Source organism: Quercus suber, unplaced genomic scaffold, assembly GCF_002906115.3.
Source record: "Quercus suber isolate HL8 unplaced genomic scaffold, Cork oak 2.0 scaffold_563, whole genome shotgun sequence".
In the NCBI taxonomy this organism is placed as follows: domain Eukaryota; kingdom Viridiplantae; phylum Streptophyta; class Magnoliopsida; order Fagales; family Fagaceae; genus Quercus; species Quercus suber.
The window spans coordinates 69545-132876 of record NW_027070008.1 but is presented as its reverse complement, the minus strand read 5'-3'; the positions used below and the strand labels follow the sequence as shown (position 1 = coordinate 132876).

Here is a 63332-nt window from a genome sequence, read left to right as displayed (position 1 = left end):
GCTGCAGGTCCCTTTTTCTGCATGTTAAATGTTTGCAAACGTTCGGATTTGTCTCTATGATGTAATTTGTTCTTGAATAGCATACATTGGAATCACTGCATATCATATTAGCAGGTTGCGGTTGCATATGGTTCTAAACTATCCTTGCATCTGGAACTGGGTCCAAATATAGGGTTAATGGGAAAGTTCACATCATAAATGATGTAGATTTATGTGTTTTTAAAAGCATGTAAACTTGCACTGTAGGCTTGCAAGCAGTACGATCCCTTTAGCAGAGGACATGATGTGAAGAGGCTGTTGCCTCAAAAGACTTTCTTGATGATCTTGTAACTTGTCAAATGGTTTAAGTTTGCAAAGCTTCCTCGTTGCCTCACTGATTTCTTGCCCTAACTCCCCTCCCTTGCAAGGATCAATGTCTTTTCCCCTCCTGACCTGACATATATGAAGACCATGGATGTTTGCTAATTATAGGCTTAGGCTGGTTCTAGTGAAATTCATCCTTTAATATGGAGTTTGGTTCAGGATACTCTCTTGGTATGGGTTATTTTTCGAAGAGATGAGTATCCCCTAGTTCACATCACTTGCGAAAGTTCTATCCTTCCAAAGTGACAGTAACATGACCAATGCATACCTTTTGACTAACCAAAATAATACTATTTTCTCCTCTAACACAACCGTGTGTTTTTATCAGATTGCTCTTCCATTGGACCTAGATTTTTTTTTTTTAATCCACTGTATTTTCTTTGTTTTAATTTATTTTGATATCTAATATTTTATTAAGAACCTACAATTTAATCTATTTTGATCAATGTGACATAAGTAAACTTTGTTTATTCCGTTCACTATTTTGTTATTTGGGAGCTGTTGTTTGTTGTTGAGATTTTCAAGGTTTAATTTGGCATAAATTTTAGTTTTTAGATTATTATTATTTTATTTTTTAGGAAAATTAGTTTTTAGATTATGGTTAAATGTGTAAATATATGTTGATTAGGTTGGTCCAATGTGTTTTAATTATTAATGGGTATTGAGAGTATGGTTTTGAATAAAATAGAATGTTATAAAATGATATATATGGTCAACCTTGACTAGTATATTTCTCCTTGGCCACTTTTATAATATATTTATGCTCAAAAATAATATATTTCTCCTTTGCCACTTTTATTTTAAATAAACCATTTTTTAATTTGTATTGGATAACTTTTTATCATTTATTCTATTTTTCTATTTTTAAATGAATATGAAAGAAAAGTCTTTGAATATGCATAAAGATGCTAAACAACCATTTGACATTATGGTCTAACTTTTTATAAAAAAAATAAACCTCTAAAATAGCAGGAGCGGCACCAGCACATGCCTCAACAACTAGTTTTGTTTAAAAAACCCCGACCAACTGCAATTTAAGACAGATTGGTACCCGAGTTCACAACTCGGGTACCAACTGCCTTATTTTAAAAAATATTGGGAAAACTGCAAAACTAAGGCAGATTGGTACCCGAGTTTGTGAAACTCGGGTACCAATCTCCTTAAATTTTTTTTAAAACACTGAGCCAGCTGCGAAATTTGGGCAGTTTTAACAAGGTACTCGAGTCCTTGAAACTCGAGTACCTACTCCCACAGTTATTGCCCACCTATCACATACGAACTGGCTCCAAATGCGAGTAAATGCTAGTTAATGGTACTCGAGTTCTTTGAGCTCGAGTACCATTTAACCAAATACCAACCCATCAGCATTAAGACATTTTCAGTACAAAGCTCCTGAGAAACTCCATGTGCGAGTCAGCCATTTTCAGCATAAACTTGACTGTTTGGTCACCATCTACAAGTCCTTGAGCTGTGTCAGTGTCTCCATCAACCAACGTGCTATCCATTTCACCGGTGAGTCAATTCTTTAGTGACCAGTACATAGAGGTATTTGTTAAATGCTTAGTTTTTAAATTTTTTTGCATGAGTTAAATGACCTCAATGAGTTTTTAGATTGTGTTTGTATGAGATTTTTATGCATGACTTTCATGTAATGAGTTTTGCAATATTAACTGTGTACAACTGCTGATACATACATGGTTCTATATATATAGTGGAAATTTAACTGTGTAATGAGTTTGGCCATTTTCACCTCAAAACGAGTATTAAATTTAATTACATAATATAATAGTAGAAATGTCAACTGAAACATCTTTTTATTATTACCACATAGTCACACATCCAGATGGTTTTGAATCTTGGCCTTGTAATCTATATACGGCCAGAACTGCAAGCATAATGTAAGCTATTACTCATTGGCATTAATAGTTTAGAACCATCAATATAAATTAATATGAAAATTGACAAGAAGTATTTTCTAGCTATATGCTAAACATAAATAAAGAAATGAAAACATAAATCATATCGATAGCATTTACTCGTTCAAGGTTAGAAATTTCAGAATTGCACTTCACTAATGTGAACTTCTTATCTTTAAGGTAAATGAAAAAAATTTCTAATAAAATTCTAATAACATTAACTATTTTTTTAGATGAAGTAAAAAACAAATAATAATATGCAATTAATATAAACTTATAAATTACGTAAACTCCTTTTTCTTTCTATTTATATCAAGTTATCAATTTCTTCACAATTTAAAATTATCTGATATAAAAGTGGGGCTGTATATACAGTTTGGTATATTTTTTCCTTTTCTTACCGTACAGTTTCTTAATATAATCTTTCCTTCTCATACTTACCTTACCTATGAAACTTGCATATAATATGAATTCATTACTCATCAAAGAAATTGAGTTAATAAAATAAAGTCGAAATGGTTGACATTTTATTATTTTATTTGTGAATAGAATATATATATGGTTAAGTGCACATTATGATCTTCTTTGTTTTTTTACTGAGAGAGAGAGAGAGAGAGAGAGAGAGAGAGAGAGAGAGAGCATGAGCTTCTAGCCAATTTTACCTTCTAGTGAATTTAGTTAGATGGGCAGCCACAACCCCAGAACTAGACGGACATAAAGATTTGTGCATTATCTAGAAATTGGCATACAGGGAATTTTTTGGCTCAGGGTTTTTTTGCCTAGGGAAATTTTCCAAAAAAGTTGGTAAGGCAGCTTGGTACCCGAGTTACAGAAGCTCGAGTACCAATCTGCCTTATTGCATTTGGGCCATAGTTTTATTGACCCAGGAACTTTTGTTAAAAAAATTTTGTAAGGCAGATTGGTACCCGAGTTCCAGAAAGTCGAGTCCCAATCTGCCTTATTACAATTGGGCCATTGTTTTATTGGCGTAGGAATTTTTGTTAAAAAAGTTGGTAAGGCAGATTGGTACCCGAGTTTCAGAAACTCGGGTACCAATCTGCCTTATTGCCTTTGGCTCAAGGTTTTTTGTCCCAAGGAATTTTTGAAAAAAATTTGGTAAGGCAGATTGGTACCCGAGTTTCGGAAGCGCGGGTACCAATCTGCCTTATTGCATTTGGGTCATTGTTTTATTGGCCCAGGATTTTTGTGAAAAAATTTTTGTGAGGCAAACTAGTACCCGAGTTTGGGAAGGTCAAGTACCAATCTGTCAAGTAATGCATTTGGTTCATTGTTTTATTGGCCGAGGGATTTTTGTTAAAAAAATTGGTAAGGCAGATTGGTACCCGAGTTTCGGAAACTTGGGTACCAATCTGCCTTATTCCCTTTGGCTCAAGGTTTTTTGGCCCAAGGAATTTTTGAAAAAAATTTGGTAAGGCAGATTGGTACCCGAGTTTCGGAGGCTCGGGTACCAATCTGCATAGCATTGTCATTGTTTTATTGGCCCAGGATTTTTGTGAAAAAATAAGGCAGATTGGTACCCGAGTTTCGGAAGCTCGAGTACCAATCTGTCAAGTAATGCATTTGGGTCATTGGTTTATTGGCCCAGGATTTTTGTTAAAAAAATTTTGTAAGGCAGATTGGTGTCTGTTTAAAAAAATACCCAGTTCTTTTCAGCAAAGTTTTTTCTTGGCAGATTGGTACCCGTGTCCAGTAAGCTCGAGTACCGTTTGAAGTACCCGAGTCCACTGAACTCGGGTATGGCTTGGTGTTTAATACCCACTTTTTTAAAACAAAATTTTTTCTTGGCAGATTGGTACCCGAGTCCAGGAAGCTCGAGTACTGTTTGAAGCACCCGAGCCCACTGAACTCGGGTATGGCTCGGTGTTTGTTTTAAAAAATACCCACTTATCATTTTAAGGTATTAGTAAAGTTCTTTTTCAATTATTATGTGTCTATGTTTTGGGCAATTTTTACGGCAATGGAGATTAAAAGCGTTAGGTGAAGAGGAAATTTCAAACCTAATTAGGTTTGCAAAGCTTGCATCTTCAAGAATTGTTGGCCTTTTTTTGCCTGATATTGGTCATTGTCGTAGCTTTTTTTTCAAATAGGCGCCAAAAACAAAATGCCTTATTTCAAAAAACTTCTTGAATCCGAATCCAGACAATTTTTTTTTTTTTTTCTTTGCATTGACATACAAGCCCACATTAAAAAACGTATGATTGTAGATGTTTCAAACTAGATACAAAGAACCGTGGCAAGGAAATTCTATGAAAACTAGATCGATTTAGGTTGTGCCATTTCACAAATCTGAAGTCATTAGCTAGTCATTTTATAACCTTTTTTTTTGTAAGAGGGTCTCCCCTTCTAAAAATTATGAGCACGCATCAGCATGAATCCTAAATGTTTTTGCATTTTCGACAGATATGTAAAATCCCTGTGAACTCCAAGGCGGGGTTATTTATTATTTTCTTGAAAAGAGAAAGAAAAGAAATAAAGATTGTGGGCAAGTGTTTGGAAGAATAATTGCGTATGGAAATAGAGTTTCAGAAGAGAAATTGATTTGTTGTAACAAATTACATAAAGCAAAATTCCTAAAAATAACACCATTTAAAAATTTCCATACCACTTAATCACACTTTTAATTACTTTGAAAGCCAATAGATTATAAGGAACAACGTACAAGCGGCAATGACTACAGCCAAAATAAGATTATCTCTTGATTTCCGACGTTTGATTGAACCTGCAAAAGCCAGTGCAAGATTAATCTCATTATACTTACAAGATTTATGACAAAAATACACAAAGACTGCCTCACAACATACCAAGTAGGCCACAGATAATAGGAAACTTGTCGCTTAGATTCTTCACTTTCCCTTCAACATCTCCAAACATAGCCTTTTGAGAGCCCAAAACTTGTCTTGTAGTTTGAGCCTGACCAATCACATCATCTATCTGCACAGTGGTGAATCCAGCATTAAAATGTGGATGATGAAAATCAATGAAGCTTTCATTCACAAAGGGACTAATTTCCAAGAAGACCTAATAGTATTCGAAATATATTAAAGAATTCAAAGCATTACGGTAAATAAATTCTTCATAGTGCATTTATGCCCCAAAGAAATCAGAATGCAATAGATCAGCACATCCAAAAGTTAGATTTCTCAAGAATTCATGCTATGCAGTTTTGAGGCCAAGAAGAAAAGTAGATCGCAGACTGAAAGAGCTTGAAGCATTGTATTTTACAAACTTCTATGCCATCAGGAATTAGGGATAATTGCATGAACACATCAATGTATACACAACCAATACTTAAAGAGCCATACATAGCAACAAAACTACAAAGTTATACCTTCATATGACTGATTATGACCAATAACTCATACATGTGCCAATATATTAAAAATTAAGTAGCCTTCATAGAAGCTAATATCCTTATGTATATGCTTCTACCATAACCAAGAGCAGTCTCCAGGTTCCTCAACATCTCAAACATTTCTTCCCCTTGATAGGCGTTTGCAGCACCAATCCAGACAGAGAAGAATTCTCTGCAATGACCTGAGCCCAAACATTTCTCAACTCTAACGCCCTACACCAATCCTTTATTTTTTCTAAGATAACCTGCCTACCATTTTGCCATCCATTTTCGCCTAAATCTTGACCTTCCAAAAGAATTTTTGAGCACTTGATCAATTTCCCTCACAATCTTTTCAGGTAAAAGTACACAAATATATTTGCGTGCTAATTAGCACAACCTAAACCAACTGAAACTCCAGCATATAAAAAGATCACTGTGGTCCAGCTCCTAGTTATGGAAGTAACCCTGTCCCCAAGGGCTGACAACTTGAGATTCCAATCTAGAAGTGATAAAAGGCACATGTGAATACTTGACTGGGAGGGTGAGGTCACAGGTGTGCATGTAACTTACCAATAAATAAAAAAGCACATTTTCTGTCAAGACCACATCAAAAAGCCTACCATCATTGCAATTAGATGTTAAATATGATATAGAATTTGGCTCACTTGAACAACAGGATATACAGTCATAATAGCCCTACCATTGAATTGCTACTACAAGGTATTTCTTTTGCTTCTGTGATTTTTTTTTTCTTTTTCTCTAAATTATTGGTATTTGCACATGCACCCAATGGGTCATGAACCATGACCACACCCTCCACTGAGAACTTATAAGGGGAAGAGGTGCCAATTGCGTTAGAGTTCATTAGCTGTAATGCATTCAAATTCAACAGAGCAAGTAGACAAAAAGAATTACAAGTTTTGGATAAAAAAATATTTATAGTTTAAATTATCTATTGTATTTGGTATTATTGCTCCAGTTATGGGCTGCACACACAAGCTATCTTTTTCTCACTCTAGCATTGCCCTTTGTTACATTGAGAACAAAATGACAAGAAACACTAAACACAAAGAAAGGAAACATACCTTCTCAAGGTTTGCTGCATAATTTGCTACATGCCTTCATCAAGATCATCACTAACTTCACACCGTCTCAAGGTTCTACTAGCATCAACAACATCTTCTTCATAGGATTCTCTAAGACATGTCATCCTATAAACATCCCAATCAGATCGGAACAAGTCAACCCAAAAGCGCACACACACAAAAACATGCAAGAATTAGCTCAGTACCTCTGATGCCCGTAACTCATCCAGTCTTTTTCACTTTGTCGTAATTGGATTTTGCATTGTCTAATGCATCTTTATGTTCATCAATCAGCTATACAAGGGGAAGAAAGAAATTAGATCATATAGCAGTATGAAAAAATCTTTTTTCTTGTGGATATTTATTAAAAATAAATAATGAAAAAAAAATCTCCTGTGTCTTTTTAGAATATAAACAATAGAGACGTGTATGACGTTTGAAAAATTATTAGTAAGCAAGGCAGAACATGATCATGATTACAAGCTGATACAGCTGAAACCAAGAATATAAACAATATGTTATTTTCCACACTAGCATATAAACAGCATATCAAAATAATTTATCTCTATCCAGTCATTAAAGCATACACAAGAGGTTAGACCACATAATCCAGCAGCAATTCTGCAGGAAGTCTACTGCAGCTTGGCATCACCATTTTCTTGGACGCTAATCACTGGAGTTGTGGAGCCACTCCTCCTTGACCCTAGAAATAAAATGATAGTGTTAATGCCTTTTTTTTTTTTTTTTTTACATAAGTATAAAATATAGATCAGAAATAAAATGATAGTGTTGATAGTGTTAATGCCTCATGAATTAACTAAAACTAAAACCCTCTATGGCGGTTCTTATTTCCACATGAAAGAGGATATTTGTCAGGGAAGTGCCTGCAACTATTCAGTCGAAAGTTAAGTTCTAGATGGATAATTGAGCATCCTTCAAAATTATAGATCAGAGGCTTATGCTTTAAAACCAAAAAAGGAAATAAAAAGTAAGGACTCTTGATTTGCAACACAGATCAGAATTCTCACACTCCCCACAAAACTTAAAATCATCCTTTAGAGAAAGAAAATAGAATTGTACTTTCCTCTTAGTAGCACACATAACATAAACACAGAAAATGATTATGCTGAGCACTGACAGAGCATAACCATTAGTGTTACACAGTGAAAGCATGAAAAAACTTAAAGCATAGTATAGCCATATTTTATAACAGGGACAGTGGATACAGGGATCCTTATATATATATATATATTTTTTTTTTTTAATTATTGGTAAATTTACACATGAACCTAATCAATTATGAACTCATAACCATACCCTCAACTTTCTTATGGGCAGGAGGTCCCGTTTGAGTAGGAGTGCATTGGCAATACTGGAATCCAATTTAATGATGGGAATAACCAAATCCAGATAATGCAAACCTTCTCAAGATTGACAATAGCAGCTCAAATGCGAGAGGAATAAAAAATCAAATGCCTTCCCAAATGAGCTTGGTCACAATTCAAACATGCAATCATGTCTAGAAGACAGACTAGGTTGTTTCAGAATAAGGTAATTCATGGCACAATCATATTAGCAGTTTCATGATCTATGAAATCAGTATTAACTATTCCCACCCTCTTCAGGAGGGGGCACTTGACTGAGCAAAAGAAACAACCCACACTTAAAGGTGTTTTATTGTCGAAAATTATATCAAATTTATGTCCCCATCCCATGAAATTTGATCTTGGGTGGCCTAAACTGTGATGTTTCTCAGTTTGCATAATTTTCAAGTGATGTTTGCCTCTATTTCTAAAATATATAAATGCCAATTGTTAGGTTCTAAATGTTTAGAACAATTGGCAAATCGTGAACACAAACTTGTCTAGATATAGATCTTAGAGTCTATAGGTTTTATTAGACAATGCTCAAGGTGATTCAAGTCAAGATTCAAGAACATACAAGCTGCAAGAAGAAGACTTCATATTCTGCCTGGTTCGATCAATCGAAGAACAGGCTCGATCGATCGAAAATCGTATCTGCAGAATTTTAAGTCGGCCCAAACAGCAGCTTAAGCCCATTAAGGATTAGAGTTTCAGATCTACTTCTCCCACTATATAAAGGAAACCCTAAGCCACGTTTTTGAGAGCTTTTAGAGAGAGAGAAGAGAGTGTCTCTTTGGTATCTAGGGTTTTGTACCCAAACCTCTCTAAGGTCTTTGTTGCTCATATTGCTGTTTATGTGAATCTCTTGTGAGATCTTTGAGGAGTTTTCCTTCACATAAACTTAGGGTTATCAACATCTTGATAATCATTCAGTTGCAGATTCAAGAACTTAAAGAATATCAAGCGTGGGTGCTTGTAGCTGATTGAAGAATCCAAGAAAGAAGGAGTCCGTGGATTCGGAGCTTGCAAGTGGTCGTGTCAGTAAGTTCTACTGGTGGGTAGCATTAGGAAGTCAAGCGGGGAGCTTGTAGTCCTTCTGTATGAACTTCGATTCTTTCGCATAGTGGATTCAGGTTTACCTTGAGGATAGCTAGGTCAAATCCTCCCCAGGTTTTTACCGTGTGGTTTCCTGGGTGATCATATCATTGTGTTCTTTATGATTCCGCTGCTTTATTATTTTGATATGATTATTTGATTGCTTTAACCTAGAATTGCATAATTTGACTAAGTAACAACTTGGCTAATTAATCTAGGCTAACCAATCTGGTTGTGTTTTAAGGGGTCTTAAACCGTTCAAGTGGTATCACAGCAGGTAGCTCTTTTGTCTGTAGATCCTTTGATCTAAGAGTTGATCCTTGACCCCTGTTATCATGGATAATTTGAAGTGTCTTTCTGCTCATGCTTCTACTGATTTTATTGATGCCTGTGATGTTTTGAATAAAAATGACACTATTGTTTCTGTTGATTTTTTTGATGCTTTTGAAACTCTTTGTAAGGAATTATCTAAATCTTTGAAAATTTCTAAGAAATTTAAAGAAGAGTTAAAATTGGCTAATCTTGAAAAAGAGGAATTGATTGTTAGATTAGATGAATCTAATAAAAAGAATGAATTTTTGAGAAATCAAATTTCCTCTCAAGATGAGAAGATGAAAAGCTTGGAACAAGAGTTAGTTGAATCTAAAACTAAAATTGAAAATTTGACTAGTACCAAGCCTGCTGTTGATAACAGAAGTGTTTCTGTTTCTCTTAAGCCTAAGACTGAGAAAGTTTATATCCCTCCTTTTGGGGGGGGGGCAACATGTACTTCTGTCACTTACAATCACATTCCTCTTTTCATACTTACAAATGATTATGGTAAACCAGCATTATAAGACATGGAATTTTTACGACATCATGAAAAAGAACATGCATTTGACAGCATTATTTGCCTTGGAACAGATTTAAACTAGAACTAAGAGAAAATCTAATCGAACCAGATTTTAAGCAACAACCAGCTCAGAGAGAGCACCAGTCTCAACAAAGGTGTTCAGCTCATCTTCATAAATGTAATCCTGAACAAAAAAGAAATGTTGGTTATTGTGATTGACTTGCACGTATACCTATCACCCACCACCCACCCACTGAGCCATGGAACTTTGTAGAACTTATGATTAAAACATATGCAATTTTTGAGCTTCTTGCTGCTCATCATTGAAGAGGCAAAACACTTACATTAACTAATTCTTTTCGAGCTTCTTGCAGCTCATCATTGCTCTTGCGCTCCGTCAATATTAATGTTTGGTTCAAAGCTTCTAAATCTTCAAGTTCTCCTTCTTTATCTCGTAACTGTTTCAGTATTGTATCCACTTTTTCCAGAATTTCCACATCTGCATCGTCTCCCATGTGCTTCATGACATTTAATGACCCTCTCAATCTCTCAATTTCCAATTCCAGTGCTTGTTTTGCATCTAGTTGCTTTTGTAATTGAATTATTCTCTTATGGAGTTCCTCCTTTTGCCTTTGTGTAAGAAACCAATTATAAAGTATAACTAATCTATCTTTATCCAAAATGACAAGGAAATGTTTAGGTTATCCTTTAAGCACTTAGAAACAACTCACAAACCTTCTGATCTTCAGCCAGTTTCAATACATTCACATCAGCCTTTTCTTGCTCCAATGAGGCCAATTGCAGAGAACTATTTCTTATAGCATTCTGAAAGAAGAACAAAAATAGCTCTGTCGTCTTGCAAACATGAACGTATAATCATAAAAAGAACACTTCAACTGATGTTGCAACTAGTTGAATTATTTTTTTCATTTCATTATTTAGATAAGTAACAACTAGTTGAATAAAGTAGACAAAAGTTTTGCTGACAAAATAAAGGACAGTGTAATACAGTTGTGCAACTGAAAAATAACTTACATAAGTTATTCTTGTCCATCGAAAATCATTCCCGTTTTCTTCTCCTCACTGGTTGCTTGACTGGTCTCACCTTGCCTGAAAAGAACATAAGCAAATATTAATATGCAAATCATTTATCTATTATATGTAATCGGTATTGAATCGAAGTATCGTACCATGTCCAGTCCCACAATCAGGAGGATGTGTCTGTGGCCGATCCTGAATGTGTGAAGCCTCTAGTGGGGCGGCAGGTATCTGTGTCTGGATGAACTCGGTATGCACAAACTCAGGGGGGACAGCACCAGGGGTGGGTCACCCAAGGGTGGGCATGAATCTCATCTCATCTCTACCATGTACATCTGCGGAGGCAGTGCCGGTAGTCACTGGGGGAGACATACGGGCAGTGGGCAATGGAGATATAGTAGGGGATGTGGGTGGGCAGGTATCATCGCTCCTCATGGATGGGGACCGAGATGTGTCCCCATGGGCAAATGTATGGGATGGACCCCTATTATCATGCGCCATGGAGCCTATGTCATAACCAATGTCCAAACACATCTCATCTGCTGTCTGACTTGCTTCCTCCATGGTGTGGTCATGCACGGGTGTGTAACACCGACCAGATGTGGGCACGGGTGTCTGACGCCGACCAGATGTGGGTACGGGTGTTTGACGCCAACCAGGTGTCTAACGCTGACTAAATGTGGGACGCTGACTAGATTGACGGCCTTCTTGCCGTTGATGTCTACCTGCTTGCCGACCACGCCCTACAGCCAGTTCACTTGTGTTGCCCGCAGTGCGTGCATCGTCCAATGTCAACCGACCGAGCTCTTCAACAGCTCGCAAGGCATTAATACAATCATTGTAGATCTCAGACCCTGGTTCGCACTTCTCCATAATCCTCAACTGTGATTCAACCTGTCACAAGTATACAAGAATAGTGTTAGTAGGTTGAATTAAACTATGCGAAGCGAGGTACATTTATAACAGAACAGTGTTTGTAAACTTACCAAAGTGTCCCAATACGAGGTCTCTCTCGTAATATGGTGAACAGTGCGAGGACGAAACCACACCATATAATCGTCATTGTAGCTCATCTCCCCATGAAAGGGCGGTGCATCGGCAATTGTGGCATGCGCCGCCCATTTAGCAATATGTGTTCTATGTTCAACAGCCCAGTTTTTTTCATGCTTGCCCTGAAGTGTTATCTTGTGAAGTTCAGTTGAAGTATCGACATTGATCGGTATGTCTTGCTTCATCCCAAACTGTCGGAGAACACGTTCTAGGTGATGGCCTTCGACCACCCAAAAATGTATGAGCGGCACGATAGACCTCCATATGCGTTGGCCTGCCGTACAATATGTGGGCAGGGAACCCAAATAATTTCTGTATGGCTCCCAGACAATCTGCAATGATCCAACAGATGCAAACAACCATATTAACAATATAATTAGAAAAAATGTGTAACGGATGTGAACAATACATAGCAACAATGTTTAACTCTGAAATAAAAAATGTTTATTCATTGCCACTTGTAAGTACGACAACTACATGCCAAAGATTCCTACTTGTAACGCACGATACCTGATTTGGCCGTAGCGAAGTAAACGACAAACGATAGGCACGTAGGACGTGCATTGGATGTTCAGTTGTTATCTTAACCCCTTTCCATCTACCAAAAAACACAGACATAACCTTCATATTAGGTACTTACATAATTCCCATGCGAAAAAGATAATACAAAAATTTAAAATGGTAACTATCTAAGATCCTACATACCTGATAGCAAGTGAACCTGGGGGCAGTGCCTGGTGTGGATGCCTCATCACAGGACATATTTGTGGAAACCTCTCCCATGCCTACAACTACACCAATAGCACGGCACTGCTAATCTGCTTGGCTTTCTTCTCTGATGCCTTACAAAGGTGTCTATATAAACAACTTAATGCTGCACTACCCCAACTATATCTCTTTCCATTGCTAATTGGATTAAAAAATTGCAAATACATAATTAAGTGCCGTTCACCAGACTTGTCCATAAACAATATACCAGCCAACATCTCCAGTATGTAAAACCGAGCATACTGCTGCATAAACTCCTCACTGGCATCAGCCGGGAGAGGGTCTCTAAACCGATCCTCAAGCCATTTGGCTTTTATCCTTGGCCCTTCCATCACTCCAGTGTTCTTAAAGACTGTAACTCCACAAAGACCTCTCGGCGGCCTATGCCCTACCAAGTTGGCACATAGGTCACCCCAATCATGCACATGGGTATATCCCACCATCGGCAACCCATCTACAGGAACACCCATTATAACCTCTATGTCTTGCAGCGTGATGGTCATCTCACTGAGGGGCAAGTGGAATGAGTGTGTCTCCGGCCGCCATCTCTCCACCAAAGCCGTGATCAAGCTATGGTCAATGTCTATATTTGGGACCTGAAGTAGTCCATCTAATCCTGCATCCGTGATATGAGCGGTGATACGTGGGTCTAACCCACCTTCAAACAGACCTTCAAGCAAACCTTTGTCTCGGTGACGGCAAGTCAGTACACCTGGCACTTCCTGCAAACAGAGCAACTTAGTATTAATAATAGCATTCACTAAGCACAGAATAATTACGCTTCAAACTTAAATGCCAAAAATCTTTCTATTACATATATTGACAACGATTTTGGACAAGTGCATACCTCGCCTGCCAAAGAAGCATCCCAAAGCAAACTTGAACGATGCACATCCTGCCTCATCAAGACATCCTGTATAGAGGGTCCCGCTCTATGTGGGTCCATATCTGGCATAAATTAAAGGTGATTAATGGCCCATTAGGTCAAATACAAAGCATATTTTGTTTGAAAATACAAAGACTAGCTCCACTAATTTTGAAGTTGCATATTTTATGTCGTCGGTAGTAAGCAAAACTTTCTAGTCTTTGTTTGAAAATAATATTCTAATTGACCAAAGTTGTGACTGTGGATCAATATTATAAAATCAGTCTCTTAGATTCTTTTGCAACTTAACAACCCTATGAACCACTTATCTTAAAGAGTATAATTATAGAATAGTCATTAGGTGATATTAAAAATATGACTACAATCAATCAATCATGATTATTGATTAAATATAAATACTTCAAAAACTTATGGTTAAGAATGTGGATTGAGCCCTCACACCTAAAATCTCTAAACTGCAATTACAACTACCTATTTTCCCTCACCCACCAATACTTACCATAGCTCTCACATTTATCAATTTAGTATCAGCCTTAGTTATGACCTAGATAAAGGAAATTTTCATTCAACTTTGTCTATACAATAATTCAATCAAAACAAAGAAAGAAAGAAAAAAAACCTTGTTCATTGAGTATCATGTCCCAAGATTGATCATTATTTAAATTGCTAGCAAATGTACTATGGCAGTGGGACAAAACTTTACATGTGTGCCTCAGGCATGAATTTAAACTCTTAAGTGGCCCACAAAAGTTAATTAAATTGAATTTGGTAGGTGTGTGCATATCTATTAACCCCCAATCTAGGTATGAAAACTTTTTGTATTACCATTTTTTTATGGTCCTCTACTGTAAAACTTATAAGGATCTATATAAAGTAGCAATTACCAACCACATGGGTTGCCCAACAAAATTACTCTCAATTTTTTTTTTTAAAGGCTAAGAAAGAAATTGGCTTTGTCAACAACTGCTTATTCTTAGGATACAAGCTAAATACACATCCACTGAACTCAAATTATCTTCTTTATCATTTCAAGTATTAATGTGTACCAAAGAACCTTATGCTCATGATATCTTTCAAAAAGGTCCACATCCACCACAATTTCAAGATTTCTAGTACCTTTTTATGTGTCAATACTCACTAGCGGTTGTTATGTATCTAGATTCAAAAAGGAAGACTCTGTTGTTTCAACCTAGTCATTGTCACCAACCTTGAGGTATAATATAAACATGACAACCACAATTTTGAGTCATATCCATTACAATTTATAATCTTCAATATTTGTTTTTTTAATGGTTCTAAGTAGGACTAGAGAGATATGTTTAATGTGGTCCACTTAAGCTTTTTATTATCATAATTATTATTTTATTTATTTATTTAATATTATAGTTGTTGACAAATAAATATAAATACCCATAGAAACACTTATCTAGTGAAGACTCATTTGAAAATAACTAGCTATAACAATCATAACTATGAGGTATGTACCACCCTTTTTTTTCTTTTTCTTTTTTAAACTTCTCTCAAACTCTACATATGAGACCCCATTTCGAAAATCATGGATTTTTTTTACATGAGTAATAATAATTCATCATTAAGAAAATTTAGACTAAATAGCATTTCTTCACCATAAGCACAAAATGGAGGGTGAAATACTACAATACCAATAACTAAGTCCTAGTCTCAAATTTATTGGGGTCTCAACAAAGTACTCAGAGTAAATAGCATTTCTTCACCATTAGCTCATTAACTCATTCTATTCTATGTACTTTGTTGAGACCCCAATAAATTTGAGAGTAAATAACTCATTAGCTCATTAGCTCCCCATTAGCATTTCTTCACCATTAGCTCATTCTTCACCAAAGTACTCAAATTTAGACTAAATAGCATTTCTTCACCATTAGCTCATTCTATTCTATGCATTAGCTCAAATTTATTGGGGTCCTAATCTGTGTTTTTTTTCCTCAATATTTCTAATTTTCAATCCATTAAAATTTCAAATGAAATACGTAACCCTAAAACTAAAAAACTGACCTTAGTGCGAGACAGTGAGAGAGCTGAGTGAGAGGTCGCCGACGAGAGTCTTTCGCCGCCGATGGAGTGAGGGTTTGGGGTTTTAAGTTTGGGTGTGACGGAGAGTGAGAGTGTTCACAGTAAGTTAGCTGAGTTCGGTCGCCGACAAGAGTCTTCTGCCGCCGACAAGAGTCTTCTGCTGCCACGGGTTTTCTGCCGCCGTCAGTGTGAGGGTTTGGGCTTTGTGTGAATGTGTGAAGGAGAGGCAGAGGGTGAGGGTGTTCTGGTATTCTGAGAGTGAGAACTGAGTGAGAAATAAAAATGAGTTTAGATATTAGAAATAAAAATGAGTTTAAGAGGACCTGGGTAATTTTTTAAATAGTACTTGAGCTTCCCGAGCTCGAGTACTGTTTGGAATTTTTTAAATCCAATTGCTAGAAGCAATTGGTGCCAATACAGATTGATACCCGAGTTTAGTGAACTCGGGTATCCCATTGAACAGTACTCGAGTTTCCTGAGCTCGAGTACTGTTTGGAATTTTTAAATCCAATTGCCATGTCAGCCATGCCACGGTGGAGCTATAAATGTAGTATTCGAGTTCACCAAACTCAAGTACTTAAAAAAGTGATAGATCACCAATTATTTCCGAAACAGTATTTTTTGGCAAAATATTTCTAAAATTGATGGTAATGGGCCATTTTGGCCACCCATTTGCTCTTTTGTGAATGATATTTGCAGGCTATGAAAACTCTTGCAAAAGCACACTTTTGCTAGGGATTCATGCTTAAAGGGCCAACTATGGCCACTATAATATTGAAGCCAATGATGGGCCTTTTATTTGTTTTTTAAATAATCAACAGGGAAAACCTATTAGAATGGATCAACTTGCTAACAAAAATCAAAAGAGTATACCGTATAAATGGTAAGATTATCTATTCAGGAAAAAGAAGGTAAGATTATCTCTTATCCTTTTTATTTTTATGTTTTAGACTAAAATGTTATTTTTATTCATAAACTTTATCAAAAATTTATTTTTTATCCTTAAATTTTAAAAAATTCATTTGTCATCTCTAAATTATTTTTAAATATTTTAATTTTTGTCTTTAAATTTTAGAAAAGATTATTTTTCATCATTAAAATATTGAAAAAAAATTATTTTTACCCTTATTTTGTCTCAAAAACTATTAAATAAAACTCTTTACAATGTTTAGAGAAGAAAATAATATTTTGATAAAGTTTATGTATCAAAATAATATTTTATTCTCTTTTTTTTTTTTTTTTTTTAAGTATTTTTAAAATTATTACGGCGAATTAATTTCGACCTAACAAACCAAGGCACAGACCACAGACAAGTTTTTGGCCAGGTCGTTCAAATGTGAAACAAAGAAATAAATTGAGAGGTCAAAGATATAGTTGACGTTACAACTCTAAAGTCGACACAATAGACGTTTTCAGTAACACCAAGGCACAGGCACGCCACCATAAAGGGCGTAACGGAAAGCGCACACTCTTCGTTTCCTTTGCAGTCAATTTCACAGGGTTCAGCTCACTGAACCAAAAAGATTGCTTTTGGGACTAACTGATTCATTTCACAATGGCTTTTCTACTCAACAAATTCCAAGAGGTCTCTGTCTCTCTTTCTTTCTTTCTCTCTTTGTGGTTTTAGTTTTACACTTCTACTGAAAATACTGTTCTCCATTTCTCAATAGTGAAAATGGGTTTTCACATTTCCACTAAGTTCTACTCGGTTGAACTCAATCTATGACTGTTATTGAACTAATCTGAGATGGGTTTTTGTTCTTAGTGCAAACCCAGATCAGTATTAGTCATAAAGATTAAAACTTTGTTCATTTATGCCTTTGTTTTCTTCTTTTATGGTGTTTTTTGAATGACCATTTTGCTCTTTTGTAAATGGGTATTTACAGGCTGTGAAAACTCTTGCAAAAAGTCCCACTTTTGCTAGGGATCCAAGACAGTTACAATTTGAAGCAGACATAAATAGATTGTTTCTATATACCAGGTTAGTTGTGACTGTGAATTTGATATTTGAATTATCTCTCATATATTATCTTTAAACATGAACTGTATGTGTCTACTGGCTACTCTCAGTAATGCTGTTGTTTGTATTAATTTGCAAATATAGGTAGCATATTAGTAGTGTAGTGTGTAGACCATTTGATTGGTTTTAATAAACCTCTTGAGTGAATTATTTTCCTCAATTTTGTTGATAAACATGCTTATGTTTGAAGTAGTAACTGTTGTGGAGTAGATGCTATGGTCAAATTAATTAGAAAAAAATTTACCATAACAATGAGCTGTACCACAAATGACATTTCCTCCTCCCATAAAATGGGATTAAGGGTAAGTTTTTGGATTCAAAACTTGCTGGGTGTGTAACTTACCAATATTTAAAAAAAAAGGGAGTAGATACCTAGATTCCAACCCTATCAATTGGTATAATTGTGTCAGATCTAATTGTCCTTGCAGTGCCTTTAATCATTGGATGATGAACTCTTTCTCTGCATTTTATTTTTAGTTGTCCATGACATCTCATTTTGCTCTAGTTGTTACTATAGCTATATTAATTTTCTTTTCTTTTAACCAATAATCCATTTCATATTCAATGTATAGCGATGATCACGGTCTGAACAATAACAAACTTGTTTGCCCAACAAGTTGCTTAACAAAGAATGTTCAGTCTTGTAGATATCTTAAAGACATTCCCTTCATCCATAGGCATATGGCAATCACACAAAACCCTTGGAGCCCTCAATCATTTCATGTATGTCAATATAATTTTTTGAGAATCATACTCTTTAAGAGAAGGAAAGATAGGGACGTAGTGCTAGCTATTGATCATGTAGAGATTATCTTTTAGGATGCTTTCTCACTGAGACATTCTTTATGTTTTCCCTTTTCTGCATCCACAAAACATAACAAAAAGGAAAAATATGGGCCTTGTGCTGGCTATTGACCTTGTAGAGATTAAGAATTTCATTGTTTACATTTAGGTTGTTCTCTCACTGATTGTGACATATCCCTTGCGAATCAAAATATTTATTACTTCTTGACATAACTTGATCTTAATGTTTGCCTCTCTTCGATCCAAGTTTTAGCTTCTTAGATCTTATGCATCAATGTCGAGTACTTCAACAAAAGATAAATTTCTTTTAATTTTTAATTGATTAAGCCAAAAGTGAACATTTAAATAATGTCTATTGCATTTTGTGTAGATGCTATTTTGTTTGTTCCCTACTTTACCACTTTGCTTCATGTGAATTTATGCTTCCTTTGTCACTCAGTGTTCAACTTCATTGGGTGTCCTTTAATCTCAATTTTTTTCTCATGAAAGACTTAAACATCCAGCTACAACCATTTGGGAAGGGATGCTGAGGAGGCAGATGCAGAGGAGATCATTGAAATGGCTAGTAAAGCCTCTCTTGCTGATCAACAGAAGCTAGTCCAAGAAAACACCCATGCTCAGATTAAAAGTTTCTTCATGTCTATGGATGAAATTCTTCTTCCTGATTCTAAAAGGATAGGTGAGGCACACGAATTGCCTCCACAACCAACAGCTGCTCCTCGCCGGAGTGGCCTTGGTTTTGCTGTTGGCAGGCATGACCAACCTACTGAATGTCCTGGTAAGATTCTGTTTGCAATCCAAAAAGTTTTTCCAATGTTGCATGAAATTGCATGATTGTGGCTTGAGATGTTCAAATCGTTGAGTTTTCTTGTGACTTATCCTTTCTATTTTTGCGGTAATGGGATTATCTTGATTTTTCTTTTTTGGATAAGTAATGATAAATTTTATTAAAAAAACACAAACCAAGTACAGTGGGGTGTACTTAGTGTGATTATCTTGTTCGAAGGAGTGATATTTCGATTTGTTCCATCAATTACCTTAACTTCTTTACTAGTTTCTTTAAACAAGTTTAGTTATTTAAAAATTTAAAGTTATTCATGTAGAGTTCAAGTCAACACCCATTCATTTTAAAAAATTAAGTATCGGGCAGCAAAATGGAGGAAACAGGGTGGTGGCCTTGGGGGTAGGGGAGGTGAGGGGAAGATGCCTTGAAGATGCTTGAAGTTGATTGGATGGCATCTTCAAGGAGTATTGAATCACTATTTCCAGAGTACTGATTGGGAGTCTGTTGGTGTATCTAATGCTCTATCCATTATCTCTAGCTTCTATGAGGTCTTTTTCTTTTGGTAATTTACACATGCATCTAGTGGGTCTTGAACCCCCGACCTCACCCTTCATCTAGCACTTGCAAGGGGAGGAGGTGCCAGTTGAGCAAGAGTTGATTGGCAAAAGTCAATTGGTAGGATTCAAACTTTTGTACTTCTATAAGGTCTTTCAAGAAATCATGTTGTTTTTGTTTGTGATGTTAGTCATTGGTAGTTCTTGATATTATATTTTTGGAATGATGATATGCTCTAGTTGCTAGATTTCTTTTTCAATGTTGCTATGAGCATTCTCCTCCTCTTTTACCCACGTGTAACGTACCAATAAAAACAAAAAGATTTCTTGCATGCTGTTAAAACCTTCTAGAATATCTCTTGGCTCCATTTCATTGAAGTTAAAACTCTAAATAAGAGTATTTGTTCCTTGCTTTGTTTGCCTTATTACAGCAAAACAAGTAATCTCAACAAGTTTGTAACCTAAATTAGGAATTTGTATATAGGTGCTTTCAATGGGTTAAGTTTGGGAGGATTAATAGATCTTGGGTATAGAGTTGTAGAATAAAAGGTGAAGACTCAAACTTGGCAAGGGTTTGATGAGTTTTTTATGGTGATTTGATAGAGAAAATGTGTGGGGAGTTATGGTGTTGATAGGCAAGAGGAAGGGCTTTGCATAGGGTTTGGGATATAACGAAGAAGGAAAAGAGAGAAATTTATGGTATGGCCTGTATGAGTATGAACAGTACCATAAATTCTAGATAAAAAAAAAGAAATAAAATAAAATAAAAAACCTAAATTCACTTCTGCCCCTAATTACAAAATTGACCAGAACTTTTTGAATAAAAACCCAAATGAAAACTGTTTCAATCTTGGGACACATATAACTAGACCTTTAAAACCCCACATTTACTTCGATTGGACTTGGCACATGGCGTCATAAAATAAATCTTGAACAGTTGAACTTGTGAAGTGATAACAACTTAATCTTCCATGGCAGCATCAAGAACGTAACATTATTTGCGTTGATTAATAGAGTTTGTATTAAGTTCTCAGTTTTGTTAGATATTCTTCAGGGCCTTGATTGGAAATTGTTGGATGGGAGGTAAAACATTTAGCATTCAAGATTCATTTTTTTCAATAAATTGCTAGATCATGTTCAACTCTCATTTTAATATTTGGATGCTGTGTTGCTGGCTTACAAATGCCTGGATATGTGTTAGATGATAAAAGAAAAATTACTAGTAATATCCAGGTAGGGAAAAAAAAGGGTTGATATCTCTCAAGTACAAAAGCCACTTAAGTCCTCTTGCTCAATCTCCTTATGTGGCAAGAGCTAATTGATATTGTTTTTAATATATGAATAATGTCTCAAACTTTTGTCTGTTGCTGACTATATTTCCCGATACTGCCATATAAAAAACCCTTGCCATGTCAGAGTTTGGATGAGAGGGCTTCAACCTCAGTACCAGTTCCGCTATACACAGACGTCAAGTATGTTTGATTGTTACGGAACTCGTTACATCTGAGCATATAAGCAGTACCCCATATCATATTCTGTGTACTGGAATCAAATTCAAAGTGATTCTGTACCCAGATTTGACTGCTAGACAATCAGATTTGTTTAATGTACTTGTGTGTATACTCTCACACAAACATACACATTTTGAGTTTGGATAACTTTGGTGTTATAGGGAAACATCTGAAGCATGAAATCTGTATCATTATCATCTGCTGAGTTGCATGTCTTGCAATTGAGAAAGATCATAGGTTTCCTTTGGTGGTAACATTTCTGTGCCTTGTCTGCGGCACTTGGTGCATAAAACCAAAAAGTTCAGAAATAGTTTGATATGCATGATTATGCATCACTTCTATCTTCTTCATTTTTCTTGACATTTCAGTCGTCTAATTCTGACTGTTTCATTTGATTTTTTCATATTGACCTTGCTGGCTTCAATAATACTTGAACTGCTTGTATTTTATCAGTTATTGTTTCATGGTTAGCTTTTGTCAAATTGTCTAACAATCAACTGTTTTTACAGATGCCACTATTAACATGGTCAAGCAATGCCATGTTTGGCCAAGATGTTTAGAATTTTCATGACATGGTCAAGCAATGCCTTGTACCCTCAGGGTAATTGTTGACAAAAACCTTTCCTTTTGGTCCATGAAAGACTTTATTCATCCTATGCTTTAAATGCAGGTACCTCAACAAATGAAATTGAAACAGATAGCTTGGTCCAGTGAGTGTTTTATTTTATTTTATTTTTATGATTAAATTATGTTACCTTTAAGGAAAAAAAAAATTGTCTTTGCTGAATTCACAACAAACGAATTTAAAATTACAAATATGGTTCGCTTTCATAGATCTTGTGGATATGATAGGATCAATAGTAATGCGTGCTTAGTCGACAGTCTTCCCAAGTTTAGGTTTGGAATTCATGGAAAGTAGAAACACTCTTTTTTTTCTTTTTTCTTTTCTTTTTTTTTTTTTTTTTCGCTTTTTCTGGGAGCAACAACAACCTACTCTTTGTCCTCACTTGTTAAAGATTGTTGACAAATTGCATACCAATTGAGAAGAGTCTTGAGTCAATTAGAAAAAATTATGACCACCCAATAACGCAAAGCAGTATAAAAAAAATGAAAAATGAAATGATGATGAAAGAAAAACACAATCTGATCCCATATGCAATTTTATATTTCAATGGTTGTATAAACAGCTTACATACCCAAAAGAAAGGTGAGGTAAAAAATAATTAAACTTTTTCGTTGTTGGAGGTATTGGCAGTCTTTGATCCATTTAAACTTAGGGAGTAATAGTCTAGTAGGTAGAATTCCCTACTCCATGAGGGCTTTAGTTAATCTCCAATTATTGCGTTTACAAAACAATAACATCTCTGGAGATATTCCTTCATTATTAAAAAATTGCTCAAATTTTGGGTTCGTTGATATAGGTAATAATCATTTGACAAGGATCATACCACCCTGGATTGGAGAAATGACAAATCTGTTAGTTCTTCGTCTAAGATCAAATGAATTCAAAGGTTGTATATCTCCACAAATATGCCAACTTTCTTCTCTTAGAATTGGATCTTGCTGATAATAGTCTATCCGGTGTCATACCAAATTGCTTGAAAATATTAGTGCCATGGCACTACCAGAACCCAATATTCAAGTTTTTCCTTTTGAACCTTTAAAATATATGTATGGTTATGTATCCTACATTGAGAATCTTAAGTTGGTTCCCAAAGGGCCAAAGGGAAGGAATTGGAATATGCAAGGAATCTGGAATTTGTTAAGATCATGGACCTTTCAAATAACAATTTGTCTGGATCAATCCCTACTGAAATTTGTGTTCTTTCTGAATTACGTTTTTTGAATTTGTCTCGAAATTATTTGATGGGAAAGATACCAGAAAAAATTGGGAGCATTAAAGAGTTGGAGTCAATTGATCTCTCAAGAAATCATCTATCGAGGAAAATTCTGCCAAGCATGTCTAATTTAACATTTCTTAGTTACTAGGATTTGTCTTACAAAAACTTCTCTGGTAGAATTCCTTCAAGCACCCAACTTCAATCTTTTGATGCACTCAGTTACGTTGGCAATCCTCAACTCTGTGGTGATCCTCTTCCAAAAAATTGCACAATAGAGGAAGAATCTTTGAATAGATCACCAATTGGCATTGCTGAAGATGACTATAAATTCCAGCTTCCATCTAGGTAGGGGAGTTGGTTCGCAGCTGGCTTTTGGGCAATTTGTGGAGCTCTCTTCTTCAATAGGACCTGGAGGCATTCTTATTTCAGATTTTCTGATGACATAAGAGATTGGATTTATGTGACTACAGTGATAAAGTTGAATTGGTTATTGAAAAGCAAAGAGTCTGCCTTAGTAAGTGAAAGGTATCATTATCTAGCAAAAAGGTACTGATTCAAGTAATATGTTCTTTCGCTTATGTTTATATGGTAGTACCCTACTTTAAATATATGATTTAATTTATTGTTTAAATTTCAGGAGGTGGCACTGGTTCAGTGGTTCATGCTCTTCAAAAGGCCAAAAAGAATTGTTTGCAAAAGATATTTCTTGATCTTATTTCATCCTGGATGTATTGTAAACATACATGAACAAAATGCTACGGATTATGATTCTTGAATATGATGTGTAAGAACTATTTATCTATATAGTGCTACTAGTCATTTAATGAACAATTATTTCACCATTAGCATAAATTCAGAGTTCAGGTCACTGAAAATAAATGGTAAGATTATCTATTCAGGAAAAAAGAAGGTAAGATTATCTCTTATCCTTTTTATTTTTAGACTAAAATGTTACTTATTTTTATTCATAAACTATATCAAAAGTTTGTTTTCTATTTCTAAATTTTAAAAGTTTTGTTTGTCCTCTCTAAGTTATTTTTAAATGTTTTAATTTTTGTCTTTAAATTTTAGAAAAGATTATTTTTCACCATTAAACTTTTAAAAAAATTCATTTTTCGTCCTCATTTTGTCTCATGAACTATTAAAGAAAACTCTTTACAAAATTTAGGGATGAAAATAATATCTAATACTATATATAATAGCAGAGGCTTTTACCTGCTGTTGACATGTTAGGCAAAAAGACTCCTTTAAAATGCTGCCACGTATAAATTAAAAAAGCGATAAATTATGTTGGCAATCTAAACACCGTTTAAAACCTCTCATTATAAATAACAAAAAAATAGCCGGTTAAAATTTGATAGTTACTCGGTATATGTATAAAAAATACTAACCGGTTAAAATACGATGGATACGGAGACAGAAATAGAGAGGCGATGAGACCTGGAGAAAGAAATAGAGAAAGAGGCAGAGTTAGAGACATCTCAGGCCAGTATTGCCATCGGACTCTGACCACCAAAATTCTTGCTTCCCTAAACCAGCGATGCACTATTACAGACGTAGACCGCCGGAACTGCAAGCACACAAAAGGAAACCTTTATGCCATACATCTGCCACCCAGATCGTCGAAATAGGCTCTGGTATATTTTCTTTCCATTTTTTAGATTTGGGTATGAAATGTTACTTTAATTGAGGTTTTTTTTTTTTTTTTTTTGGTGTTGAATGGGTTTAGATTTGATTCGTTTTTTTGTTTTGGGTTTTTGGGTTTTCTATCAAAGGATAAAGAGTCCGATCAAGGATAAAGAGAAAAGGATAGAAACAGAGACCAACCACCCTCCATCTATACAATCAGACCATCGTAACCACTGGCACACAAAGATCCACCCAGATCTTCTGCCATCACCGTAAGCCTCCACTCACTACCCGACTGTCGGAATCGCTACTGGTAAAGTTCTGTTTTAAATTTAAAAATTTAAGGTTTTTGGTTTTTATTTGGGAATCAATTGGGTGTTAATTATAATTTAGATTGGTATTTTGGGTCAGATTTGGTTTTGATTAAGGGATACGAAGATAGAGGAACCAAGCAGAGTTCGTAGGCGCCAAGAGAGAAGAAATATCAAAGGCTGGCCATTGTCCATTCCCTTGCCAGACTTGGGTCACCGGAACCGCAAGCACACATGAAGGAAAAATTATGGACCACCAACACTGTTAGGCCATATATCTGCCACCTAGATCGTCGGAATCGGAACCGGTACAATTTTTTCCTCATTTTTTAGATTTTGGCATTCGGGTATGAAACGTTACTTTTGATTGAGTTTTTTTGTTAATATGTTTACATTTTATTCGTTTTTGTTTCGGGTTTTTGGGTTCTCTATCAAAGTGTTTGTTATCTCAATTTTAGATACTTGCTGTTGTTCTGTTTTTTAGAGTACAAAAATCACTTAAAAATATTGATTTCAGTTTGGGCGGTGCTGTTTCTAATCTTTACGAAACCATTGAGATTAAATAAGTAAAGGACTGAAATCATTGGGTATTTTCGTTTCTAATATTTATTTTCCTTTTTCAATCTTATTTTAGGTCTTTCTGCCAGAACATCATACACCTAGATAAAGTCCGTAAGGCACAGAGAGACAGACCATATACCTGTAAAGTTATTGTTCCTAATTTATTAGGCAAGCAATACAAAATGTTTTAATGCTGTTGTGGTTTTGCTCTGTTATTATTCTGTTTCATCATTGATACCTATAATTTTTTTGTGTGAGTGTGGCATATTGAGCTCCTGTTGGGTTTTCATTGTTGGTGGGAAAGTAACTTTTTCCTTTTTATTTTATGGGAAGAGTTTTGACAAATTCGCAGTTTATTGTTCACTGAATTTTTGATATCTATGTCTCTTAATGTTCCCTTTTATTTGATATTTGTGGCTCAATTGATCATTTTTAATGTTTGGCTTATAAAAAACTTCTTTAAAGATAATGTTTTTAATCTCTCTCAAAGATTCAAACAAATATGTAGCCAAATATTTTCAAAACTCCAGTGTGAATATTCAGTTATTTATTTGTAGTTTTGGTTGTATTTTGATTAGAGCAATGGTTATTAGTTCATCTCACACACACAATCTTGCAGTAGTATTTTCCATTTTTATTACATAGTGTTTTTTTTACATTTTAATTTTAAAACCAACCTTTCACGATTTGCATTTATTCATATGCTGCGCATAACCTATCCCCTCTCTCATCTGTCTTTCTTCCCACTGTCACTCTCTCATATGCAGACCCAACACAGTAATACCCTGCAAGGGCATGACTATGTCTGCCATCTCCGACCCGACCTCAGTATCAGACCATTCTCTATTGGTAATTTTTAATTAATCTATGACTAATTTCTTTTCCTATTGTCCATAATTATGTTTGCTGTCAATTTTGGAATTTTGATTCCTAACCCTTTTTCCTCTATTCTATTTTTTGGTTGAAGTGAAGCAAGCACCCTCGAAGTTCAAATACTACCACCTAAGTTGTTATTAGGGTATGGCTATTGTAAAGCATGGAGAGACAGAATAGAGGGCTGTCTCCACCAGCCTATAGCCACTGTTAGACAGTGGAATATTCTTTTTTGTGATAAAAGTTCATAACAAAGTAAGTATGCTATTCATAAATTACCATTGTTTCTTTCCTTTCTTTTATATATATATATATATATATATTAAAGTTTAGGTAGTTTCTCTTTACCTACGTGCCTGACATTTTCTTTCTTAATCTTCTTCTTCTATTCTGTTTAGAATTGGTTTTTGTGGAATTGCATAATCTGGTGTATTCAGTATTCTTTTCCATTGCCAACATTAATGTTGAAGCAGTTTAAGAAACCAAAAGGCAAAGAAAAATCTATAGAGGTATTCCCTAGAATTTTGATATTTTTCTTCTGGGTTTTAATTTCCTATTCTTTGAGGATTTTTCAGTTTAGTTGGATATAAAGTTTTGTATTTTTATATTCTTCTTATGGTCTTAGTTTCGTGTATTCTTGGAGAGATGAATGGCCCTTGACATAAACTATACTAAATTTGCTTAAAAATTTAGATGATATTTAATTTAAAGTAGAATTATAAGTTCAGTTGTTTGATGCAAGGTGTTTTACTTTGCCATCTGTCTTCTATTGTTGTGTGAAATTATTATAGTGAGCAAAAAATAATATCTTTTTCTCGATTTTCCTATGCACATACATTATATTAAATGAATTAGTGGAAAAAAAAAAAAAATCTTTTTTTGCCCCCTTCTCAATACTTTTTCCCTTAGAACTTGGTTAACAATGATAAACCATGCATTTTATTCTTTATATTTATGCAACTTCATTCATTATTTTTTTTTATGTTTGTAGTATTAGGTGAAGATATGTGAGTTTCATATTACCATTAAAGTAGGGTGAGGATTCTACAAATAGAACAATATTTGAATTTCAAATCCATTTCCTCTACTTTAGGTTTATGGGAAATTGGGATTACTTTATTTATGAAAATTTTGGCTTCAGTTCTACAGAGTTTGTCTCATAATGAATTGTTAGACCAAAATATCCCACTCATCTTGCTAGACTTAATAGTCAAACACAACAAGGAATTGTCATAAACTTAATTATGATTGCATATTATCAAAGAAATGTGACTGGAAACACTTTTTTTTAATAAGACGACTGGAAACACTTATAATATAACAAGATGTTAGTTTTATGAATGTCTTTAGCTACTTGAATCCTGTCAAATGCAAACTTACATTTAAAACATACTAGGCATACTGTTGAAATAATTAAGGTGGAAGTTTTATTTTGGGTTTGAAACAGTCTGATCTATGCAGATATTCTTTGACTCTAATTTTCCCCCCCTAATAATAAAGCAACATTTTTGCATGTGTAAATTTTAGGTTATTTATAAGTTTGATATGACTAGGAGGTTTAAAATTTTAGAACTTTTACCCTAGTCTATTCATAATTTTTCTTGGAGTCAAAGTGGTATGTAGTTAGTTTTGAGGATAAATTATGAGGGATAAGAATTAAATTAGTGTTTGTAGCACCCTTCATCAGCTCAGTGAGTAAACTTAGGGATGATTAACACATTTTCTAAATTAGTGTTTGGATGGTTAACACATTTTCCAGGTTTCATTATTTCAAAGGATTTTATATTGATGTGTCCATTTTGACCTTTAGAGGGATCATAAAATAATTAGTCAAAGAATCAAAAGAATTGAGTGTAGACAGTATAGGAAGAGAGTGCCTTCCAGTTTTCTTTTCTTCTATTTATTTTCATGTCTCTTTCTTGGGGGAAAAAAGTGTGAGGAAATTCTGGGAATTGCTCATTCAATTCAGTGACACTACATTAGTTATTTAGACATTCAAAGATAGAAAAATGCTAAAGCTACTACCAATTTTCCACAAAAGCTTACAATTGAAATGGCAATGAATATGTTTGGTGTTACATTAATAACATAATAAATTCCTAAATTGCTTAGTTGTTTGTTTAAAAGTTGGCACATCAATTTGTAAGGACTCTATAATGAAATTTGTAACAATTGTAAGATCACTCTGAGGGATACATTATTAGTGGGGAGCTTGTACAAGATCACTCTGAGGGATACATCACTCCACAGCCTATTAGCTTGGTGGGGAGCTTGTACAAGATTTTGTCTAAGGTTTTGGCAAATCGCTTGAAGACGGTTTTAGACCAACTGATCTCTGAGTCCCAGAATAGTTTTGTGGGAGGTAGACAAATTCTTGACTCAGTTCTCATTGCTAATGAGTGTGTTGATAGCCGTGTTAAGAGTAAGACTCCAGGGGTCATTTGTAAGCTTGATATCGAGAAAGCTTATGACCACGTAAACTGGGAGGCTTTATTAGATCTCTTGAAGAGAATGGGCTTTGGGGAGAAGTGGTGTAGATGGATCCGGACTTGTATCTCAACCGTTCATTTCTCTATTTTGGTTAATGGAACTCCAGCTGACTTCTTTAAGAGCACGAGGGGTTTGAGACAAGGGGACCCGCTTTCTCCTATGTTGTTTTTGGTTATTATGGAGGTTTTAAGCAGAATGCTGAAAAGAGTTGAAGGTGCTGGTTTGATTAGGGGTTTTAAGGCAGATGGTAGACGGGGTGAAGGGGAATGTGTCTCTCATCTTCTGTTTGCGGATGACACTATCCTTTTTTGCGATGCGGAAGAGGAGAGATCCTTCACATTCGGATGCTTCTCCTCTGTTTTCAGGCTGTGACAGGTTTGAAGGTTAATGTCCTAAAAAGCGAGATGGTTCCTATAGGAGAGGTCAATAATGTGCATGTCTTGGCAGAGATTCTGGGTTGTAGGATTGGGACTTTGCCTATGACCTATCTGGGTATGCCGCTAGGGGCTCCTCATAAGTCTCCCTCTATTTGGAATCCTATTTTGGAGAAAATTAAGCGAAAGCTGGCTGGGTGGAAGAAGCTGTATCTGTCGAAAGGTGGAAGATTGACGTTACTTAAGAGTACGCTATCTAGCCTTCCTACTTATTATTTGTCTCTTTTTACCATTCCATCGCATGTGGCGAAGAAGATTGAGAAGATGCAAAGGGACTTCTTGTGGGGGGATTCGAAGGCTCACTTGGTGGGGTGGGATAAGGTTTGTGCTCCTAAGGCGAACGGTGGTCTGGGTGTTAGGAAAATAACCACTTTCAACAAAGCCTTACTAGGAAAATGGTTATGGCGGTTTGGGTTGAGGAGACTCGTCTTTGGAGGAGGGTTGTAGTTTCGAAGTTTGGGGAAGAGTGGGGGGTTGGTCTTCTAAGCTGGGCAGGGGTGCCTATGGGTGCGGTTTATGGAGAAGTATTCGAAAAGGTTGGGAGGCGTTTAGTAAATGCATTCAATTTGAAGTAGGGGTGGGGGATAGAGTGAAGTTTTGGACGATAGGTGGTGTGGGGACTTACCACTCCATCGATCCTTCCCTTTAGTGTATGGGATTGCTTCTAATAGAGAGGCATCGGTGGCCTTGTCTCTCGAAAGGTTGGGGATGGAGGCTCAGAGAAGCTGGAATGTTCGCTTATTAAGGGATCCTAATGATTGGGAGATGGGTGAGGTGGATGAATTCCTCCGTACCTTAGGTTCTAATTTGCCTCGTTCTGAGCTTGGAGACCGTATGAGGTGGATGTTGACAAAGAAGGGGGTTTTTGATATTCGCTCTTTCTACAACAAGCTTCGTTGTCCTTTGCCTATTATCTTTCCTTGGAAAGGTATTTGGAAGGTTAAGGCTCCTCCGCGCGTCTCTTTCTTTGTTTGGACTGCGACTTGGGAGAAGATTCGTACAGGAGACATTCTGAGGCGTAGAGGAGTGGCTTTTGTTGACCGGTGCATTATGTGTCGTAGTAATGGGGAGACAGTGAATCATCTACTTCTTCATTGTGAAAAAGCTTATTTGCTGTGGAGCTTGGTTTTTAGAACCTTTGGGATCTCATGGGTTTTGCCAAGATCGGTTGCAGATACGCTTTTTGGTTGGTGGAATTGGTTTGGAAAGCATTCTTCTAGCATTTGGAATTTAGCTCCTTTGTGCCTTATGTGGTGTATCTGGAGGGAGCGGAATTGGAGAACTTTTGAGGATACGGATAAATCCAATAATCAGTTGCTCGCTTTCTTTAGTGGTTCTCTTTTTGATTGGTCTAGGGCTTGGGGAATCACCTCTAGTGACTCTCTCCCTTTGTTCCTTAATTCTCTGCTTAGTACTTAGTTCTTATGTTGGCTTTTGTTTGTTTTGTTGTATTTTCTTGTTGTTTGTTTCCTTCTCTGTAATCCTTGCTCTACCTTTTGTTTTTCATGAGGTAGCTCTTTGAATATACATCTTCTTACTTATCAAAAAAAAAAATACATTATTAGTGGGTAGCAGGAGTTAACCCACATTATTTAGTTCAAATCTCCCCTTCACCCTCAGCCTGGTACCAAACATATCAAAAAAAAAAATATATATATATATATATCTAATCCAATATTAATAGCTTTTTCTTCTGTAAATCTTCAAACGTTAATGAGCCATGGTCTTTCATCTCTTAGGGCATTCATTTATAAGTAAGCATTTATAATCACAAGTAGATTGTTTGCTTCCCACCAAGAGAGTTTTCTAAAATAAGGGAAAATGTTATCACATGCTGGTATAAATTAATTTTTTTGTAGTCTGAATCTTTTATATCCTTTTGTAGGGAACTTCATATGAAGTTGTTGATTGCTCCCACGGTAAACAACTCTGGGAACTATGTAAAGAGAAGTATGAACCGCTATGGCTTAAAGGGGGAAACCGCTGTGATTTGGAGCTCAGATTGAGCACAAGATTCTTTCTTCAATATCTGTGCTTAATTTTGGTAGAACCTTACTTTAGCCACTTATAGTAAAGAATTAAGAAATCATTTTTGTAACTGAACATGCATTTGAATAGAAACTAAAAATGTTCATGTATAATTTCTCAGCAAAATCTCAAAATTAGCATTCTTTTTGTCCACTAACATACAGCTAATAATTTGGTTTATAAACAATATGTTGTGTGTAGTTTTTTGGTTGGTATGTATGTCATGTGTTAAAACAATGCATATATGTTTAGACTTCAATAAGATTTTTTTTTTTTTTTCCTTTTTTAGTTAGTATGGTTTAGTAGGAGTTGTGAAATTGAATTAACCATCTATTGAATGGATAGGGTATGGAGAATATGTCTTAAATTAATGAGGCTGAGAAAATTTGTGTCCTAAAGTAGCTTAAACAAAACATAGTTTCTTATCAAACTTTGTGGTCTACATGCATTTATAATTTTTTTTTTTTTTTGGTTTTAGTTTCTTATAAAGCTTCTAAGATACATTTACTTTGTGCAGTATATAAATGTTGGGGTTGAACGAATCTACAAAGGTCAATATTCATTCCCCACGAAAGTGACATGACAGGCAAAAAAAAGTAGGGAAAAAAAATTTGGCTAATTGGAAGGTAGCAGGAACAAATGAAACGAGTGCAAACAGTGTTTTATTTATTTATTTATTTATTTTTGGCTAAATGCTAGCAGAGTGTAGTTGTGATCAAAAGTTGAAGAGCTCTCATAGCTCAATAACCAAACTCCTTCAAAACTTGATTTAGGCACTAGAGAAACAGTTAATCTCACTCAAAAAAAGCCTATATATATCACCACAGGTTAGAAAATATTGGAATGTTCAGTGTTCACAAGAAACCATGTTGTTTTATATGTTCCTATTTCGAACTCAAGAAACCAAAGAACTAATAGAATTCTAGGAAGTAATAAGCTATTTATCTTGCAAGTTTGAATCCTTAGCGCTCGAATCTCACGAACAGTGTTGCATGTTTGAATTTCTTTGTGTGATGATGCATCATCATCATCATCATTATTATGCAATTATAGAAGGAAGAGATGGGAAGATGTGATCTTAATCTCCAGCCCAACCCAAAATGAGAAGGAATGTTAGTTCCATCTTATTGCCTTTTAGGTTACAATTGAAATCCGAGATGAATTTGTATGTTATACTATCCTTTTTAATCCAAGTTGAGGAAGAGATCAGCCGATCATGACACTTTAAAAGAACATTTGTCCCTTTAGTATGTGGTAGAAGTGTATTTAAATATTATTTAAAAAAAATTATTTCTAATAAATTTTAATAAAAAAGGTTCCCGCACATAGTGCGGGTTAAAAGCTAGTTTTAATAAAGTTTGAGTATCAAAATAATATTTTACTCTTTTTTTTTAAAGTATTTTTAAAATTATTACAGCGAATTAATTTCGACCTAACAAACCCAGGCAGACCACAAACAAGTTTTCGGCCGGGTCATTGAAATGTGAAACAAGAAATAAATTGAGAGGTCAAAGATATAGTCGACATTACCAACCTAAAGTCAACACAATAGACATATTCTATAACACCAGGACATAGGCACGCCACCATAAAGTCGTAACGGAAAGCGCACACTCTTTGTTTCCCTTGCAATCCATTTCAGAGTTCAGCTCACTGAACCAAAAAGATTGCTTTTTGGATTCACTGATTCATTTCACAATGGCTTTTCTATTCAACAAATTCCAAGAGATCTCTCTCTTTCTTTCTCTCTTTGTGGCTTTAATTTTACACTTCTACTGAAAATACTATTCTTCATTTCTCAATAGTGAAAATGGGTTTTAGTTTGACACTTCTACTGAAAATACTGTTCTCCATTTCTCAATAGTCGTTGTATTGGAGGTAACACATATAGAGGTTCAGATTATTTTACGACAAGAAAGTGCTAGATAGTGATCAATTCTCATTTTAGTATTTGGATGGCATTTTGCTGGCTAACAAATACATGGATATGTGGGAAAAAAAGGGGATCAATATCTCTAGAAGTACAAGGATGTCCTCCAAGCTGGACTTATGCCCTCCAGTTTAATCTCCTTATGTGGTAAGAACTAATCGGTGTTCTTTTAATTATATGGTTAATGTTCCAAACTTTTTCCTGAATATATTCCCCCATAACATCAAATCAACCCTTGTCGCATCAGAGGTTGGATGAGAGGGCTTCAACTGGGTGCCTATTCCGTAATACACAACTGTCAAATATGTTTGATTGTGACAAAAGTCATTACAATTGCGCATATAAGCAGGACCCCATATCACAGTCTCTATAGTGGAATCAAATTAGAATGTTTCTACACCTAGATTTGATTGCAAGACTATCAGTTTTTGCTTAATGTACTGGAGTATATGTACTTGTTGAGCTTGGATAAATTTCGTATTACATGAAAACATTAAAATCCAGAAATCTGTATCGTTATCTTCTGCTGAGTTGCTTGTCCAACAATTGTTAAATTCCTTAGGTTTCCTTTCATGGCAACACTGCTTTGCGTTGTCTGCTGCACTTAGTTTGATATACATGATCATGTATTGCCACTCTCTTCTGCATTTTGTGGTGCAGGGGCTCTTGACATTTCCATTATCTGACACTTTCATTTTATTTTTCTTGTTGGCCTTGCTGTCTTCAATAATTATTGAACTGCTCCTCCTTGCAATATTTAATAAGTTGCTTTTTTTCATGGTTAGTTTTTTTTTTTTTTTATCAAATTGTCAACAGTGAACCGTTTTTACTTATGCCACTATTAACATAGCTAAGCAATGCCCTTTTCGGCCTACATGTAGAAAAAAACATGAAGTTAGAATGAAATTTATGGTTTTTTAATTTTAATAATAAAACTTATGAATTTGTGAAGAGAATAAAAGAGAAAGGTTTATATGTGCAACACATTTTTTCTTTACCATAACTGCATTATTTGGGTTTTTAGTACCTATCTTCTGTTTAGGTACAGAAAGAGTCTTATTTAATTATTACAAAATTTCCACATTTCGTTCTGATTACTTAAGAGCTTGTGGGTGTGTTCTAGTTTTTCCATTAAAGTAACAATTACTAATGATTTTTCTGCAGATCTTTGAATTGTGCTGAACTCTTTGAAAGACTAATGGACCTCATTGTTTATAAGCTTGATGGTGAAATACTTCACCAAGGTATATGTTTAGATGGTGAAGCTGATGTTGGTACTGACATACCCTTCTAGCCTGGTGTAACTTTGAGTGTGTTTGGATGAGCTTATTTTGAATAAATTTGAGTATGTTCACAAAGTAAAATTGAATAAATTTTCATGAGTGTGTTTGGATGAGCTTATTTTGACTACCTTACTTTGTTAAAAAATAAGCTATAGAACAGTACAACTATTCTTAGAAAAAGTGAGGCATTAAAAAGATTTACATAAGGTGATGGTGAAAAGAAGCTGATATTTCTAAGCCAAAACAAACAGAACCTTAGTGTATAACATTCATAGAGGCATCTACTAATTTTTAGTTCTTTAGGTTTATATGACCACTAATTAATTTATATTTTGAGCCTATTTTGGGTTTTCAAGTTTCTAAAAATCAACCCAAAAGTTGATCCTAATTATTGCCTGACTTCCATCCAAGTTTTAGCTTCTTTGATCTTGTGTATCTACATCAAGTACTTTAACAAAGCTAAAATTTCTTTTAACTTGTTGATAGATCAAGCCAAGAGTGAACTTTTAAATCATGTCTTGCATTTTGTGTAGATGCACAAGATCAAAGAAGCTAAAACTTGGATGGAAGTCAGGAAAACATTAAAATCAAGTTATATCAAGTTTTGAAATTCTACTATTATTTGAATTTTATCACCAAGCAAATAATACAACTTTTGTTTGTTCCCTACTTTGCCACTTAGCTTCATGTGAATTTATGCTACCTTTGTTGCTCAGGGTACAACTTCATTGGGTGAGCTTTAATCAAAATTTTGACTCATGACAGACTTGAACATCCAGCTACAATGGTTTGGGATGGAATGCTGATGAGGCAGATGCAGAGGAGATCATAGAATGGCTAGTAAAGCCTCTCTTGCTAATCAACAAAGCCAAGTCCAAGAAAACGTCCATGCTCAGATTAAAAGTTTCTCCATGTCTATGGATGACATTCTTATTCCTGATACTAAAAGGATGGGTGATGCACATGAATTGCCTCCACAACCAACAGCTGCTCCTCGTTGGAGTGGCCTTAGTTTTGCTGTTGAATGGCCAACCTGCTGACCGTCCTGGTAAGGTTCTATTTGTAATTTGGAAACTTTTTCCAATGTTTTTTTTTTTTTTTTTTTTAAGTAATGGAACTTTTATTAAAAAACAAAAAACAGCCAACCCGAGTACATTGGGAATGTACTATGGGGGCCTAAATCAAAAACCTAGATTACAACGATCAAGTAAAACAGGAAGGGAAGAAAAAGAAGAATGACAAAAGATCACACTCCAATCAAGGAGAGTGTGTAAAAAAAAAGACTTAATCTCTAACATAGAGCGCTCACATCCCTCAAAACTTCTAGCATTTCTTTCACGCCAAATACACCATAACAAGCAATGAGGCACAATTCTCCACAACTCTATATTTCTATGTCGTCCAAACATACCCTGTCAAGACTCAAACAACTCAATAACCTTCTGAGGCATAACCCAATGAATTCCAAACAAACAAAACACCAATGACCACAACTCACAAGCAATGGGGCAATGAAGAAGAAGATAATCCACTGACTCCCCACAATTCTTACACATATAGCACCAATCAAGAACTAGCACACGTCGTTTGTGAAGGTTATCTGTTGTTAAAATCTTACCTAAGGAAGCAGACCATGAAAAGAAAGCTACCCTTGGAGGAACCTTCGATTGCCATATCATTCTCCAAGGGAAGGAGAAGAGGGTAGGAGGGTAGAAAGAAAGATAGAATCCTCTAACCTCAAAACCTCTACTCCTTGCTGGCTTCCAACAAACCTAATCCGAACCCAATCCTTGGACTGTTGAAGAGTAGACCAAATCCATAAACAAATCAAAGGATTCTTGTTCCCAATCTTGTGGAGGACGACGAAATTTAGCATCCCAATGAATCCTCCCACCAGACCAACACATAACCTCCGCTACTGAAGAATCTTTTCTCCTACTAATACAATAAAGTTCCGGGAAAGCCTCTTGGAGAGTACAATCTCCACACCACACATGTTTCCAAAACTTCACTCTAGTACCATCCCCCACATCATACAAAAGGAGTTTAGAAAAACTCATCTAGCCACTCCTAATATGTCTCCACAGGCTAACACCGTAAGCACTGGTCACCTTTTTCGTGCACCAACCACCCCAATCATTCCCATATTTCACCTCAACAACCCTCCTCCATAGAGCATCGGTCTCCATGCCATACCTCCATAACCATTTTCCTAACAAGGTAGAATTGAAACTCCTCAATCTTCTAATACCTAACCCTCTAACCTGCAGCGGCTTACAAACCTGAGCCCATTTGACTAAATGTAATTTAGATTCAACACTTATACCACTCCACAAAAAATCTCGTTGTAACTTCTCCATACGGTTTTCCACCTTCCCTGGTAAAGGCAGAAGGGAAAGATAGTATGTAGGTAAGGAGGAAAGAGTACTTTTAATAAGAGTTACCTTACCCCCCTTAGATAGATACAACCTCTTCCATCTTGCTAATCTTCTTTCCATCTTCTCCAAAATAGGATTTCAAATTGACACCTCCTTAAATTTAGCTCCTAATGGTAGCCCCAAATATCTCAATGGAAGAGAGGATTGCCTACAACCCAACATCTCCACCAGAACATCCATATTGTGCACCACACCAATAGGAACCAACTCAGATTTCCCCAAGTTAATCCTTAAACCTGAGACCTCCTCAAATCTAGCCAGAATTGCTCTCAAACTAGCTATTTGCGTAGGATCAGCATCACAAAAAATAAGAGTATCATCAGCAAATAAAAGATGAGACACCATCACTGAGTTACCAGCCGAATTACCTACAGAGAAGCCTGAGAACTGACTAGTAGTAGCAGCGACATCCAACATACGACTCAAACCCTCCATAACAATATCAAATAGCAACGGAGACAGGGGATCCCCATGCCGAATCCCCCTAGAACTACCAAAGAAATCAGAAGGACTACCATTGATCAAAATGGAGAATTTAACAGTTGAGATGCAACACATTATTCATTTTCTCCATTTCTCTGAAAACCCACAACGCTGAAGCATATACATTAAAAAAACCCCAACTCACATGGTCATATGCCTTCTCCACATCTAACTTACACAACACTCCTGGAACACCGGACTTCAGTCTACTATCAATACATTCTGAAGCAATTAAAAAAGAGTCTAATATCTGTCTACCTTTCACAAATGCATTCTGAGAATCTGAAATAAGCCCGTGAGCCACCCTTTGAAGACGATTGGCTAACACCTTAGAATTAATTTTATAAATCCCACCAACTAAGCTAATAGGCCGAAAATCCTTAATCTCCACAGCATCCACCTTTTTGGGAATAAGAGCAAGGAAGGAAGCATTAAGGTTCTTCTCAAATATAGCCTGAGTATGAAAGTTTTGAAATACAGCCATAATTTCAGCCTTCAAAATACACCAGCAAGATTGAAAGAATGCCATAGAAAAGCCATCCGGGCCAGGAGCCTTATCACCCTTAAAATCACTAATCACCCCAAACACCTCTTCCTCATCAAATGGCCTATCTAGCCAAAGTGCATCTTCCTCCGAGATACAACAGAACTCTATATTATCTAATAAAGGTCTATGAGCCATAGTTTCAGCATAAAGTTGCCTATAAAAATGAGAAATACAACTTGCTATAGCCTCCGGATCTGAAGACAATACTCCATCCACCATAAGCCTATCAATGGAATTAAATCTTCTATGAGAGTTAGCTATATGATGAAAGAATCTGGTATTCTTGTCTCCTTCTCTAATACAAAGGACTCTAGACTTCTGCCTCCAACAGATTTCCTCCATCAAAGTAACTTTTTCTAATTCACCTCAAACTCTCTCCAACTCTAGCCTTTCCTCCTCCAATAAAGATTGACTATCCTCAATCATTTCTAAATCACTAAGTTTTTTCCACAATTTTCTCACCTGATCTTCAATATTTCCAAAGCTCCACATTCCATTTTTTCAAATCATTTTTCAAGAGTTTCAATTTATTGGCCAAAACAAAAATCGGAGCTTCTAGGACATTATAAGATTCCCACCAAGATCGCACCCTCTCTACAAAACCCTCATCTTTAAGCCACATATTCTCAAATCTAAACGACCTCCTACCTCTCTGAAAGGAACCACCGTCAAGAACAATCGGGAAGTGATCAGATAACAGCCTAGGTAAGCGTTGTTGAGAGACAGATGGAAACTTATCCTCCCAATCTACAGAAAACAAAAATCTGTCCAGCCTAGCCTTCGAAGCAACTTCACGAGAATTATCCCAAGTGAAAGATCCCCCTTGAAGCGAAATATCTATGAGACCTTGCCCAGAAATAAAATTGGAGAACTCTCGCATAGCAGCAGTAAAAGAGGTAGAACCATAGCGCTCGGAAGGGAATCTTACCACATTAAAGTCACCACCCACACACCATGGAACATTCCACCAACTGATCAAACCAAATAATTCCTCCCATAAGAACCTTTTATCTCTCAAAGAATTAGGACCATATACGCCAGTAAACGCCCAGACAAACTGATCAGACACACGTGTAAATCTACAAGAAACTGAAAATCGCCCTACAGCTTCCTCCACTTTATTCGCAACCCGTGTATCCCACATCAGTAGCACCCCTCCAGAAGCTCCACAAGAGCCTAGATAAGACCAATCAACATGTTGACCCCTCCACAAACTGCGAATCACAGCTCTAGTTATCAACTCCATTTTAGTTTCTTGAAGACAAATAACATCTGGCCCCCAATTTCTAACCAAATTACGAACCCAAAGCCTTTTATCCCTATCATTTAGCCTTCTAACATTCCAAGAAATAATCTTCAAATTCATTGATGAACCACCACAGCCCGCTCCTTACTTACATTCCTTGATTTCGTTGAACCAACCTCAACATTCATAGAAGACAATAAATTTTTCAACGCCTGCTGACCTTTTTGCCCCGACTTGCCTTGCTTCCTTTGATCATCTACTGTCTGAAGCTTTTTATTCCTTTTCCTGGCCTCTATAGCTAGCAACAATTCTGTAATTTGCTCCTCAAAACCTTCCAAAGAAGTGCCCACTGATTTTCTAAAAGCCTTAATCCGGTTTGTTACCCATTGTGGTAAATGATTACTATCAACCGACTCCTTACACTCAATCCCCAACTCAGAACTACACTCCAACTCCAAGGGAACTTCTGTGGCCAAAGGTACTACAACTAAAGGCTTGCCATTACACTCCCAAGTCATCAACCTCTCATCAAAATCCCACATCTCCTCCTCTGCCTCAGTAACAATAGACAAAGAATCTACTAACCCATCACAGTCCTCTGCCCAGCTAACCATCTGACCTTCATTGATAAAAGAATCATTATCTATTACAGTCTCTACATCCGTGACTGAGCAATCTGACACACTCTCTGGAGATCGATATAAAGATAGAGGAATCACTATTTGCCGACCATCCCGCAATTGTAGCATCCACTCTTTGGAGTTACCCCATGATTTATCCAAATCACTGACCAATTCCCTAATAGTGGGACAAGAATTAACTACCACCTTAAAATCAGAAGTCTCAGGCACCGTCGCCCTTACCTCCGGTCCCAAAGATTCATCATTCTCATCCTTCATCGCCACCGAACAGGACGACTTCTTCTCTAGATTTTCTATCGGGTCCCCAGATGACAGCACCGTCACCTCCGCCTGCTCCAAAGAAGCATATATCGGTGCTGAAAGTGGCGAACTCAGCTCGCATGTCTCCTGGACCACTTCCGCTATCAATATCGGCAAGGTGGGAAAGTGGGTAAGCCAGCTCGGACTCACCTGATCAATAAACCCACTCCCACCTAGGACTTCCGGTGCCAACAAAGAAGAATTCGAGCCCCCATTAACCATCGGAGCCATCTCCGGCCTCCTAGGTGGTAAAGAAACACACACAGAGCTCACAGGGTATACCTGAGAACTCGCACCATTCAAGTTTGAGCTAAGGTCAGAGGAACGTGACTCTAAATTACCTTCCTCAACATTTGGGTCCTTAATGACTGGGCTGGGTTTATTTTAGGAATGCTTGGAATAATCACCTGCCTCAAAAATAAATGGGCTTGTCGAAAATGGGCCTAAATAACTCTTAAATTTACCCAACCAAGGTGCATGGGCTTCTGAAGGCACATGGTCCATTCCCTTAAACTCATCTTGGGAAGAATTGGCCCCACGTGCTACCCACTTGACAGCTTGCTTATTCCCCCTATAACATTGCGAAGATACCCGCCTTTTTCCAAATTCATTAACTTCCACAGTCAAACCTTTCCCTAACCAAATAGACCTCCTAAATTGTCGCTCCCAACCAAAATCAACGTCTTTCAAATTCAAATTATTCAAAGGAAATCTGAATTTATTTTGTTCCGGATTTTTCTCCTTAATCTTAGTCTCTCCATTAACAGCATGGTCACTCCCCTTCACGCCGCCCACAACAATCGGTTTAGCGTTATCTGCCGGAACTTCAAAAGCCACCACCTGATTCCAAGATTCGTCTCTCGGAGGCGGCAATGTGCTCTCCACTGCTTGAATCTTCTCCTCCTCTCTAATGGAGGGTTGCTGCGAATGCTTCCTTACTTGTATAGGCGCTTTTACCGTTTCAACAAAGGACCGAGAAGGGTGAATCTTTGAACCCAACTTATGCTTGTACGGTAAAGCTTTTGTACCACCCAACGCATAATGAGAAGGTTCTAACATTCTCCTTAATTCAATCCCAAAGGCCCTCCAACCTTGTTGTGCTTTGCCTACCGGGATAATGATAGATCTTCTCAAACCACCTACTTTGAGCTCTGTTACTAACAAATATAGACCAAACGAGTTAGAACCCCGTTGCACTATGTAGGCAGTGTATCCTTCCCTAAACGTGAAGAAGTGTTTGGGGTTAACCCCAATCACTGTGTGTTCCAAACTATGCATTAACCATCATGCTGCATTCTTACCTATAAAAACTGATTGCATGAAATACTTCCCTCGTTCAAAAATCTTAAGGGAGAAAAAGTTCCCCCCTTCCTCAACCACCAACTGAAACAACTTCGATTCAATGAAAAAATTGCGAAATCCACCCATATCGATCCAAAACAGAAGTAAAAGTAACCACAAAACAATATTTCTCCACTCAAGAATTAAAATACATTGCCTTCCATGACATCTGTTTTAAAAATAAAAATAAAAAACTACCTCTATGTATGTAGCAATATACTATTATATAACTTATGGTATTACCAGATGTGACACAAGTAGGTAAGGTGCGATCTCAAAGTTAAATTCTTTAGAAGATGGCAACAAAAGAATGGTTGAAAACATAGGTAAACATAATGAAACTCAAATGAGCTTGAAGTTGTGTGACTGTGGCATGAGATGTTTAGGATCTTAGAATTCTCTTGTGACTCATCCTTTCTATGTTTGAAGTAGTGGGATTATCTTGATTCGAGGGAAAGATCTTTTGATTTGTTCTGTTGATTACCTTAACTTCTTTACTAGTTTCCTTGAACAAACTTAGTTATTTAAAAAGTTTAAATTTATTCAAGTAGAGTTAATGTTAACATCCAATCACTTTTGAACTAAAGTATTGCCAAAAGAAATCTACAATTGGGCAGCAAAGTGTGGGAAATGGGATGGTTGCCTTCGAGGGTGGGGGAGGGGAGGGGAAGATTTCTTGGGGATACTCAAGTTGATTTTATGGAAGGCATATTCAAGGAAAACTATTTCTTGGTGTTAGGACATATATGTTTTAACTTGTTTAAGAACATATGTCACTTAGTTATGCAAATTGGCTAATCCTTTGACAAAACGCACTTTGCTTGTAATTGGGTAGTTCTAGGTGTTTTTAATACTTCAAGAAACAATGTTTCAAGGTCAAGTGTTGAAGTTATCAAGTCTGTCCAAGAGAAAGCAAGTTGAAGTGCAGAATTTTTAAAGCTCGACACCTCTCGATAGCTACCTCGACACCTGCTATCTGTCGAGATTTAAAAAGTCAGATTTCCAATATGATTTTCTTGGGATCCGTGAATATGTTTTTGGGCTTTCTTTTCTTCTAACCCTAAACATATAAAAGGATTATTTTAAGAGCCGTTTTGGGTGACACAAGTTGCATTATCATTGAGCAATCTCTGTTTAAGCAAATTGTGATCAACAGACGAAGTTCTTGACCTAGTTCATCTTCCATCAAAAAGTTGCTGTGTATTTGCACCATAGGGTTTTGTAACCAAGTATCTTCCTGCTATTCATCAGAAAGGATGATCTGAAGAACTTTACAGCCAACCATTCTTCATCAGTTGGTGTTCTGAAGTCGCGTACTTGGATCCGCGCATTGGTTAGTCACGTACTTGGGAGCCGTGCATCAAAGGTGGAGACTGTCACTACAGATCAAGTCCAATTGGGTATTGGGGTAAGGGTTCAACTGTAGGTTGGTAAGGTACTTGGGATTCCTTTACTTGTAACCGCTTGATTTGATAATAGTGGAGTTTCGGGAGTGGTGACCTGAAAATCACCCGGTGGGGTTTTTGCCATTAGGGTTTTCCCCATTCGTAAACAAATCACCGTGTTATTTATTTTCCGCTGCATATTTAGTTATTGGTGATTTGTTTGTGCTTCCATAAAATTGCATGATTAATTGATTAATTAATTACTTGGCTAAATTAATTAATTAGGGTTAATCACAAGGGGTCATTCAGATTGTGACCTATCAAGTGGTATCAGAGCAGGCACACTCTGATTAGGGTTTAATCTTTGCTGTGTTGATCCATTGACCCCTGTTTGTCATGGATAGAGGACAATCTTTAATTATACCTCCTTTATTTGATGGCACTAACTATGCATACTGGAAAGTACGCATGAGAGCTTTCTTGCAGTCTTTAGATGAAAAGGTGTGGCAAGCTGTAGAGATTGGCTGGACTAAGCCAACAGAAGATCCGGCCGATTGGGATGATACTAAGATCAAGGCGGCTAACTTCAACAGCAGAGCGTTAAATGCCCTATTTAGCGCAGTCACAAATGAGGAGTTCAAAAAGATATCCTCAACTGAAACTGCTAAGGAGGCTTGGACCATCCTCCAGACTACCTATGAAGGCACAAAGGCTGTCAAAGACTCAAAGCTTCAGAGGCTCACTACAAGCTTTGAAGAAATTAAGATGGAGGAGGATGAGTCATTTGATGAGTTCTATGCCAAGCTCAAGGACATAGTGAACTCAGCCTTCAATCTTGGGGAAACCATCCCTGAACCCAAGATTGTAAGGAAGGTGCTCAGATCTCTACCTGAGAGATTCCATGCCAAGATTACGGCGATAGAAGAATCAAAGGACATTGACAAGATTCCTTTGACTGAGCTGGTAGGAAACTTGCAAACCTATGAGATAGGATTATCTAGGATTGGCAAGTCAAGTAAAGGTAAAAGCATGGCCTTGAAGGCAAAGAACAGTGATACAGATGAGTCTTCCGATGATGAAGATTCTAAGATGAAGTCCTACATCACTCGGCAGTTCAAGAAGTTTATGAAGAATGCCAATGGAAGGAGCTTCGACAAGGACCGTAGGCAGTTCAGTTCTTCTCAGTCTAAAAGCCAAGACAAAGGGAAGAAGGATGCTAAGGATGGAAGTCAGTACACTGTTCCTGCAGGACCAAAGTGCTTTGGATGTCATGGGTTCGGACACATGAAACATGAGTGTCCTACATATCTCAAGAGCATTGGGAAAAGCAAGGCACTTGCTGCAACTCTAAGTGACACTGAGCCTGAAGATGATTCCGACAATGAGGATGACGGAATCTTAAATGCCTTCACTGCCACAGTCAATCCTACTGAAGGGATTGTTGAAGAAGTGGATGAAGAAGAAGAACTGGTGGAGTCAAAATTTGAGAAAATGGATGATCAAGATGATATCCATTCAGCCTATGAGAAGCTTTACAAGCTCTCTGAAAAGCATGAGAAATTATACAGGCTGGCCACCAAGAAGCTCAGTGATGTGGAACTTGATCGTGAAGAGTTGTCCACAAAGTTTGATGAGGCGAATCAAACTATTGGAGCACTGAGATTTGAAAACACCTTTTTGGCTGAGAAGACCAAGAAGCTTGAAGCAGAGCTGTTTCAAGTCAGAGCTCAACTAGAGAGGACTTCAAGTGCAAAGCTTGATGAGATGCTTAGCAATCAGAAATCTGCTTCGGATCGAACTGGTTTGGGGTATGGTATTTCTTTCTCAAATACTGCTTCTACTAGCAATACTGTTTTTGTTCCTCCTGCTAATAATACTGAAATTGAGAATACTGATGTCAAAATTGAATTAGCTAGTGAGAACTTAGACAAGGGTAAATCTATCTTAGGAGCACCCCCTAAGCAAGATAAGAAAGATGCTAAAAACCCTAGGGCTAAGAAGGCTAACTCTCAAAAGCCTAAACAAAAGAAGCAGCATCTCTGTCATCATTGTGGAGCTGCCGGTCATACTAGACCAAATTGCTATAAGTGGTTAGCCACTCAACAGAGCAATGGCATGATAGCATCTGGAAGCCACAATCAGCTTCAATCCTCTCTTGCTCCTCTTGGAGATCTTCTAAAAGCCCTCATGTTCCTTTCAAACTTGAACGGGTTAAATTCTTCCCCCTCATCGCCGGTTCAAGGATTTAATCAAAGGAAAGGCTCTTCCAAGGTGTGGAAGAAAAAGGACTTCAAGTGATTTCATCACCTTCTTCTTTCTTTTTGTTTTTCTGTGTCTTGCATTCCTTGTGTGTTTTGTTTTTCTGCTGAGTCAGTCTAGTTTTTGCATTATTTTGTTTAACATGTTTTGTGTATTTACTTTCAGTTTGTTTATGGTTTTTTAAAAAAAAAAAAAAAATTGAAAAATCAGAAAAATACAAAAACAGTGTGTGTTTTGTGTACTTTGGTACTTGTGTACCTTGGATGGCCAATGAAACAAAGTTTTCTAAACTTTGTATCTCTTGTAGCTTAGATGAGCATCTCTATGCACAACTAAGCAAGTGAGCTTTGTGGCTCTTGTTTGTGATGAGTAAGATTAGGTTATCTCTTAAAACTTAACACTCATATCACTCTTTTTGACGGGTAGGACTAGAAAATCCTAAGAGAAAGGCATAAATAACCATCTCACCACTGTTGCCCGCCAATCATAATATGACACCTGTATGCTTCGGCATAGCAAAAGTGCAGTGTCAAAGACATTCGTATGCTTCGGCATAGCAAAAGTGCGATGTCAAATGCTTAACATCTTGGGTATTTCTTTTCTCTCTTTTATATACCCATGTATGATATGCTAAAATAAAAGAAAACATGCAAAGAAAATAAAAAGCAAAAAGATTAAAAATGCTTTAAATATGGTTGCAAGCGTGTATTCTAGGAGATGTGGGAGTTATAGGATGTACCTCGAAGGTGATAGTCCCCATCAAACAGTTATGATTGTGTGTGAGTTAAAAGTTATTTTCTCATATCTCAGATCGTCATAACATCTATACACATATGCAATCTTGCGATGTTTTTCACACACAACACGCAATATTCTTTGCTACTTTTGATACATGTGCAGGTACAATGTGATTTGGCCATCACAAAGGTTTTACATGTGCTAATGTATGCTCACTAAACTGTCATAACTTGTTTTTGAAATATAAAATTGGTTAGACTTGTTTAGTGTGTGTGTGTGTTTTGCATGATCCTTGTGCTTATTTTCTTGTTGAGAGATGTTTTTGAGAGGTTTATATGTTGAGTGGATCTTTGGTTGAGATGTGTGTTGGATTGCATTCATGTCTGTGTTTTTCCTTTCTCGAAAAACTGGTTTTTACTGCTGGCTCGACACCTCCCTCGACACCTCCTCGATACCTGTCATCTGTCGAGCTTCTCAAGTTGTTTCTTATCGCAATCTCGACACCTCTTCGACACCTGATGGATCGATCGAGAAAGTCTCTGTCCCCTCGATAGATTCTCGACACCTGATGGATCGATCGAGATTCACTTATGCTGTTTGAGTCTTCTTTCTCGACACCTGTCTCGATACCTTGTGGATCGATCGAGATTTCTTCTGTCCTCTCGACAGCTTCTCGATACCTTGTCGATCGATCGAGCTTCTTGATTCTGCATTTGGCCTTGATCCTCGATACCTCTCGATACCTGCATCTGTCGAAGGCATTTTCCTCGATACCTTCCTCGACAGCTTCCTCGATACCTCTCGACACCTCAGCTGTCGAGAATTACTGAGGTGCCTATTTAAGAGCTGTTCGCGATTTTTCACTCATTTCTCTCGATCTCACTCGATCTGTCCGTGGTTTTTCATCTTCCAGACTTGATTTTCTCACTCAATCTTCAACCCCACTTGGATCTTGCTCATTCCTTGCTTCAATCTCTTGGTAAGATCACTTTTCCCCTTCTTTTTCATGCATTTCATGTTTGAAAACCTAGTTTTTGGGATTTTTCATAAAAATTTGGGGTTTTTCAAAATTGTTGAGTTTTTCTTCAAATTTTGGGTTGGGTTTGCACTTAGATGATTTCAAAATGTCATACATTGCATTTCATTTGCATTATAATGATATTTACATGCATTTAGATGTGTGCTTTATGTTTGTGTGCTGCTAGGATTGGATTGGGCTGAGCCCATTATTTTTTTTCCTTTGCATGTCACATGCTCATGCATTCCCATGCATACGTACTTGTTGTTCAACATATTTGATATATTTGAACTGTGTTGGGACTTTTCTGATTGTCTCCCTCTCTATCTTTTTCTCATTCTTTTACGTTAGTCGTGTCTATGGCACCCAAACGTAAATCTACTCCTGCTCGGAACCCTCTGCGTTCTGGAGCTTCTACTTCTTCAGATACTACTCCCTTTAACATTCGGTTCCGTGATGGAGATGCTCATAAGGCATTTTCGGAGAACTTTTCTAAACGAGGTGTTCATTCGGAACGCCAAGTTATTCTGGCGGACTTCGCCGATACTGACCTTCCCTCTGTCATTAACAGTAGGGGATGGGGGTCACTGTGTGACATCCCGGTCACTTGCCCTCTCGTGCTGATACAGGAGTTCTACTCCAACATGCACGGGATTGATCTTTCAGTACCTCATTTTGTTACTCGCGTTCGAGGTATGCGCATTCCTGTCACACCGCAACTTGTTGCGGATGTGCTTAGAGTACCTAGGATAGAGTTTCCAGATTACCCCTCTTGTGAGCGTCTGAGGACTGTGTCCAAAGATGAGCTCATCTCTGCTTTTTGTGAGCGCCCTGCTGATTGGGGTGAGCATCAGTTCACATCATGTAGGCCTTTTGCTAAAGGTCCTAGATTCATTAACATGGTGATGACTTTTGTTCTCCATCCTCTTTCTCACTATAACTCTATCACAGAGCCTCGTGCTCGATTTTTGCTTTCTTTGCTTGAGCATCTTACCATAGACTTCCCTTCTCACTTCATCCAATCTATCATAGAGGTCTATCTTGATTCGGCGTCCCGTGATAAGCTCATCTTTCCTTCTGCTATCACGCGGATTCTACGCCATTTTTCCGTTCCCTTTCCTGTGTCCGACCACTTCACACACATATCTGCCATAGATGCCGCTACCGTAAAATGTAGTGAGGCGCAGTTCAGGTCGAGACAGCCAGGTGCCACTCCTCCCTCCCGTTCAGCGCCATCCAGATTCGCTCCATCTACATCTGCTCCTTCTTCCTCTTCGAGCGATGTATCCCTTGGTGATATTATGGCGCAGCTGTAGCGCATGGACACTCGTCTTGATACACTCTCTGCTGAGTTGTATCAGGTGAATGTTCGTGTGGGTCGTATTGCACGACGGCAGGCGATCATGGGTGGATTTGCTCCAGAGGCTACTCCTTCACCATCTACTCCAGCAGCGTCAGATTCTGAGGATGATGATGATGATGATGATGGGGATGCTAGCTCTGCCGATGAGATGTCTACATGACACTCTACCCTTTGTCACTCGTGACAAAAAGGGGGAGTAGTTTTGGGCTATGAGAGTAGTCATCTTAGGGGGAGAGTTAGTATAGGACATTTTTGATAGGGGGAGTGTTGTCATATTTTTGAGGGATGTAGTGAGGCTATATGTATTTTTTTCTTATCTCTTAGATACATTGGTCTTGTATATGAGGTCCTTTGACCATTTTTACATACATTGTACTTATCTTATCTCTTATATATGTTGATGTATGTTTCTTTCACCTCTCTCTTCATGTGTTGTTTCTTTTCTATCTTTATACACATGTTCTTTATACTTGTATGCAATCTATTTATTTCTGTTTCACACAAGATGCCTTGATGAGTTTTGTTTAAAGTGTTTCAGAAATACAGGTTGTCAAAGTCTACTTATCATAAGCTCTCTTCTTGCAAAGTTTTTCAAGAGTTTGTGTTAGGATAGATTTTATTGTATTCAACAAGTGAATATGAGTTGAGTGATTTATGACTTCTCTCATATGCTCATTTGTTTGTTGTGGTTTTGTCACGGATTGCCAAAGGGGGAGATTGTTAGGACATATATGTTTTAACTTGTTTAAGAACATATGTCACTTAGTTATGTAAATTGGCTAATCCTTTGACAAAACGCACTCTGCTTGTAATTGGGTAGTTCTAGGTGTTTTTAATACTTCAAGAAACAATGTTTCAAGGTCAAGTGTTGAAGTCATCAAGTCTGTCCAAGAGAAAGCAAGTTGAAGTGCAAAATTTATAAAGCTCGACCCTTCTCGACAGCTACCTCGACACCTGCTATCTGTCGAGATTTAAAAAGTCAGATTTCCAATCTGATTTTCTTGGGATCCGTGAATATGTTTTTGGGCCTTCTTTTCTTCTAACCCTAAACATATAAAAGGATTATTTTAAGAGCCGTTTTGGGTGACACAAGTTGCATTATCATTGAGTAATCTCTGTTTAAGCAAATTGTGATCAACAGACGAAGTTCTTGACCTAGTTCATCTTCCATCAAGAAGTTGCTATGTATTTGCACCATAGGGTTTTGTAACCAAGCATCTTCCTACTATTCATCAGAAAGGATGATCTGAAGAACTTTGCAGCCAACCATTCTTCCTCAGTTGGTGTTCTGAAGTCGCGTACTTGGATCCGCGCATTGGTTAGTCACGTACTTGGGAGCCGTGCATCAAAGGTGGAGACTGTCACTACAGATCAAGTCCAATTGGGTATTGGGGTAAGGGTTCAACTGTAGGTTGGTAAGGTACTTGGGATTCCTTTACTTGTAACCGCTTGATTTGATAATAGTGGAGTTTCAGGAGTGGTGACCTGAAAATCACCCGGTGGGGCTTTTGCCATTAGGGTTTTCCCCATTCGTAAACAAATCACCGTGTTATTTATTTTCCGCTGCATACTTAGTTGATTGGTGATTTGTTTGTGCTTCCATAAAATTGCATGATTAATTGATTAATTAATTACTTGGCTAAATTAATTAATTAGGATTAATCACAAGGGGTCATTCATATTGTGACCTATCACTTGGGCATACTTAAATTGATTTTATGCTAGGCAATGCTGAAGATGACTCTAAAAATTCGAGCTTCTATATAGGTATGGGAGTTGGATCTACTTCGAATATATGATTTAATTCATAGCTAATATGATAGTCATTTGGATTTTATTTCACAAATATAGATTATCTTTAAATTCAGTCTATATTTGTAGTTAGCCCATTGCGCTTGAAATAAAGTTCATTTATAAATTCAGACTTTGTTTTAATGTTTGAAACCTTTTTTGATAGGTAGATAGTGGAGGGGAGGATGGGTTTCAACTACGGATGGATTACTATAAAGAATACCATTATTACTATGCTACTATTTGACTTTGTTTAGAGATATTTGAAGTGGACAAAGAGGGAACTCATGGGAATACCCTCAATAGAACCAAAGTTGTACTATGACAGTAGAAATTGTTTCTCATATGCGTAATGCATCAAATAGGTGGTGTAGAGTACCCTTTTTTTTTTTCAAGTACAATGCGTAGCATAATTTCTCACCTCATGTTGTAGGCTTTAATTCCATTGGAGGATTTACTTATTGAATATCAAAGAGGTGGGCTTGACATGAATTCTTATAATTTTGACATGGCGTTATTTGAATTGAAGTTAAGCTTGATGCCTAGATAGTCATGCTGCTAATACTCACATCACTATATTATTGAATATTGCAATTTGGTGACACTGGTTCGTGCACTGTTTACAAAAGAAAACTTCTTGATCTTATTTCATTATGATTTTATCATAAAATATTCATGACCAAAATGAAACAGATTATGATTCCTGTGTAGGAACTATTTATCTATATAGTGCTAGTCACTTAAAGAAAAAACAAAATTTTTGGTCAATACACTATAATCGCAAACATATGAGTAATAATGTTGTCAACTGAGTAAACTCAAAAGTTTATGACATGGTCACTTTTGCATATTTGAGTGATAAATAGTTTATTAGCTTGAAAGGTATATTAAATCCACCTTTTTTTATATTCCAGTCCCTTAAAAATTAAAAGTCAAATGATTTGGTTAAATGAACATTCAAAATGTGACATGGTTATTTTTTCTCCTATTCGGTTAAATAACCTAGCTATTAGGCTGAAAAATATACTGACTCCACCTTTTTTGTTTTTATTTACCAATCTCATAGATTCAATTTAAATTATCATTTCTTGTTTCCCAAAAAAAAAAAAAAAATTTAAATGATCATTTCTTTACCATTCAAGGATACAGATCATTTTTGTTTATGGAGAGTAAATTATACATGCCATCTTGTGGAGAAATTATTATGTCCATTAAGAGAACTACTGACATGGTCCTCCCAACTAATGAGATAATGTCATTTATGCAAATGTGTGAGTGAGCTTCCTAATCAGCATAATGAATAAAAAATAAAAATTACCAGGTGATTTTACATGTGCATAAATAATGACATTTTATTGGTTGGGAGGTTAGGGAAGACCACGTTAGCAATCCACCGGTGGATCTAACAATTTCTCCATCTTGTGGTATACCCATAAAACATGGAGCTATCTTGTGCTTTATTTGTGAATTTACCTTTCATGATTTGCTTTGCAAACCATTTTTGCTAACTTTAATGTAATTTTATGATGTTTGACAAGTGCAAATATCACATATTTATATGTTATTTTTACAATCTAGTCACTAGTTGAAACATGTACGATTGGGTTAGAAGTCCCATACATGCACGCCTAGATGATAGATGGATTTTAGGACTGGATCTTGGCGAAGGAAGGAGTTTTGATAGAAAAGTATCCCGACATGGTCATAGGTGATAGATTGAAGCTGTGCTGGGTATTTTTGAACACATCCAATACAAGGAGCAACTCCCCTAGTCCGTTTACATGACAAACACTTAGCCAATTTGAATGTTAATGCTTTCATTGTTTCATATGGGGTGTTAATTCGGGTTAGCACGTCGTGTCAAGGTAGGGGTATTCGATTAAATAACTCAATTAGAACTCAACTCATTTAATAATCGTGTCATGACCCTTCAATTCCAAAAGAAGTGCTTACTCTTCAGCCCAAATCAAAATAACATAGTTCATAAAAAATATAACATTTATCTAAGAATAAGTTTTTTGGTGAGGTTTAGTCAATAGAGCGAGCCAATAAGCCCAATCTAGAGCGCTCATTTTTTTAATTTGAATTTGAATTTGAATTTATATTAAAATACAATCTTGAACGTGTTAATTACAAATTGACATTCTTTTCACTTTGGTCTATTTGGTCCAATTCAGTCTACTTTGGTCCAATTAGGTCCATTCAGTCTACTTCAGTTCATTTGGTTCACTTTGGCCTATTTTGGTCCAATTCAGTCCATTCGGTTCTGTTTGGTCCAATTCTGTCTACTGCGGTCCATTTTAGTCTATTCAGTCCATTTCGATTTACTTTAGTCCAATACTTCCAATTTGGTATATCCGGTCCAATTCGGTTTACTTTGATCAGTTCAGTCCAATTGGATCCTTTCATTCCATTTTGGTCCCATTCGGTCCATTTCGTCTATTTGGTCCACATCGGTCCACTTTGATCTATTCATTTTAATTTGGTCCATTCTGTCTATTTCAGTCTATTTGGTCTATTTCAATTCACTTCAGTCCAATTTGGTGTACTTAAGAATGAAGAATGAGAAAATACAAGTTTGAGTAGAGAGTACTATCAATTATTTGAGTAGTATCAATTGTAATTATATGAAAAGTTTTGATTATCATAATAATCTCTTTAAGAGAATGAGAATTTGAATAATAAATTTGAAACTTAAAAATTTTAGTTGTACCAAAAGAAATTAAGAAAATATAATGCATAATAACAATAGTTAGAATAATATGAATCATTTCAAAAAATAACAATATCAGTTGAAAACATCAAAAGTAATAAAATTATATATTTGTAAAATAGAGTTATGAAAATTACTTTTTGAAATTGTTTAATTTTGAGAGAGAACAAATTATCTACAATAAAATTTAGAAAATAAATTATACATATTTAGTATAAGTTTGTTATGAGTTTTAATTATCATAATAATCCCCTTTATGAGAATGAAGAATTTGAATAATTTATTTGAAACTTCGAAAGCTTAGTTGTAAAAAAAAAAATGTAGCATACTATAATATAATTTCAAAGAATATGGACCACCTTATAAAAGAATAATATCAATCAAATACACCCAAAATAATAGAATAATATATTGGTAGAGATAGAAAGATGAAAAATAATTAAAGAAATTGTTTAATTTTTAGAGGGAACATATTATCTTTAAAAAATAGATATATGTTATTAATAAATAATACATTCCTTCACCATAGAAGCACTGCAGTAAACTTTTTTTTTTTGAGAAACACTGCAGTAAACTAGACGACACTTATTGATGCTTCATGGGAAAAGAAAAAAAATCCTCCAATAGAGAGGGAAGCATGGTGGTGGGTGAAGTGGATTCCACTGACAGTATGAAGATTCATTATTGAAAAATTGATAATTCTCTATGGTAGAACAAAATTCTTTTCCTTTATGTTCTTATCCATTATGATCTATTAAACTGATCCCACATTCATTATTGGAAGTGTGGAAAAAGGAACATGGAAATATTTGATAAAGTGCAGATATGCAGGGTATGTGAATTTAAGAAGCATGTTACATACCCTCCATCAATAATCTCATCAAGGCATAAAAGAATGAGATCCAAGTTTTCGAGTGCCTCCCTTTTATCAACAGTGTTACTACAGCTAGTGAAATAGAAGAACGCATAAAACAGAAGCACAAACTAATAAATCTCTTTATCAAAAATCAAGAAACAAAGGTTAATTATGACAAATAATACCTCAAGAGAAGGGCGACTGCATCAAAGAATCCCTGAAGAACTGTAGCTAAGATGAGTTCGTTTTCATCATCACCTCCAGTCACAAAGAAGTGCAGGTCCTGGACGAACTTGTAGATAACAATGTTCTTCTCAAACATAGCTATCTCAGCTGCAGACAGTAATACAGTAGTATATCAATAATTCAAGTCTCAGGCAGTGTACCATATTTACCAGGCTTCATCAACCTTTATAGAGGGTCCTATCACCTGTGGCAATACTAATATTTTGTGTTTTTGTTGAGTCCCAGCTAAAAATTTTCCTGGTCAAGTAGAATAAATGAAAGATGTGATAGAGTATGGCAATTTAAACTAAAGCACATGCTTGTCACTTTTAGCTTGACGTTCACAAGAATATGCATTTGTGGCTTCAAGCCATGGGGCTAAAATATGCAGATATGTAATCATTGCTTTACCAATCCTTTTGACCAGTAAGAAGACGAACTAAAATACCAAAACCTGTATTATTATACTTTTAAAGTGGTGGTTGATGGTTTTGGCTAACTGTTGTTAGCACACAAATAGCATAGAGAAAATAATGCAAGAAATACACTAACGCTAACTTTTACCATTAAAAAAAAAAACACTAATGCTAACTTTTGTTATTACACAACTATACAAATGTAGTGCAAGCAATACACTCCAATGCCCTTGGAAATTGGATATGTTCAAGGATAGAAAACTGCTGATCAGTAATTTAGCCAAGGTCATTTAACAAGAAAGTGATTGACTGACATCTTGCAAATGTTTCAAGAGAAAATCTATGTATATAGATTAATCATATTACCCATTTTCCCAGTTTCAGAAAAATAATACATGATTGACCATATGGCTATGTCCTCTGTAGTCTGTTGAGCACACAAACTTGACTAATTGCATGATGCTATGGTTTCAAATTCTACAGTCCGTATTGAAATTCAAGGCACTAATACGAAATCTTGTGCTTAAAAAGTGAAACAGGTTTTGTTTGAAAAAGTATAGATCACATCAATCAAGAACTGAACTTGTTAGAGGGATCAATATGAGAAAAATGCTCATACACCCCCTAAACTTTTTTGTTAGCCAATTTACTCCATAAACTTTACATACCTGCCAAATCAGTACCTCCGTTAGTCTACTGTTAAAAAGACTAACGGAATAGTCATGTGAGACACACATGAGCTTTAAAAAACAAACTCAAACCCCTTAATTTGAAACCTGGTGAATTGATGCAAAGACACAGAACATTTCAAGAACCCATTGACACTCTTACCAACTTGAAGGGGCTTCAATTCCCCACACGAATCCAACAACACACAGAAAACACCATAATCAGCACAAACACCTTGACCCATATACTCCACAATTTTTTTTTTTAAATTTTTTTTGCGTAACAGTGGAAATTTTATTGATGAAACAAAACATACAGGATAAATCAGAGTTCACGCTTACAACAGCACACTTAAATCAGAGTAACCAGACACTAACTACAACACACTGGACTACACATCGACTATTACAACAACAACAACAACCAAAAAAAAAAAAAAAAAAAACAGAGAAGTCCTTAACCACACCAAACCACCAGCAACTAAACAATACAACAACAACAAAAAATAGGAAAATAGGCCACAATTTCGCCCAGGCCAGTTGTCAGCCCAAGCGGGAAATCAACTGCTCCAGCCACACTGAACGCAACCACTCAACACACAGGCAAAACCACTCCACAACTTGTTCAACCTTGCCTCCTCACACAAACCCATCAAATCAACATTTGGTGGGTCACTGCATAATGGGTCACTCTCATTTTCATTGTTAAGCTAATTACTGTTCATCTTTTGCACATTGGAGTGGTTCTGCTTCCTGTTACTCTTGTGACTGTGAAGAAGGTGCAGGGTGGGAGACGCCACTACCGTGGCAGCAAATGGCCTTTCAGTCGTGGGTATTAGGTAGTGCGTAGGTGCATAGAGGTTTGGAAGATGTGGGGTTGAGAGAGCTGAGCTGAAAGTTGTGGTGCTATTTGAGGTCTCAAGTGGGAAGCGATTATGGAGTTTCTTGAGCCTTGAAGAGATATTAGAGAAGCCATCCTCTATCCAGTCTGACCTTGCTTCTTTTCTTTGTTCTTTCCATTAATCCATTGAGTTTTAAATTAAGGGGTTTGAGTTTGTATTTTTAAAGCTCATGTGTATCTCACGTGACTATTCCATTAGTTTTGACAGTATACTAACTGGAGATACTGATTTGGTGGGTATGTAAAGTTTATAGACTAAATTGGCCAATAAAAAAGTTCAAGGGCTGTCTTGGCCACTACCTTTTTTTTTTTTTTTTTGATAGGTAATCAGAGAATTAATATTAATGAGAAAAAACTGAAAAGTACAAGTTGTTCATGATGATGAACAACAAGGAATAGAAAACACAAACGACAAAACAAAAGATAAGGAAAATCAGAAAGATAATCTAAGGGAAAACATAAACTCTGAAGGAGACGAAAAATCAGTAAAGACGAGACCACTCAAAAAGATTGCACTGGCATAAAACCTTTAACTCATCCACTGTCTTCTCCAAGTTCTCAAAGGAGCGACGATTTCGTTCCAACCAAACAATCCACATTAAACACCCTGGAATCAAATTCCAAATATGCGAGTTATGATTCCCAAGCCACTGATGCCAACAAGATAACAAACCTACCACCGATTCTGGCATAACCCAATGAATACCAAAAGCCTGAAGCATGAAGGTCCATAAGGTATGTGCAATAGGACAATGAAGAAGAAGATGGTCTACCGACTACCCATCACGACAACACATACAACACCGATTTACCAAAGCTCTTGGTGACACTCTTGGCCACTACGTCAAAGTTCAGGGGGTGTATGGCATTTTTCCCGATCAATATAGCATGGAGGGCATGAATTTACATGCATAGAATTGCAAGCCATGCACACAGGTTCTAGTTATCCACTGATGTAACACACCATTATTTCTGAAATACATGAGAGGAAGCTTTCTGTTTTTTTTTTTTTTTTTGGATAAGTAAAATGTTTTAGTCAAAGAAAGAAAAGCTCAGAATGGCAGGCATTGAGGGGAAGCTTTCTGATTTGGTTTAAATATTAAAACTGCATTCTAATTTAGCAGAAGAAAATAGTTTTTAATGCAATAGAATAGCAAACAACTAGCTGAGAAGGCAAAAAAATAGATGGGAAAGTTTGCATACCCATATATATAATTAATTCGCTGATAATATTTGGACTAGACCAACTGTACTATTTAAAGTTGAGTTATCACAGCATACCTTCAACCCGAGCATTGGACTTCAGAGTCTTGGTAAAAACAGATTTTTCAAAAGCTAACTTTGCACTATTTGTTGGCCAATCATCTGAGTAATACTTGACTGCTACACGCTTCTCTTCAGAGTCTAGGAGAAGAATGTTCTTCACCGTAGGGCATGATTCCTATTTAAAACAAAAATAACTAGATTAATAGAGTAACAAATCCCTTTACACTAAAAAAGACACGTTTAAAACGTAACAATTAAAAAATGCAGAACATATCTTTTTTTTTTTCTTTTTTTTTTCTTTTTTGGCTAGGTCAATATATATATATTTTTTTCGCTATGTCAATAGGGGGGGGGGGGGGTGTGGACAGGTTCAAACCATAGAGATATCTAAATTTTTCAACAAAAAAAATCTATTGCATGTTACTAGCACAACCAAGACTCAAGTCTGCATGACCAATACTTTAAGATCACTCTGATGAACCTTTACAACTTTTTTCCATTGATAAGTTACACATCTAATGGCTTTTGAACCCACAGCCTCACCCTCCATCCATTCTTGTGTGAGGAGGGAGTTCTCTTTGAGCTAGAACTCACTAGCATTTCACTTTCATGAACAAATATGTGACTAAGACTACTGTATCATTGGCTCTGTTTCCAACATTATCATTCTATTGATTTATGTCAAGTTCCACACAACTGGCCATGTAGGCACCCCAATGCTATTGCTTACGCCATATAATCTCACTCAACCAAGTCACCCTCCATAATTCCCTCAAATTCTAGAGGTTCTATAACTGTACCAAGCTGGGGATTCACATATTGCTGCATGCAATTCTTTGTGCATTACTGCGCCTAAGGCAGCCAATGTGATTCTAGCCATTCCAATACTCTACAACTAATCAGCATAGATTGCACAGTTTGAACCTAAATCAACCACCCATCATTTCCAAAACCAATCCCAAATCCTCCTAACAAGTCTCACAAGATCCTACATTAATCAAATCCTAAAATGGCTAGCATTTCATGACCACATAAATTGATCTCTTGGTTGAGTTTTAGGTAACATAGTCAAATACACTTAACACTGCCAATGTGATCCTCCTCCATGTAGTAACTACTGCTATTGAACATAGATCACAAATTGGGACCACCATTTAATTAGTACTACTAATGAACATTGACCACACATTGGGACTTAAATCAACAGCCGATCATTTGCAAAACCAAACCTAAAATCTAATAACAACTCCAGGAAATCCTACATTAATCACAGCCCAAAATGGCTAACATTCCATAGCCCCGTAAGCTTAACTCTTTAGTTGAGTTTACATCACAAACATTGTCGAATATACCTAACACAACCAATATAATTCCCATCATTTAAATACTACAACTATTTGAAAGTTCAATATGGGTATGAAACCCCCTTGAATGTTTAGACCCCCAAATACAAAAATACCAATTCAAGCTATATAACAAACAACGTATGTGCGGAAAATGATAAATAGCTTATACCGGAATAGAGAAACAATCTAAACCATAAATAATCACACACACAGCAGTAATTAAATTGTAAAGATAAAGGGAAGAGAAATGCAAACACAAGGACAACACTCGATGTGTTATCGAAGAGGAAACCGAAGCCTTCGGCGTAAAATCTCTCCGCCGCCCTCCAAGCGGTCAATAATCCACTAGAAAATGTAGTTGGGATACATGAACAGTAATAGACCCTCCAAGCCTAATCTACCCAAGTACCTAAGCCCTCCAAACTACCTGCTCCAACGAGGTTGCGCCGAACCTTTTTCTTTTCTAGCTTACCAGATTCCGCTATAGCCCATAGTATCAACTAATCACCATTGGTTTCTTCCCAAACTACTTCCCTAAGCACTAAATGGACCTTCTCATAGACATGGGTGTGGTAAGATAATGGTTTGGTAAATAACCTCTCAAGGGTATGACAATAGAGAGGAGGAGAGTAGAGGAATTTGTAGAGTCTCTTTAGATGAAGATTGGGGATAAGGCAATCTTGTTTTTCTCTAGGGTTTTCTCTCACAAAATTCTATCTAGAAGCTCTCTCAATATGATGGGTATAAGGGTGTATATATAGTAGGGTGAGAAGGGAATGCGAAACGTCAATTTTTGCCAAACAGGGCAAGTTGGCGACTTGGTCTCGCGGCTTGTCCAAGTCGCGAATTCAAGTCGCGACATAACAGCCTGGCTAGTCTGGAACTTTTGTCCTGTAGCATGACAGCTGGCGCGACCCTTTGGCTTCCCAGTGTGCCTCTCACATGCCAGCTTTTGGCGGCTTGCCAGTCACGATCCACCCGCGAGCTCTAACCGCGAACCTCTATTTTTTTTGCACACTCTTGAGCTTTTCTTCACAACTTCTCACACACTACCCTTACAATTTTCCCACCTAAATACAGGGTTGCTAAGTGCTAAATTACAAGCAAATTGGTCACGGAATAAAGCCAATTAAATGGTTGATTAAATTCAACCTTACAATCTCCCCCTTTGGCTATTCCGTGACAAAACCCTACAACAGACTCCAGACTTAAACGTGAGTTGGGAACAGTTGGAAAACTCACTCGCACCTAACTCTAGATTCTGTAAAGCTCTTGAACATATGAATAAGTAACTCCTGAAACACAATAACATGGCAATATCATTGTATGCAGAAAACTTAATATGCAAATGGAGCAAAATAAGCATGATCAAGCAAAAATGAACATAAGCATAACAACAATAATTCATGGCAATATCAACACCAGTAGTCACTTAAGCAAAAGTGATTACTATGTTCATTAACACAAGGAATGAACATCCGGACATGCAAAAATGATAAGCTCAATTGAAGAGTATCATTTGCAAGTCCAACACTCAACCAATGCATACAAATATATACGCATCTAGGAACAATCCTACACAGGCACAAGAGTGTTGTACTTAAGATAATGCAAGGCATTAACAAGTACCAAAACACAAGGCACAAAGGCTGCATATGCAAAGTTTTGCAAATACATGGCACAAACCATAAGAGCCTACAAATTGTGCATAAGTACGAGAAACAACCCTCAAAGCTTACAAAAGCAACAATGGGTACAAACAACAACATAACAAACTATAAAATACTTCCCTATCATATTACTCCCCTTATCATGAATCATAGGAGCTGTGATGAACTTTGAACATATATACTTGTAACCTAAAACACTTGCACAAAACACATTAGACCCTTAAGGTAAAGCAAGTAATAAATAGACAAGTATAATGTAACAAGTAAATTGCGATCAAGTAATCATGATGTGAAACATGTGAGCAACTTGACCAAACAAAGTCTTCTCCCCCTTGGTATATGCATCTCCCCTATGGAATATCTCTCCCCCTACGAATGTGCATGGGAAATGGAATTTCTCCCCCTAAGAATGTGCACAAGATTCATATAGAAATGACAAAACCTTTCGGTATACTACTCTAGAGTATACTCTCCCCCTTTTTGACACGAATAGGCAAAGGGGTCAAGGAGAAAAGAGGGCAAGAGATGAAGGTATGAAGAATGGTAATTATGCATGAGAGGTGCAAAAATGCATGAGGGGTGCGAGATGAATGAGAAAATGAAGCTCAATCCTAAGACATGACATGCTAGGATGAAGAAATAATGTATGAACCAATGCATGACAAGGGTAGCAAAGGTGTGTGCAAGAGGAGGCAAAGTGCAAGGCATGACCAATGCATGGAAAATGCACATGTGGGGCAAGGTGTGTTAAATACACAACCAATGAACCAAACATGTTCTTAATGAGGAAACATGAGAAACCCCAAAGTTTGAAACTCATCAGAGTCCAAACAAGTGAGAAAATGCCTAAGAGACGTTTCATCAAACACCTAGCGTGCACACTATGAACAACAATGTGAAACAATAAATGAACACCATGAAAACCACCCTAAATACATGCTCTTTTTGCCACAAAGGGCCAACATCCAAAGCAAATCATCAAAAGAAACCAATCCCATACAAAAATCTTGACAAAAATTAAGTTTTCCCCAACCCCTATGATGAAAATCCCAACCAAGAGCACAAAACTCTCCAAAACATAATCCAAAGATTCAAATCAATGAAAAGAGTTTAAAATTACCTTAGAGATGTTAATGGAATGAAAAACCATTCAAATTGGTTGGGTTTTGATGTAAAAATATTGAAATAAGAGTTTAAGAGAGGATGGAAGAGGTTTAGAACAGGTTTCCCACGAAAAGCCCTTTAAAAAGCTGTTTTTGGGCGTTTCGCGACTAGGCGAGTCGCGAAGTTCAGTCGTGAAAATTTCGCGAGTCACCAAAGCTTCTGGATGAAACTCGCGACTGGGGTTGGCGATTGGCGAGTCGCGAGTGAGTCGTGAGTGAGCCACGAATGAGTCGCGAGTGAGTTGCGAAAAACTCTGACACATGTTATTTAACACAAAACATGTTTAAACACTGAAAAACAATGTAAGCACCCAAAAAGAACACAAAGAGTGATAAAAATCACTTCCAAAAACATATAAAATGATCAAAAATATTTTTGGATTGATTCATATAGTTAAGCACACACACATCACATTTAAACAAGTACAATCGAACAAATGAATAAGACATTCATTGAACATTAGGCATGTGTGTTGTGTGTGTGTATCAATTGTGGAAAAGTCCTTAGTCTAGAATGAAGCTTCAGTGATCAATTCAACCAAGTCATACATAACTAGTACTAAGACAAGTGGTCTATCTCAATTATAGAAATAAGCATATATGACCTCCCACAAGAAAATGATTGCATATCTTTGAAGTTTTTCATTTGGCTTCTTTACAAATCATAAGATTTGATCATTTTGAATCAATACATCTCATTTTGAGATCGATGCCTAAAATTTTTGATATTTCAATTTGATGAACAAGCCTTTGGCTTTTTGAGCATCATACATTTTATTTTGGTCGCTTTCCCTTTTTCCTAATCAAATACTAGTATATGCAACAGGCTTTTGTAGCTCAATATCTCTTTTTATTTGGAGATTTACATTTGGTGAGCTCTTTAAGCAAAAACAACAAAATAAAGAGTGGGAAGATATATAGGCACAAGTTTATGCATGTATCAAAACCAACATGACTATTGACTAATCATTCATGACAAGCTTGAAGATCGATTTACAACAATCACACAAAGATGTCAAGATTTTTCCTATAAAGATATAAGTGCATAAAGAACAAGCTAAGCCGTAAATACAAAAGGCCATTTGTACGAAGGTACAAGGCAAAACTCACATGTGATAGGTGCTCAAACATATACGATCAAACTTTTTGAATTTTTCACTTTTTATGTGGTTTTGGATTTTTACTCACACAAAACAAAGACATAAAAGTAAGATAAAAAACAAAACAAACCAATGCAAAAACAAATGCATGATGCACAAATGCATGACAATGAAGCATCTAATGCATGAAAGGTCCTACAAAGATCGAAAGAATTAGATTAAGGACCAAAAGAGCACAAGCTCAACCATATGACCCCTTCCTCATCCAAACGGAAATATTGTTTGGAATAAGTGTCTCAAAAGCAGTGAGACGAGGGTTGGAGGGATGAGAACCGAAGATGCACATAGTCAAGGAGTTAAAAGCATTAAACAATTTATTTAACAACATGTTATCTTCACTCAAAATCGGTTTACCCTTTTTAGCATAACTTCTAAGAAGTTCAAGTTTCTCTTTTCTTTTGATTCTTTTAATAGCATGAAACTTAGAGCAATGAGGTCTTAGATGACCAAAGGCTCCACAATGGTGATAAACAATGTGTTTAGGTCCACTAGGCTTTTTGGGAAGGGATCTAGCAACATTGTTTTGTTCCCTCTTCAACTTATA

General features: G+C 36.5%; 4 protein-coding genes and 1 long non-coding RNA gene across 22 annotated transcripts; 2 read left to right on the top strand and 3 right to left on the bottom strand.

The window, feature by feature from the left end:
* Nucleotides 1-13319: 13319 nt before the first annotated feature.
* Nucleotides 13320-15889, bottom strand: LOC136063703 (uncharacterized). Its single transcript, XR_010625321.1, has 3 exons — nucleotides 15784-15889; nucleotides 13714-13814; nucleotides 13320-13588 (listed from the first exon to the last, which is right to left on the bottom strand). It is a non-coding gene; the product is annotated as an uncharacterized LOC136063703 (long non-coding RNA).
* A 1357-nt stretch (nucleotides 15890-17246) lies between these two features.
* LOC112011712 (uncharacterized) lies at nucleotides 17247-50949 on the top strand. Of its 18 annotated transcripts, XM_065764474.1 has the most exons (16): nucleotides 17247-17386; nucleotides 17688-17782; nucleotides 19129-19403; nucleotides 21984-23861; nucleotides 23953-24099; nucleotides 24736-24952; nucleotides 25091-25257; nucleotides 25356-25563; nucleotides 25890-25957; nucleotides 26584-26665; nucleotides 26784-26944; nucleotides 27088-27198; nucleotides 31499-31657; nucleotides 34736-34815; nucleotides 35620-35902; nucleotides 50575-50949. In XM_065764474.1, exons 1-4 carry the CDS (start codon nucleotides 17357-17359, stop codon nucleotides 22043-22045), a joined length of 462 nt encoding a protein of 153 aa, XP_065620546.1. In that variant the 5' UTR covers nucleotides 17247-17356; the 3' UTR covers nucleotides 22046-23861; nucleotides 23953-24099; nucleotides 24736-24952; nucleotides 25091-25257; nucleotides 25356-25563; nucleotides 25890-25957; nucleotides 26584-26665; nucleotides 26784-26944; nucleotides 27088-27198; nucleotides 31499-31657; nucleotides 34736-34815; nucleotides 35620-35902; nucleotides 50575-50949. The 18 variants fall into 18 exon arrangements, with proteins under 18 accessions (XP_065620546.1, XP_065620545.1, XP_065620543.1 ...); XM_065764473.1 differs by lacking the exons at nucleotides 34736-34815; nucleotides 35620-35902; nucleotides 50575-50949 and having other exon boundaries at nucleotides 21984-22075; nucleotides 22145-22184; nucleotides 23535-23861; nucleotides 31499-31856; XM_065764471.1 differs by lacking the exons at nucleotides 34736-34815; nucleotides 35620-35902; nucleotides 50575-50949 and having other exon boundaries at nucleotides 21984-22075; nucleotides 22145-23861; nucleotides 31499-31856.
* LOC136063704 (uncharacterized) lies at nucleotides 30322-31032 on the top strand. Its single transcript, XM_065764457.1, has one exon. It carries the CDS (start codon nucleotides 30322-30324, stop codon nucleotides 31030-31032), a length of 711 nt encoding a protein of 236 aa, XP_065620529.1.
* LOC112004064 (uncharacterized) lies at nucleotides 38792-39688 on the bottom strand. The gene has a single exon (XM_024036289.1). It carries the CDS (start codon nucleotides 39686-39688, stop codon nucleotides 38792-38794), a length of 897 nt encoding a protein of 298 aa, XP_023892057.1.
* A 2925-nt stretch (nucleotides 50950-53874) lies between the features above and the next one.
* On the bottom strand, nucleotides 53875-57999 carry LOC136063705 (coatomer subunit zeta-1-like). The gene is made up of 4 exons (XM_065764468.1): nucleotides 57961-57999; nucleotides 57465-57624; nucleotides 54159-54306; nucleotides 53875-54057 (listed from the first exon to the last, which is right to left on the bottom strand). Exons 1-4 carry the CDS (start codon nucleotides 57997-57999, stop codon nucleotides 53892-53894), a joined length of 513 nt encoding a protein of 170 aa, XP_065620540.1. The 3' UTR covers nucleotides 53875-53891.
* Nucleotides 58000-63332: the final 5333 nt, after the last annotated feature.

Bases quoted from the DNA above. Each gene is read 5' to 3' on its own strand.
- LOC112011712 (XM_065764474.1), top strand. From the start codon at position 17,357: ATGGCTTTTCTACTCAACAAATTCCAAGAG. The intron at 17,387-17,687 runs GTCTCTGTCTCT...GGGTATTTACAG, and splicing joins TACTCAACAAATTCCAAGAG to GCTGTGAAAACTCTTGCAAA. The intron at 17,783-19,128 runs GTTAGTTGTGAC...TTAAACATCCAG, and splicing joins AGATTGTTTCTATATACCAG to CTACAACCATTTGGGAAGGG.
- LOC136063704 (XM_065764457.1), top strand. From the start codon at position 30,322: ATGGAGGCTCAGAGAAGCTGGAATGTTCGCTTATTAAGGGATCCTAAT.
- LOC136063705 (XM_065764468.1), bottom strand. From the start codon at position 57,999: ATGGAGGGTGAGGCTGTGGGTTCAAAAGCCATTAGATGT. The intron at 57,625-57,960 runs GTAACTTATCAA...TGTTTTAAATAG, and splicing joins GTTCAAAAGCCATTAGATGT to GAATCATGCCCTACGGTGAA. The intron at 54,307-57,464 runs GTATGCTGTGAT...TACTGTCTGCAG, and splicing joins GTCCAATGCTCGGGTTGAAG to CTGAGATAGCTATGTTTGAG.
- LOC112004064 (XM_024036289.1), bottom strand. From the start codon at position 39,688: ATGAATTTGAAGATTATTTCTTGGAATGTTAGAAGGCTAAATGATAGG.